This window comes from Trichomycterus rosablanca, chromosome 4, assembly GCF_030014385.1.
Source record: "Trichomycterus rosablanca isolate fTriRos1 chromosome 4, fTriRos1.hap1, whole genome shotgun sequence".
In the NCBI taxonomy this organism is placed as follows: Eukaryota; Metazoa; Chordata; class Actinopteri; order Siluriformes; family Trichomycteridae; genus Trichomycterus; species Trichomycterus rosablanca.
In genome coordinates, this window is record NC_085991.1 from 50,860,634 (window position 1) to 50,932,722 (window position 72,089).

A 72,089-nucleotide genomic window follows, 5' to 3' on the forward strand; every position below is an offset into this window, starting at 1 on the left:
CAACCCCTGTATATTTCATGTAGTTTTTACCCCTTGTCTGTGCTGTGCTCCGTCATATGACCACAAAAATAATCATTTTCAGTTCTAGTTGTGCAACGTACACTAAACTTCAGCCTGACTTCTGCTTAACAAACAGAACAAGTTAGTATTGACTGATAATGTATAAGAAGTTACACAGCACAGTGTGGCTCTAATGATACTATGTGGTGTATTGATTGTATTATGGTGTGGTTTTGTACAATGAAGAATGTTTGGAGTACTGTGTAATTAAAGAAAACTATAAGGAAATTTAGATGGATGGATACAAAATATTAGTATTTCTGTTCTTTGTGGCTTTCCAAAGTAATTCATCTTAGTGTGAATTGCTCTTTGTTTTTTTGTTTTTCTATGCAGATGCACTTAGCAGTCAATATGTCAAATAATTAGTCAGATTCACCAGACTTGGTAGAGCCATGTTGTCTTTGTAAACACCCTATAGCTTAGCTCTGGTGTGGTGGTTGTAAACCTGCAATACAGGACATCTTTATTATGTGGGTGTTCGAGCTCAATCAGGCTTAAGAATGTGAAGAAAATGAAGAATATTAGGGTCTGATTAATATTCAGGTGTTTTCACTATACTGTAGCAAGTTATAACCCAATTCTTCACTATAATCCTTTTCAGTCTGACATTCTTCAATGTTTACCTCAGCTTGTTCATGCTGAACTAGAGTTTATTCAAGATTCAAGAATTAAGAGTTTACACAAATGATGTGGTGTTCTGTTTAAGGTCTGATGTGTGCAGTGAAAATCTCAAACTTAAAATCTCTACACTTTAAATTCAGCATCAGAATAAAGTCTGAAACTAAGCTGAACTCCACACATGTTCATTAATCACACATAACCTCTGAACTAAGATTCTCAGATCAATAATTAGCATCAACATTTACCAACTCTCAATTTAATGAAGATACAAGAATTATTTATTACTCACACAGTATCACAGGAAGTGTCCTGAACTCCATCCTGTCCAACTAACTGACTAAGCGAGCATTAGAGTGTTAAAGACATCCTGTAATCTCGAGCTTAAAAAACAGAGAGAGAGAGAGAGAGAGAGAGAGAGACAGAGAGAGAGAGAGAGAGAGAGAGAGAGAGAGAGAGAGAGGGGGGGGGGGGGGGGGAGTTAGATAATAATTATTGGAAAAGTAAAAATAAAAATGTATAGGTTTTTATTTGTTTTTATTGTACATATATAAATATAAATAAATTGAGTATAAATATAAGATAACACCCAGGTCTGTTTCCCTCAGTCATTAATTAACATGAGGAAAGTTGTAAACACAGAGCTGCAGACTGGTCAGAGAATCTATGCTGACCCCTGCTCATGGGCAAACGGTCCTACATTGGGAATGTAAACATTAGAACTAAACCATGGAGCACTGAAGCAAGGTGGGCTGGTCTGAGTAATCACATTTTCCTTTACATCATGTGGACTTCTGGGTACATTTGGGTGGCTTTCCTGATGAAGAGATGCATCTGGATGCACTATGGGAAAAAGGCAAGTCAGTAAAAGGGGTTTGATGTTTTTTGTGATCCAAATAGCTTGTTCAGCTAAACTTCTCTAAGAAAGGCATTTAATAAAACAATCACTGAATGAAAATTAACCACAGTTTGCATCTACTTGTGCAAACCCATCTTCTCAAAGCTTAAAATAAATTGTGAGGTTTGACATGATACATCAACTGATAATTAAATCTGATACATTTTATTAGTATGGTCATATGATATACTTTTAATTGTTAATATCAAAGGAGATCTTTAATAAAAATAAGGAATACACTGCTTTACAAAACAATTACCATTTACTGAATTTTACTTACTTGATTTTTTTCCTGACAGGTCAGAAGTTAAATATAGTTGTTGTGGTCTGTTTTGAGGATATGAAACAAGAAGGCTCTCAGTAAAGCAACGAAAGTCACACATGCTATTTCAGTGCGATTGCAACACATGTCGGTGTTAGTTACGGCCCTCCTTCTCTGGCAGGAGTGGAGATCTGTAGCACTAAAAGTGAAAAACAATTGGGTAATTGGATACAGTTGGGTATGCATAAGCGGTAAAAAAAAGATATTTATGTAGATATCAGAGTAGACTAGCAGTAGTGAGTGTACCGCTGTTGGTGGCGCAGTTGTCTATTACGCTAGATCTGTCGATTTATCCTATCGAGATGTCCTGCCGAGCATGTGCACATCTGTTTCAACTTTTTAAGTGAAACACTTATTATTTCATGCTATAATAACATATAGAGCTATAGAAAAGTGCTATGATAAGATATACATATATCAAGATGTGCTAATTATAGTTTATAATAATATGTAGATCTATCGAGATCTGCTACCTATAGTTAATAATAAGATACACATCTATTGATATCTGCTACCTATAGTTTATAATAAGATACACATCTATTGATATCTGCTACCTATAGTTTATAATAAGATACACATCTATTGATATCTGCTACCTATAGTTTATAATAACATACAGATCTATTGATATCTGCTACCTATAGTTTATAATAAGATACACATCTATTGATATCTGCTACCTATAGTTAATAATAAGATACACATCTATTAATATCTGCTACCTATAGTTAATAATAAGATACACATCTATTGATATCTGCTACCTATAGTTTATAGTAACATACAGATCTATCAAGATGTGCTACCTATAGTGTATAATAAGATACACATCTATTGATATCTGCTACCTATAGTTTATAATAACATACAGATCTATTGATATCTGCTACCTATAGTTAATAATAAGATACACATCTATTGATATCTGCTACCTATAGTTTATAATAAGATACACATCTATTGATATCTGCTACCTATAGTTTATAATAACATACAGATCTATTGATATCTGCTACCTATAGTTAATAATAAGATACACATCTATTTATATCTGCTACCTATAGTTTATTATAAGATACACATCTATTGATATCTGCTACCTATAGTTTATAATAAGATACACATCTATTGATATCTGCTACCTATAGTTTATTATAAGATACACATCTATTGATATCTGCTACCTATAGTTTATAATAACATGCAGATCTATTGATATCTGCTACCTATAGTTTATTATAAGATACACATCTATTGATATCTGCTACCTATAGTTTATAATAAGATACACATCTATTGATATCTGCTACCTATAGTTTATAGTAACATACAGATCTATCAAGATGTGCTACCTATAGTGTATAATAAGATACACATCTATTGATATCTGCTACCTATAGTTTATAATAAGATACACATCTATTGATATATGCTACCTATAGTTTATAATAAGATACACATCTATTGATATCTGCTACCTATAGTTTATAATAACATACAGATCTATCAAGATGTGCTACCTATAGTTTATAATAAGATACACATCTATTGATATCTGCTACCTATAGTGTATAATAAGATACACATCTATTGATATCTGCTACCTATAGTTTATAATAAGATACACATCTATTGATATCTGCTACCTATAGTTTATAATAAGATACACATCTATTGATATCTGCTACCTATAGTTTATAATAACATACAGATCTATCAAGATGTGCTACCTATAGTTTATAATAACATACAGATCTATTGATATCTGCTACCTATAGTTTATAATAAGATACACATCTATTGATATCTGCTACCTATAGTTTATAATAAGATACACATCTATTGATATCTGCTACCTATAGTTTATAATAACATACAGATCTATTGATATCTGCTACCTATAGTTTATTATAACATACACATCTATTGATATCTGCTACCTATAGTGTATAATAAGATACACATCTATTGATATCTGCTACCTATAGTTTATAGTAACATACAGATCTATCAAGATGTGCTACCTATAGTGTATAATAAGATACACATCTATTGATATCTGCTACCTATAGTTTATAATAACATACAGATCTATTGATATCTGCTACCTATAGTTTATTATAAGATACACATCTATTGATATCTGCTACCTATAGTGTATAATAAGATACACATCTATTGATATCTGCTACCTATAGTTTATAGTAACATACAGATCTACCAAGATGTGCTACCTATAGTGTATAATAAGATACACATCTATTAATATCTGCTACCTATAGTTTATAGTAACATACAGATCTATCAAGATGTGCTACCTATAGTGTATAATAAGATACACATCTATTGATATCTGCTACCTATAGTTTATTATAAGATACACATCTATTGATATCTGCTACCTATAGTTTATAATAAGATACACATCTATTGATATTTGCTACCTATAGTTTATTAAAAGATACACATCTATTGATATCTGCTACCTATAGTTTATAATAAGATACACATCTATTGATATCTGCTACCTATAGTTTATTATAAGATACACATCTATTGATATCTGCTACCTATAGTTTATAATAAGATACACATCTATTGATATTTGCTACCTATAGTTTATAATAAGATACACATCTATTGATATCTGCTACCTATAGTTTATAATAACATACACATCTATTGATATCTGCTACCTATAGTGTATAGTAACATACAGATCTATCAAGATGTGCTACCTATAGTTTATAATAAGATACACATCTATTGATATCTGCTACCTATAGTTTATAATACCATACAGATCTATCAAGATGTGCTACCTATAGTTTATAATAAGATACACATCTATTGATATTTGCTACCTATAGTTTATTATAAGATACACATCTATTGATATCTGCTACCTATAGTTTATAATAACATACAGATCTATTGATATCTGCTACCTACAGTTTATTATAAGATACACATCTATTGATATCTGCTACCTATAGTTTATAATAATATACACATCTATTGATATCTGCTACCTATAGTTTATAATAACATACAGATCTATTGATATCTGCTACCTATATTTTATAATAAGATACACATCTATTGATATCTGCTACCTATAGTTTATAATAACATACAGATCTATTGATATCTGCTACCTATAGTTTATAATAAGATACACATCTATTGATATCTGCTACCTATAGTTTATAATAAGATACACATCTATTGATATCTGCTACCTATAGTTTATTATAAGATACACATCTATTGATATCTGCTACCTATAGTTTATAATAAGATACACATCTATTGATATCTGCTACCTATAGTTTATAATAACATACAGATCTATTGATATCTGCTACCTATAGTTTATAATAAGATACACATCTATTGATATCTGCTACCTATAGTTTATAATAACATACAGATCAATTGATATCTGCTACCTATAGTTTATAATAAGATACACATCTATTGATATCTGCTACCTATAGTTTATAATAACATACAGATCTATCAAGATGTGCTACCTATAGTTTATAATAAGATACACATCTATTGATATCTGCTACCTATATTTTATAGTAACATACAGATCTATCAAGATGTGCTACCTATAGTTTATAATAAGATACACATCTATTGATATCTGCTACCTATAGTTTATAGTAACATACAGATCTATCAAGATGTGGTACCTATAGTGTATAATAAGATATAGATCTATCAAGATGTGCTACCTATAGTTTATAATAAGATGCACATCTATTGATATCTGCTACCTATAGTTTATAATAACATACACATCTTTTGATATCTGCTACCTATAGTTTATAATAAGATACACATCTATTGATATCTGCTACCTATAGTTTATAATAAGATACACATCTATTGATATCTGCTACCTATAGTTTATAATAACATACAGATCTATTGATATCTGCTACCTATAGTTAATAATAAGATACACATCTATTGATATCTGCTACCTATAGTTAATAATAAGATACACATCTATTGATATCTGCTACCTATAGTTTATAATAAGATACACATCTATTGATATCTGCTACCTATAGTTTATAATAACATACAGATCTATTGATATCTGCTACCTATAGTTAATAATAAGATACAGATCTATTGATATCTGCTACCTATAGTTTATAATAACATACAGATCTATTGATATCTGCTACCTATAGTTTATAATAAGATACACATCTATTGATATCTGCTACCTATAGTTTATAATAACATACAGATCTATTGATATCTGCTACCTATAATTAATAATAAGATACACATCTTTTGATATCTGCTACCTATAGTTTATAATAAGATACACATCTATTGATATCTGCTACCTATAGTTTATAATAAGATACACATCTATTGATATCTGCTACCTATAATTTACAATAAGATACGCATCTATTGATATCTGCTACCTATAGTTTACAATAAGATATACATCTATTGATATCTGCTACCTATAATTTACAATAAGATACACATCTATTGATATCTGCTACCTATAATTTACAATAAGATACACATGTATTGATATCTGCTATCTGTAGTTTATGATAAGATACACATCTATTGATATCTGCTACCTATAGTTTATAATAAGATACACATCTATTGATATCTGCTACCTATAGTTTATAATAAGATACACATGTATTGATATCTGCTATCTGTAGTTTATGATAAGATACACATCTATTGATATCTGCTACCTATAGTTTATAATAAGATACACATCTATTGATATCTGCTACCTATAGTTTATAATAAGATACACATCTATTGATATCTGCTACCTATAGTTTATAATAAGATACACATCTATTGATATCTGCTACCTATAGTTTATAATAAGATACACATCTATTGATATCTGCTACCTATAGTTTATAATAAGATACACATCTATTGATATCTGCTACCTATAATTTACAATAAGATACGCATCTATTGATATCTGCTACCTATAGTTTACAATAAGATATACATCTATTGATATCTGCTACCTATAATTTACAATCAGATACGCATCTATTGATATCTGCTACCTATAGTTTATAATAAGATACACATGTATTGATATCTGCTATCTGTAGTTTATGATAAGATACACATCTATTGATATCTGCTACCTATAGTTTATAATAAGATACACATCTATTGATATCTGCTACCTATAGTTTATAATAAGATACACATCTATTGATATCTGCTACCTATAGTTTATAATAAGATGCACATCTATTGATATCTGCTACCTATAGTTTATAATAAGATACACATCTATTAAGATGTGCTACCTGTAGTGTATAATAAGATATAGATCTATTGATATCTGCTACCTATAGTTTATAATAACATACAGATCTATCAAGATGTGCTACCTATAGTGTATAATAAGATACAGATCTATTAAGGTGTTACCTATAGTTTATAATAACATACAGATCTATCAAGATGTGCTACCCATAGTTTATAATAAGATATAGATCTATTGATATTCGCTACCTATAGTTTATAGTTACATACAGATCTATCAAGATGTGCTACCTATAGTGTATAATAAGATATAGATCTATTAAGGTGTTACCTATAGTTTATTATAAGATACACATCTATTGATATCTGCTACCTGTAGTTTATAATACCATATAGATCTATTGAGATTTGCTGCCTGTAGAATATTTTTAATCAGAATAAATCGATAAACATACAAATATTTACTATATATATAAATCTGCGCTATGGTAGGACAGTCAATAAAGTAGGACAAGTCGGCAGGTGTCTAATCAGACATGATTGGAGGGGATGATGGCCAAAGCCCTGTGGTGGATTGGCACCCTGTCCAGGAGGTTCCTGCTTAGCACCCAGTGTTTCTGCACTAGCGGTGGTATAACAGGCAATAAATGAGTGAATAAACACACAAACCCTCTGGTTACTCTCCAAACTCCAGTCCAGGTGGTGGCAGCAATGCAGCTGGTACCAGGCTTACCAATCGCCATAGAAACTTCTGGTGGAAGGAGAGCAGATCTGAAGGTGTTAGTGGTTCTGAGAGGAACTGGTGATAGTGAGTGTAAACATTCATGTCCAGTGCTTAATATGCCAGTGTGTGCAGTGCTGGGATGTGCTAGAAAGAGAGAACTTACATACAGAATACCACTTGAAGATCTGGAGATGTGTAGAGAATGGCTAGCTGCTCTGAAGAACCCCGATTATAACGAGAACACACCAGCAGATCTTCTGAAGAACATCCGTGTGTGTTCCAGACACTTCAGAGCTGAAGATTTCAAACCTGATCTAATGTTCGCACTCATGGGAACCAAGTCCAGACCTGAGCTGAAAGAAGACGCGGTGCCTTCTGTACTACTGAGTACTGTTACTGATGAAATATTACTCTCAAAAACACCTTCACCATGTAAGAAAGCTCGAGCTGAGGTGAGTACTGTACTGCACGTTCTGCTAGCTTCTCACAGTGTTCCGCACAGCCAATATTTACTATTTATTTAATAGGAATTGTGTTAAAAATGAAATGAGACACAGTTTACAATAGTTTTATGTAATTTACATTCATATAGCAATATTAAACTATATTTAAATATCTAAAAATGTCAACTGTGTGGAATACTGTTCTGCCTCAGCGAGCTAGCGGCTAAGCTCTCACAGTGTTCCGTGCAGCCAATATTTACCATTTATTTAATAAGAATTATGTTCAGAATGAAAGGAGACACACTTTGTAATACTATTTATGTCGTTTTTATTAATAATATAACAATGTACAACTGTATCTAAATATCTAAAAATGTCAACTGTATGGAACACTGTGACCATGCTCCTTAGCAGCTGTAATGTTCTGTCATATCGAGCTAGCGGTTAGGCCTAACATTGTTCCGTACAGCCAATATTTACTATTATTTAATAAGAATTGTGTTAAAAATGAAAGGAGACACAATTTGCAATAGTTTTATGTTATTTACATTCCTATAGCAATATAAAACTATATCTAAATATCTAAAAATGTCGACTGTATGGAATACTGTTCTGCCTCAGCGAGCAAGCGGCTAATCTCTCACAGTGTTCCGTGCAGTCAATATTTACTATTTATTTAATAAGAATTATTTTTAAAATGAAAGGAGACACATTTTGTAATACTATTTATGTCGTTTAAATTCCTAAAGCAATATAAAACTATATCTAAATATCTAAAAATGTCAACTGTATGGAATACTGTGACCATGCTCCTTAAGAGATGTACGCGAACTAGCGGCTAAGCTATCACAGTGTTCCGTGCAGCCGATATTTACCATATATTTTATAAGAATTACGTTCAAAACGAAAGGAGACACCATTTGCAATAGTTTATGTCATTTACATTCCTATAGCAATATAAAACTATATCTAAATATCTAAAAATGTCAACTGTATGGAATACTGTTCTGCCTCAGCGAGCTAGCAGCTAAGCTCTCACAGTGTTCCGTGCAGCCGAAATGTACCGTTTATTTCATAATAATTGTGTTTAAAATGAATGGAGACACTATTTGCAATAGTTTTATGTTATTTACATTCATATAACAATTTAAAACTATATTTAAATATCTAAAATGTCAACTGTATGGAATACTGTGACCTTGCTCCTTAACAGCTGTAATGCTCTGTCTTAGCGAGCTAGCGGCTAAGCTTAACAGTGTTCCGTACTTCCAATATTTACTATTTATTTCATAAGAATGATGTGCAAAACGAAAGGAGACACAATTTGCAATACTATTTATGTCGTTTACATTCCTGTAACAATGTAAAACTATGTCTAAATATCTAAAATGTCAACTGTATGGAACACTGTGACCTTGCTCCTTAAGAGATGTGTGCGAGCTAGCGGCTAAGCTCTCACAGTGTTCCGCACAGCCATTATTTACCATTTATTTTATATGAATTGTGTACAAAATAAAATGAGACATCATTTGTAATACCATTTATGTCGTTTACATTTTTAAAGCAATATAAAACTATATCTAAATATTTAAAATGTTAACTGCATGGAATACTGTGACTTGGTCCTTAGCAGACATACTGTTCTGCTTTAGCGAGCTAGCAGCTAAGTGCTCACAGTATTTTTCTATATGGGAAGTGGAGCAGATAAAATGGACAGTGAGTGTAGAAACAGGGAGGTGGTTTTAATGTTATGGCTGATCAGTGTATATTTTATAAGCACCAATACGACCTATATAATAAATCTTTGTTTACAGGAAAACACACCCAGGAAAAACTATACAAAGGAGGCTGTAGCGTGTGCCCTCAGCGAATTAGAAGAAGGAGGAAGTTATAGAAAAGTAGCCATTAAATATGGCATTCCACACACGACCCTTCGGGATTATAAGAAAAAACGCTATGCACACAACCCTCACCCGAACCGAGCCTTGACACCGGAGGAGGAGGATGCACTGGTCACTTACATAGTCTGGATGAGCGAGCATGGCTTTCCGGTCACCGGGGCAGTCGTAAAAGACCTCGCGTTGACTGTCATCAAGTCCAGTCAGCGGACCACCCTGGTGAATCTGGACAAAGGTTTGAGCAGCATGTGGTGGAGCAGATTCCGAGCCCGCCATCCTGAGATCACCTCTCGAACGCCAGGCACGTTGGATCAGTCCGAGGTCCACAGACCTTTACCTCAGGCCATAGACGGACTATTCGCTATATGTAAACTGCTCTACCAGAAGCACAACCTGGAGGAGAAGCCGCACCTCATCTTCAACTGTGGTGAGACGGCGTTTGTGGACAAACCCGGGGCCAAAGAGCATATAACCGTGCACTACTGTGTTAGTGCTGCTGGAGAAAGCATCCCACCTTTTGTAATTTACCCCAGGTGTCTCCCCAGCGCATCTTATGCACAGGATGGGCCAACCAATGCCATCTACGGTGTTTCCCCCAAGGGACTCATGGAGGGAGAACTCTTTTTGGAATGGCTTGACCACTTCATAAAATTTGCTCCTGCCGAGAGACCCCTTCTCCTCTACCTGGATCAGAACGAATCCCACGTGTACAAAGAGGTGGTGGACTTCTGCAGCGGCAACGGCATCGAGGTCGTGTGTCTACCAGCACACGTCTCCCACCTCCTGCAGCCTCTAGACGTGGCAGTGTTCGGAGCATTAAAGACGGCGTTCACCGCCGTGGCATTAAGGACTGGTGGAGACATGGTGGACGGGAAGCGCCAGTTCTCAGCAATCCTGAAGGAGGCTTTTCAGGAAGCTGTGACAGCAGACAACATTAAGGAGGGCTTCAGGATTACCGGCCTCTTTCCTCTGAGCAGGGAAGCTGACAACATTTCCAAGGTAAAGATGTTTTCTGGATCTTAATGTTTGTAACCATGTAATATATGTGACCACTAGCAAAGCCTGTGTGAAATGCTGTTTGCCCATCTCACTTTTTAATCTAAATAAATCTAAAACAACATTGATTGGCCTCCTGGGTGGTAAAGAGGTTTAATACTCTAGCTCACCAGTGCAGAGAGCTCGAACTCTCGAGTCTCAGTGTTGCTACCAGACCAGGCGTCCAACTGAGTCAAGTCTTTAGACTAGAGTCCGAGTCAAGTCACGAGTCGAGTAGCCTAGAAACAAATATGTAAATTCAGATAAAAAACAACAACAGATTAGCGAGTGTGTTTTGCCGTTTTACTTCGTGCCTTTACTTTTCTAAGAACCAGTTAAAAGCTTCAACTGATACACAGCGGCCAAAATCCAAAACACATCAACAAAAGTCATAACCGCTGCTTACCTGAGCTTCTGTTCTTCCAGATGCTATTAAATTTGTAAGCGTGTGTCCCATTAGGAATAGAATCCGTTATTTTGTAAATGTGCTTTAAATTAATGTGACAATCATCTGTGTGACGCTGCAAACTGAATAAATGCAAATAACAGCATCTCTTACTAACAATTACGATCAGAAGCTCTGATTGGTTCAGAAAGCGGCTCTTTCAACCATTAGCGCCAATTCTGTAGGAGCGTTCCATTCACCCCGGCTGTTCCTGTGAAGTGCACTACGTAGGGTATTCATTTACATTTTCAGCATTTAGCAGACGCTCTTATCCAAAGCGACTGCTATTGAGGGTTAAGGGCCTCGCTCAGGGACCCAACAGTGGCAACTTGGTGGTGGCGGGGCTTAAACCGGCAACCTTCTGTTTACTAGTCCAGTACCTTAACCACTGAGCTATCACTGGCCCAGTATTCCACCATTTGAAGTGAAATTCCAATCCAAAGGTAACGAAAATGTTTAAATGAAGTGAACTTCAAACTGTGTAGGGAGTAGGGAGCGACGCTTCATCACTACGCCGGAAGCTGGCTGGAACATTCACCCATTGTGTGCGTTGCGGGTTAAGACGGCCGGAGCGTCATTAGAGTCATTATTTTGCGAGTCATGAGTCGAGTCAGAGTCATTTGAAATGAGTCTGAGTCGAGTCTGAAGTCGCTGACTCGAGTCCCCATCTCTGATATGGACACACGACCATGAGGTTGTTGGACATTTCAAAACCATGGCCATAAATATAGTATTGACCTTCACATTGTGTACGTCACAGTCTACTCCGTTCTGGAACGGCTTGCCACAGCGTTTTGAAGTGTATCTTTAGGAATTTGAGCCCATGAGGTAGGAGCATCTGTGAGGTCAGGCATTGATGCTGGACAAAAAGGTTTGACCTACAGTTACAGTTCTGATTTCTTCTAGGCTGTTTAGTAGCATTGAGGTCAGGGCTGTATGCAATCCACCAAAGTTCCTTCACAACACCAGTCATTAAACCATTTCTTTATTAACCTTGCTTTGTGCACACAGGCATTCTCCAAACTTTTGCTACAAAGTTGAAAGCGTAAAATACATTTGACGTCAATTATTTTTACACCTATTACTCAGTAATTAGGACGGGTGTCCACATACTTCTATAATTTGAATTATGTTTATCGCCTGTGTAATAATCCAGGCTATTTTATTTATTGCTACATTAATATTTATGACTCGATTATTTTGTTTTTAAAGGCCATTGCTGTTGATACAGGTTCCTCATCGATGCTGTGTTCGAGTTTCAGCAGAGACCAAGACCAGAAGGTTTTAGACGAGCTCCCAATCCTACTGACCAGTCCTGAAAGGTCAAAACAAAGCGAAAACTCGACTGGTGCAGTTTATTACGCCAGACCAGTCGTACAAGCAAAAGTCAATCACATAAAGGTAAGAAACTGCTAATGATTTAACCACTAAACTGTTTAGCGAGGTGTAAAGAATCATACAGTTAACGTTATTGTTCAGAAATAATAATTTAGTAATAATTGACTCCACTGACTTTTTAGGACCAGGACTGTATCCTGAATGATGACTCAGAATCTGACATTTTGAATGTGTCTTCTAAGAATGACAATCCACCTTCTGCATCCTCTACATATTCTGATACAGAGGAGAAATCATCGCCTCAAGGTAGGAAGTAAGGTAACTTGATTCTCAGTGTGTTAATGATACTTTCTCACTGCAGCCAGGTCTATTCCCCTATAGAGACTATATAAGTATATATAAGTTTAAGTTCAAGAGGCTTTATTGACTTTTCAGCTGTATGCAAGTACTTAAACAACATTCCTCCAGGACCAGAGTGCCACCTTGTGCCAGAGATGTTCACTAGTCACAAAATACGAGTCTTTGGGCTAGAGTCCGAGTCAAGTCACGAGTCAATGTAATCTACACAAAACATATATTGGAAATGTAGCCTAGAATTAACAAATAATCTCTAAGTTCAGATAAAAAACAACAGATTAGCGAGTGTATTTTGTGGGTATATGTGTATGTGGGTTTGTCAATGCAGTATTTTAAGTGTATAGACTTTTTACGAGACTTTAATCGAGGGTGAATGATCTTCCACAGATGACAAGAGCCTTGAACTTTATCACGGATCGAGCATTTTCAAGTAAGACTTCAATTGTTTCTTTTTTTTCTGTTGGACTGACATACACCGACCAGACATAACATTACGACCACTGACAGGTGAAGTGAATAACACTGATCATCTCTTCATCACGGCACCTGTTAGTTGGGGGGGCGTGAGGATCTGAGCGGGTTTGACGAGGGCCAGATTGTGACGGCTAGACGACTGGGTCAGAGCATCTCCAAAACTGCAGCTCTTGTGGGGTGCGTCCCAGTCTGCAGTGGTCAGTATCTATCAAAAGTGGTCCAAGGAAGGAACAGTGGCAAACCGGGGTGACGGGGTCATGAACCAAAACCAGATAAAAAAAAAAAAACAATCATTCTGATAAATACACCACCTATTGAAAGTAGATATATGACAGTGGTGGCTCGTAGGTTAAGGTACTTGACTATTGATCGGAAGGACACTCTTGCACCCCTGAGCAAAGCTTAACCCTCCATTGCTTCTAGTGAAAATAGGATAGTCAGGGCTCTGCAGGCCACTGGAGCTGTTTCTCATGTCTTTGTGGGGCACAGGGGAGCTGTCATACTGGAACAAGAAAGGGCCTTCCCTAAACTTTGGCTTCAAAGTTGGAAACATAATATTCTTTATCATTGATTAGCAGTTGTGACTAAAACACATGAATTCAATAATTAAAGGGATGTCCCAAAACTTTTGTGGATGTAGTGTAGTAAAGCAAACCTTTAAAAAATGGGGGATACACACACACACACACGCGCTGACCATCTTTTCTGCTCGTTTCCAGGAGTGGTGAGGTGCTGGTGAACACACAGTGTCTGATGGAGCTCTTCAGGTTTTGCTCCGTGTGTCTGGTCGAGTGCTGCGTGAGCATCGAAGGTCACGAGAAGCTGTTCTCGGTCACCCAGGCCTGCCAGAGCTGCGGGTACCACAGGGAGTGGAGCAACCATCCCATCCCTGCTGATAAACCCACGGAGAACGTCCATGACGAAGACGGCAGCGAGGAGGCGGAAGCTGAAGATCCCGTGAACGATGGGAGCGGTGAGGAGGTAAGTGCTGAACGACTCGTGAATCAGCGAGGCACTGTGTCGAAATGACCTGCACTCTAGCACTGTGAACTAGCGGTCGATACCCACGATGGTATTGGTATCGGATCGATACTAGTAGGGATGCATCGATACCATTTTTTCCCAACCGAGTACGAGTACAAGTACATGTATTTTTGTACTCGCCGATACCGATACCTATTTAGAATGTTGCAATCTGGAGCATTATGGAATAGTGAAGTTTTTAGTGTAAAATAGTGCAGTGGAACAGTTGCTTGGGTTGCCATCACTAATTGTAAAAAAAAAAAAACACCGCACAGCCATCATTGAGAAAGCTTCTGACAAGCTAACGTTAACGTTCATTAATAAACGCACGTAATTAACGTTGTGCACAACATACATGCGATGCGATTCTGCTGATTGAAATATTTACTTTAAAAGGATAATACAGTCCGATCCCATCTGAGCCGATTCTATCGGCACGTACATTCGTGGTTCACCTCGGTAAATCGTAAACGACTCTGAGTCGACTCCCGCTCTGTGGTAATAACCAGTATAATTAAGCCTGAGCTTTATAATGTAAGCGAGTCACACAGAATGTTCTGTAGTATTTGGTGTTTATTTACAACCGCATCATTTATTATAACAGTAAACACGGAGAGATGACTGAGAAAAGAAACTTACGCTGCGCTTAAAATGAATCGACTCCTGAATCACTTGTATCGACACTGTGAACAGAGTATTGAACACACACACGTCCTATAACAGCGGTCGCTGCTTTTGTAACCGGTTATCTTCGCTGTTAGCTGTATTTTGAAGGTTTGAACGGAACTAAATAACATTAAACGTGCGTGTGAGCGTGGTCAGTGAGAATAATTCAATCTGTCTCCCGTGGGTGAAAAATGAATTGCTTTAGTTTCAGAAGTAAAAAAATCTCGTAATGTCACGCCCCCCCGGTCAGGCACTCGCGCCCCACAGGTTGAAAATCCCGGCGTTAAGCAGCAACGTGCACTAGGCACAAGGTATCGGATGTTTAGTATCGGAGCCTCGTTTAAGAGTACGAGTACGAGTTAATGAGCGCGGTATCGGGCTAATACCCGATACTAGTATCGGTACTCATGCATCTCTAGATACTAGTGTGATGGGATCGATACTTTAGTTTTACTTTTCCTGCGCTACATACTGCACATTTCTCTTGTTTCATCAGAAAGTAAAGACCATGTGTGTACAGACTCGCTCCTCTCACACGCTCACCTCGCTTTACTGTGGTACCGTCACGTTGTCATGTTGTTCTAATCCTAACACACATCGGTACGTTGGTAGGCATTGGAAGACTGTACGTTTTTAAAAACTTTGCTTTGCAGAAATCGGGGCAGTTTTATGGAAATAATAGTGTAAACTGTACGTACGTAAAGTACGGACGCACCTTACGCACCCTACGCAAATGAATCGGAGCATGTAGTGAGGCTCCTATTCAGTGTTTGGGTGAATGAGAGCTCTTTTCTTTTGACTTCGTGCTTATGAATGTAAACAGAATAGCATCGATTTTTTATTTTAAACGAACAAGGACACACACATTCGGTCACTATTAAAAATTCGGACCACTTTATGCCAAGTTCACGCTACACGACTTTCCAAGTGGTCGGGTCGCTGTACAGTTCACACTACACGACTGGATCTCTTGCACCCGGGAGTCCTTCAGTCGGTGTATATTTCAGACTACACGACTGATCGGCGACAGGGGGTTTAATGACACCACGTCCAAAAATGCACGTCAACAAGTAGCGAGTGATCAAACTGTTTGTGGTTTGATGTGCAGCGTAAAATCAAAGAGGAAAAATAAATGAATCTGAGTGGATTTGGCAACACGAACAGTATATGGCTTGTTCTATAGTAATGCAGAATGCAATGCAGCGTGGGTGTTATGTTTTGTAGTGGACGATCGAATGAGAAATACTGTAAAACGTGTGTGTGTGTGTCGGTGTATCCTGATATAAACTATATCCTCTCCTGCGTTTCCCCTCACGCCGTATCCTGCGTTCTCATTGGCTGTTCGACATGTCACTCATTCCCAGTCGCACATCTGAGATCAGATATCTGACGTGCTAGAAAACTCGATCCGGTCGCCGAGTTGTTGGATAGTTCACACTTGGCGACTGAGAGCCGAGTGGTTTTTTCTCCCCTTTTTAGCGCATCCAATTGTTCAATTAGCATCGTGCTTCCTCTCTGTCTATGCCGAACCCTGCCCTGACGGAGGTGATTGAAGCTAACCCGTATCCCCTCCGAAACACGAGCAGCAGCCAGATGCATCTTTGCCACCCACACATCGACGAGTTTGGCGCCACCTAGCGTTGCATGCGGAGAGACACACCCTAAGGGCACCCCCTCCCATCCCCGTGCAAGCGCCTCCAATCAGCCGGCAGAGAACGCAATCGCATTCTGACAGAGAGAGACCCACATCCGGTTCTTTGTCCCACCCCCCGCATGAGCGACCGGCCGATCGTTGCTCATATAGCCACTCGGCTTCGAACCGGTAAAGCAAGGCTGGATTCGATACCACGCTTCTCAGAATCCAGCCCTGGTTGCAGCGCGTTTCTTTTTACCGCTACGCCACCTGAGCGGCTGAGAGCCGAGTTTTGATCGCCGATCGAACGCCGAGTTGCTCCCGACCCGGAGAATCAAGCGCCGACCAGCCGCCGAGCGAAAATCAGGGCAAAAATCGTGTAGTGTGAACCAGGCATTAGACAACTGAATTTATTTACAACCCTACTGAGAGCAGCTGCTTACAAAAAAAAATGATTACTATAAAACACCTAAAGGACATGACAATTCATTCAGATTTAGCAATTTGATGATGCATCTACCTTAATTATTCAAAAGTATCGGTATCGGATCGATATCGGCGATACTGGCCCTGTATTTACTTGGTATCGGATCGATACCAAATTTTGCAGTATCGTACACCACTAATGTGAACTCTGCAAAGTGAAATGAACTCTGGACTACTGTTAGCTACATGGGAGGTGTGGTTTTCGGTAGATTTAGCCAAAGAGAAATGTCCTCCTTCCAAATCGTGATCATTAGAGGATACTTTTTCCTCTCTCCACCACAAAGATGAACTACTTGAGGTCACTAGATGGTGCTATAGGCTCAGTTTTGACAAGAGTAACCTCAGTTTGGGTTCACACAAAATAAATGATCAGTGAGGCTGAGGTAAGGGTACCGTGCAGGCCACTGGAGTTTCTTTAAACCAAGCTTTGATGGAGCTTATATAACTAAACAAAAAAAAGTTAAAAATGACTTTTAAACACAAATAAAATGTAATGAACAAAAATGAAAATTTTTATTACTACTTACAATGTCTAAAATTAGAATCAGGTGCAGTACATCAGCTTTTCAGAGTTTTATTTAATCCTCAGACATTAGTTTGGTTTGCTCTTGATTGATGAAGTGAGTGTTATCACCATGGTGAGATCTAAAGAGCTCCCTGAGGCCTTCAGAAAGAAGGTTGTAGATGCATATGAGTCTGGGAAGGGATTTAAAAAGGTCTTAAAACAATTAGAAATCAGCCGTTCCACTGTCCGGAAAATCATTTACCAGTGGAGAACATTTAAAACAGCTGTGAACATGGTCAGGTCAGGCCCTCCTAGCAAGATCAGCCCAAGTCTCCAATAATCCTACAATGTCATCATGGGACCAACAGGTAGCTCTGGCCACAGTTAATGTCAAGGTACATGCATCTACCATCTAAACAAGTTTGATTTTCATGGGAGGTGGCAAGGAGGAAACCCTTGGTGTAAAAAAAAAAAACCATCAGGGCAAGACTGAAGTTTACCAGAGAAACATCTAGAAGAAATTCTGCATGGAGGAGTGGGAAAAACTTTCTCCCAGTTGATGTCAGAGACGGTAGATGGTTATAGGAAACGTCTAGTTGAGGTTATTTCAGCCAAAGGGGTAAATACCAGATATTAGGACCATAGGGTGTCCTAACTTTTTCCTCACAATTTATTTCCATTTTGTTTATTACATTTTACATCTTGTTTAAAAGTTTTTTTTTTTTTTCAGTTTTATTTGTTTAGTTATATAAGCTCTATCTCTCAGTACTGTTCAAATGAAGCTCAAAAGTCCATATGTTTAAAAATGTTCAAAAAGACCAAGGTTCTCATGGGGTGTCCTAACTTTTTAACACAACTGTATTGTTGCTGCAAAAGTAGCTGAAAGTCGATAATTAGAAGGGATGGCCCAATACATTTGTCCATAACGTGTGTCATGATATGGTCTCCTTAGTCCTTGTTAGTGGTTCTGATGAACTAAAGCTGGTTACTCTTCTGTGGCCCTATTAATGGAAGCTCCACGTTTAATTAATAAAGCATGAAGACGCTTTGATAAGATGCTCAGTTACCTGTTCTGGATGTTGATGGGATAATATTTCACCAGTACGTTAATCAAATGCTTTGTGTGTTTCTCAGGTTGTCTCACCAAACAACGAGAGCAGAAACCAGAGTTAGAAGCGAACGTTCACTGGAACTGATGGATGTATTTATCCAGTGCTGATGAAAGCATCAGACCTGGTGGAAAATAAGGAGCAGAAAGCAAAGAGCGAGTCTGTCTCCTTCATGGATCTCTCCAAGACCTCGTGGCTTTGGAGAGGAGAAATCAACTTGTTAGACGGATGCTTAGCTCTGCCTGTTCTCACTGTGCTGTTCCCAGTCAGACGTGCTGAGTAGGAGCATGAAACTAAACCAGTCCATGAACCACCAGAAAAGTGGCAAGTTTGTTCTAGTAGATGCCAAATGAATGTGAACGCAAGACCAAACATCATGATTCATCTTTCGGGACTAGTTTACTCTGGTCACGGCCGTGTTGGATCACTGGGGAATACACCCTGGACAGGGCAGCAGTCCATCACACAGCCACTCGCACCCTGGGGTAGTATAGATTAGCCGGTCCACCTGTTTACATTTAACGTTTTCGGCATTTAGCAGACGCTTCTATCCTTGCAGTTATGACTGAATGAGGGTTAAGGGCCTTGCTCAAGGGCCCAAAAGTGGCAACTTGGTGGTGGTGGGTCTTGAACTGGCAACCTTCTGATTACTAGTCTAGTACCTTAACCACTGAGCTATCACTGCCCGCTGCTTACCACTGGAGATGCTCCGACCCTGTCGTCCAGCCATCACAGTTTGGCCCTTTCAAACACACTCAAATCCTCACTAACAGGTTCTGTGATGATGAGATAATCAGTGTTATTCACTTCACCTGACAGCGGTCATAATGTTATGCTTGGTCGGTGTATATGAAACCCAGAGAGAAGAGGGTTCTGAGGAGGCGTGGAAGACCAAACATGAGATGAATGGGTGTGGTCAGGGATGATTATACAGGTGGTTAGTGTGACAGAGGAGGATGTTCAGGACAGGGCAAGATGGTTGCAGCTGAACCTCTGAACCGGTCCTGATGTGGGATCAGTATGGGAAGTATTTTAATCAGCGTTTCTCTCTCAAGAACTCCAACCTGGCACTTCTTGTGAGTTGACTCAGATGAAGAGTTGAGTTTAGGGGTGAGTTATTGTATATTGCCACACTTTAGGTGGCAAGTGGACCCAAAACTGGCAGCACAGTACTGCCCACACCATAACAGAGCCATCCGATTGGAATACGTGGAATACATGAAACCCAAAGAAGAGAGGGTGCTGCAGAAGAGAGGAAGGCCAAACATGATCTCAATGGGTGTGGTCAGGGATGATTATATAGGTTAGTGTGACAGAGGAGGATGTTTAGGACAGAGCAGAATGGTTGCAGTGTTTCTGTCTCAAGAACTCCAAGCTCTGGTACGTCTTGTGAGTCGACTCAGATGAAGAGTTGAGTTTGGGGGGGTGAGCTACAGTATATTGCCACACTTTAGGTGGCAAGTGGACCCAAAACTGGCAGCACAGTACTGCCCACACCATAACGGAGCCATCCGATTTCCTCACTGTGGGTTGGAAACCTTTGAGCCTGTCCATCCTCTTGGTGTATGCTTAGTACACATGCTGGAATGGGTGTGGTCGGGGATGATAATACAGGTGGTTAGTGTAAGAGAGGAGGATGTTCAGGACAAGGCGAGATGGTTGCGGCTGAACCTCTGAACCGGTCCTGATGTGGGATCAGTATGTAAAGTATTACTTCTTGGGAGTTGGAGAGCGGAGAGCAGAGTTGTGGGTCTATGGTAAAACTTTGGACTGCGGTTGCCCAGTTTGATTTACTCTTGGTGGAACAGCAGACGATGAAGCTACAACATGAACTTCTACAACCTTTCAAGGAATCATGCACCTTATAGAGGCTTAATAATAATAATCTGATAATCATGTGTGGTAACCAAGATAACGAAATATTTTGGAGCTGCTGTCATGGGTCAGTATGTAATTAATGTCATTTTATTTAACCTTTTATTGTTCTGATTGTTGACAGGAGTGTTTTACTGCTTTTAGAAGAACTCACGGCTTCAGAGTCGCTAAAGTTAAATGTATTTTATTGACTGTTAAAATGTGAAATATTTAAAATGAGACTATAAATACAGTATATTATATTGATATTTTAAGCCTGTGGTGCTGTCGTGTTTCAACACAGCTCAGATTTCAGATTTTGTTTGCGTTCATTATTTTGGGTTGTGTTACTGCATTGTGCCCAGTACGACAGTGCCCGGGGAGGCCAAACCCAATAAAGTGGTGATAAGACCTCTTACTGGGAGGGGGGCACCACAGGTTGAAGCAACTGCTGGAATTTTGTGAGAAGAGGCCGCACTGCACTTTTCAATGCCCGTTTCTTCCCTATTTTTGCATTTATATCTTTTTCTCCCAATCTAGTCATATCCAACTCCCAATTTGCAGCTTTCTCCATTGTTGCAGACCCCCATCCAGGCTGCGAAGAACCACAGACGACCACTGCCCTCTCAACCTGCTCCTTACTGTTGCTACAAATCACAATACTATCTGTAAACATTACAGTCCATGGAGACTCCTTCCTACCCAATGCCAAGTTCACACTACACGACTTTCAAATTTTTCAGGTCTCCGTACAGTTCACACAACGAGATCTCTTGTAATCGGGAGTCTTTTCAGTCGGTGTGGCGATAGGGGGCTTCACACTACACCATCTATCACCATGAGGAATCGCAAACGAGCCTGTCTGGTCTCCCAAACTGTGTTTTGTCACGAAAACAAACGTGAGAAGTGACGAGGGGTTTAACTACACTACGTCCAAAAATGCACGTCAACAAGTAGCGAGCGATCGAAGTTGGTTGTGCGCCAATATGCAGCGTCAAAGCAAAAAAGGAAAAATTAATAAATCTGAGTTGATTTAGCTACACGACCAGCAGGGGGCGTCTGTTCTGTTCTGTAGTGAGTTGGAGGTTAATAAATATTTTTGCAGCACAGCGTGGGTATTATATTATGGTTTGTCGAGAACGATAAGGTCAGAAATACTGTAAAATGTGTGTGTGCCGGTGTATTACGATATAAACTATATTATGCCCCAGTCCCACGTTTTACAAATCCTCCCCTGCCAGTCGCCTGACTGGTATCCAGATATTTAGCATGCTAGATATCTTGCTTCAGTCTGCGAGCCGCTCGGATCGAGTCGTTGAGCAGTTAGCACATAGCGATCGAGAGCCGTGAGTTCCCTCCGAGCCGGCAAATCTAGCGGCGACGAGTCGGCGAGCAAAAATCGTGTAGTGTGAACTGAGCATAACCTCGTATCTGCCAGAGTGAAACACAGCAGTGAGGTCTGCTATGGTGTATAGCCTGGATGTGGTGGCACTGACAAAAAATAAAAAACAGAAAATGGAGCTGGAAGATGTGCAGATATGATGATGCTAAAGGAACAGCACAGGTAGGACGTTTTGGAGAAAGTCAAAGAAACCAAAACGAGATGATTTGGTCATGTGCAGAGGGTTGAGGGAGAACATCTAAGTGGTTGTGATGACAGAAGTGGATGTTCAGGGTAAGGCAAGATTGAGACAAATGATCCACAGTAGCCGGCGTAACATTATGACCACCTTCCTAATATTATTTTGCTGCCACGACAGCCCTGACCCGTCGAGGCATGGACTCCTCTAGACCCCTGAAGGTTTGCTGTGGTATCTGGCACCAGGATGTCAGCAGCAGATCCTTTAACTCCTGTAAGTTGTGAGGTGGGGCCTCCATGGATCGGACTTGCTCGTCCAGCACATCCCACAGACGCTCGATTGGATCGAGATCTGGGGAATTTGGAGGCTGAGTCAACACCTCAAACTGGTTGTTGTGCTCCTCAAACCGTTCCTGATGCATTGTTGCTTTGTGGCAGGGAGCATCATCGTGCTGAAAGAGGCCACAGCCATCAGGGAATAACGTCTCCATGAAAGGGTGAACATGGTCTGTAACGATGCTTAGGTAGGTGCGACGTGTCAAAGTAAACATCCACATGGATGGCAGGACCCGAGGTTTCCCAGCAGAACGTCGCCCAAAGCATCACACTGCCTCCGCCGGCTCGCCTCCTTCCTGTAGTGCATCCTGGTGCCGTGTTCCCCACCATGCATAACATTAAGATTAAGGATGTCTAAAAAAAACATCATGACCCTAATTCTTTAGCTGGTACTGCACAAAAAAGTATTTACAAATCACGTATTTCTATTTGCATTAGCATTTCAAATCCTGTCCCAATTCATTTAGAATCAGTCTGGTGATGCTGGTGTTTCACATAAAACCCGTGGATTAAAACATCGAAGAACAACATACAATAGAGAGAAGTGTAATTTACTTGATTATATATAATAAATCAGATTTATAATTCATTAAATCGGTTTCATCATTTGGCAATTATACACATAATGGCCAAAAGTATGTGGACACACGAACATGAGCTCATCGGACACTCGTACACTCGTTCCAAAACCATCTGCATTAGAGTTTGTGAGGTCAAGCAATTGAGGATTTGACATGGGGTCAGCTGGGCTCTATGCAGGCCACTGGAGTTTCTTCATGTCAAACATATCAAACCATTTCTTTATGGCTAACTGTTGCCACAGATTCATAGACATTTTATTTTGTATATGATTAATTGATTTTAGCAACATATTTAGATAAAACAACATAAGTTAATAATATAGGTGTCCACATACTTATCAGCTCCGTCAACCCAAAACTATATGCGCCTTCTTAGCTGGATAAAATCATACAAACGTCAGTCATACCATAACTAAAATAATCAGGTAACCATGCTGCCATACACCGATCACCCATAACATTAAAACCACCTCCTTGTCCATTTTATCAGCTCCACTTACCATATAGAAGCACTTTGTAGTTCTACAATTACTGACTGTAGTCCATCTATTTCTCTACATACTGTTTTAGCCTGCTTTCACCCTGTTCTTCAATGGTCAGGACCCCCACAGAGCAGGTATTATTCAGGTGGTGGATCATTCTCAGCACTGCAGTGACACTGACATGGTGGTGGTGTGTTAGTGTGTGTTGTGCTGGTATGAGTGGATCAGACACCGTGTCCACTCACTGTCCACTCTATTAGACACTCCTACCTAGTCGGTCCACCTTGTAGATGTAAAGTCAGAGACGATCGCTCATCTATTGCTGCTGTTTGAGTCGCTCATCTTCTAGACCTTCATCAGTGGTCACAGGACGCTGCCCAAGGGGCTGGATATTTTTGGTTGGTGGACTATTCTCAGTCCAGCAGTGACAGTGAGGTGTTTAAAAACTCAAGCAGCGCCGCTGTGTCGATACCAGCACAACACACACTAACACACCACCACCATTTGTCAGTGTCACTGCAGTGCTGAGATTGATCCACCACCTAAATAATACCTGCTCTGTGGGGGTCGCATGCAGAGAAGCAGATGGACTACAGTCAGTAATTGTAGAACTACAAAGTGCTTCTATGTGGTAAGTGGAGCTGATAAGATGGACAGTGAGTGTAGAAACAAAGAGGTGGTTTTAATGTTGTGGCTGATCGTGTATGTGGATAATTTAGGACAGTTACAAAGACGTGCAACAAATACACAAAACTGTGAACATAAAGGATGAAATGCAGGTTTTCTTGTTCGTTACAGAACTGATCTTAATCGTGTCCATAGTAAAAACAAGGTAAATAAATGTTCCATCTATTTTTTTTTTTTACTTTAACAGGATCAAGTACAATTAAAAACAACTGGCATGGAAACGTGGGTGCATCAGCAACATATATGTGCAAACAGTGAGGCGGGAAACGTATTCAACCCCTATTTGTTATCATACTTCCAGCGCACATATGCACTGTAGCATAACCAAACAGATGTACAGGTTACATACAAAATTAATCCAATTCTAAATACACTATATGGTCAAAAGTATTTGGGAACTGGACCGTGAGCTTGCTGGTCAGCCCATAATAAGTCATGTTTTACACTTTGGTTACATTCATGAGAGGACAGGTAGTTAATGGTTACATAAGATTCATCACTTCATGTCTTTAATATCAAACACAGTCACAGACACCTCACGTGCACGTCTTTGGACTGTGGGAGGAAACCGGAGCTCCCTTAGGAAACCCACACCGACACAGAAAGGACCTGGGGATCGAACCCAGGACCTTCTTGCTGTGAGGCGACGGTGCTACCCACTGAGCCACTGCGCCGGGCCATTTCAAAAACGACTGTGGCCGCTCAGGTGGCGCGGCGGTAAAACACGCCAAGTCTCAGCTCCACCATCCGGCTGGGCTGGGAGACCACATGAACAACGTTTGGCTGTTGTTCATCCAGGTAGGGAGCCGGACAGGGACCTCATAACTGCTGGCTGATTGATGGCGTCTGCACAGAGTAGAGGAACGATGCCGATCAGGGTGGGGCTCTCCGTACACGAGGCTGATCCGCATATGAACTCGCCTCGTGCAGGTGAAAAGATGCAGTCGGGTACTGCACACGTGTCGGAGGGGGCGTGTGTCAGTTCGCTCTTCTCAATCGGGGCGGGGTCAGCACCAGTACAGAGGAAGCAGTTTGCCTGGAGAAATGGGCCACAATCAATCCATCATAATAATATATTATGTAATATAAAATATATGTTATTATTTTGTACTAAAGCTAGAAATACAAATATAATTAAAGTTAAGTTAAATTTGTGGTGTCTGGTTATATTTTCCATATTAATGTTGTTTATAAATGATAACTTTTTATTCGTATTTAAAGATGAAGTGTAAATGTAGAGTGGATATTCGCACTTGAAGTATTTTAGTAACAAACAATGGTTGAATACGTCTTTACCCAGCACCCACATGAACACACAGCTGTCCAATTACTTACCGCAACACTAAAACTTGATTGTTATTACAACTTAAATATGATCTTAAAATTATATATTTTAAAATAATGCTGCATTAAATCTATCAATAGCACTCTTTAAGGATGGGGGGGGGTGCCGTGTTATTAGGCTAGCCCACCATCGCTGGGATCCGGGTTCGAATCTCGGTGGTTGGCTATTGGCTGGATGAGCGTCTACGCAGACACGCAGACATCAATGACCATGTCTGGAATCGATTATCGCCCTGTACAGGGTGTTCCCACCTTGCGCCCAGTGTTTCCAGCCACGGCCCTGACTAGAATGGAGCGGCTGATGGAGACGAAATGAAAAAAAAATAAAATCTTACTAATGAAATGAAAATAAGCAGCACCTCTACACGTCCACCCAAGTCCCTCATCCGCCGCTGGTCAATGTACCCAACTGAGGTGGATCTCTTGATTCCAGCTGTTTACTGAATGATACATTAATCCCAGTTTGCATTAGAAGGTAAACTATTGTGTGATTATGCATTTAGCAAAACATCTGCTAGAGATCTGAGCTACTTCCCCATGCCCATGTTGTCCAGATAAGCACTTTCTATCGAATGGTTCAGCGAGTGCAGTTTTCGGCGGATGGTGGTGGTCGACACCTCCCTGCCCACCCCCATGAGCTCCAGCCTGATCTGTCGGATCGACGATCGAGGGTTCTTCGTCATTATGGACATGATGATCTGGTCGTCCTCCGGCGTGGTCTTCTTTGGTCGTCCGGATCGTTTCCTGTTCATCACGTCTCCAGTCTGAATCTGCTTCCTGATGATGCTGGCAACCGTTGACCTCGACATGTCTGTAGCTTTGGCTATCTCTCTGATGGACTTCTTCTGGCTTCTCAAATCCACCACCGTCTGTTTCATATCGATCGGAATCTCTTTGCTCTTTATACGAGGCTTCGCCTAAGAGCAAAACATAGAGATCAGGGGTGATGAACGACATCATGATGGATAAACACATTCCACCAAATATACAGTCATATACACACATATTTCTACACTCACTGTCCATTTTATCAGCTCCACTTACCATATAGAAGCACTTAGTAGTTCTACAATTACTGACTGTAGTCCATCTGTTTTTCTACATACTTTTTAAACCTGCTTTTACTCTGTTGTTCAATGTTCTTCAATTATTTGGGTGGTGGATGATTCTCAGCACAGCAGTGACACTGACATGGTGGTGGTGTGTTAGTGTGTGTTGTGCTGGTCCGAGTGGATCAGACACAGCAGCGCTGCTGGAGTTTTTAAACACCTCACTGTCACTGCTGGACTGAGAATAGTCCACCAACCAAAAATATCCAGCCAACAGCGCCCCGTGGGCAGAGTCCTGTGACCACTGATGAAGGTCTAGAAGATGACTGACTCAAACAGCAGCAGTAGATGAGCGATCGTCTCTGACTTTACATCTACAAGGTGGACCAACTAGGTAGGAGTGTCTAATAGAGTGGACAGTGAGTGGACACGGTGTTTAAAAACTCCAGCAGCGCTGCTGTGTCTGATCCACTCATACCAGCACAACACACACTAACACACCACCACCATGTCAGTGTCACTGCAGTGCTGAGAATGATCCACCACCAAAATAATACCTGCTCTGTGGTGGTCCTGACCATTGAAGAACAGGGTGAAAGGAGGTAAAAAGTATGCAGAGAAACATATGGACTACAGTCAGTAATTGTGGAACTATTTTAGGACAGTAAATTATACCCATCAATCATGACGTGTCTTGTGCGTTAAGACAGTAAGAGCGGGATTATGTCAAGTCAAGTCAAATGTATTTGTATAGCACTTTTTACAATAGACATCGTCTTAAAGCAACTTTACAGAATCCAGGGCAGACAGATCAAAAACCCCTAACCACCGGGCAGTGGACCGGTACCGGTCCGTGGGTCATTTATTACCGGGCCGCACAGAAAGAATGAATAATTAGAGATCGCTAGAAAAGCAGTTTTCACTGCTTCTTATCGTCACCCCTAGGTGGGAGCAGCGTTTCGTTGCAGCCAAAAAAGCGTTGCAGCTGATTTTACACAGTTTGTGAGCAATATTATCAAATCCTCCCGTCCCCGCCGGTCCATGAAATTATATCTTATATGAAACCGTTCCATAGTGCAAAAAAGGCTGGGAAACACTGGGCTAGATTATCCTGAGATAAAAGCTAAGTAGTAACATGTTTTGCATGACACTTATGCAATGAAGTTGCAGGGGTTTCTGAATGTAGTGCTTTATTGATTTTATTTATTTATTAGGATTTTAACGTCCTATGTTACACATTTTGGTTACATTCATGACAGAAACAGTAGTTACGTCAAGGTTCAAGATTTATCAGTTCACAAGTTTTAATATCCAACACATTCATGGACAATTTTGTATCTCCAATTCACCTCACTTGCACGTCTTTGGACGGTGGGAGGAAACCGGAGCACCCGGAGTAAACCCACACAGACACGGGGAGAACAGCTGGGAATCGAACCCAGGACCTTCTTGCTGTGAGGCGACAGTGCTACCCACTGAGCCACCGTGCCGCCCCGAATGAAGTGATTTAACCCAGCGTTTCCCAACCTTTTTTGCACCACGGACCGGTTTCATATAAGATATAATTTCACGGACCGGCGGGGGCGGGAGGATTGAAAAATATCGCTCACAAACGGTGTAAAATCAGCTTTTTTGGCTGCAACGAGACGCTGCTTCCACCCAGGAGTGACAATAAGACAATAACACCCCAAATAGAAGCGGTTAAAACTGCTTTTCCGGCGTTCTCTAATTATTCATTCTTTCTGTGCGGCCCTGGTGGTTGGGGACCACTGGTTTAACCCACTGAAGCTTCTTTAGTCGATATCATGTGATGTGTTTGAGAAGTTCCAACATCATTATGACATATGTGTCCTTCATAAGTGTAAACATTTGACTGTACGTGTAACAATATGAGTCAATCAAACGAGTGAATAAAATTAATGTTTCTTTTTTATACTGACTGAAGGGAAGATGACGTACCTGATACTTCGAGAGATCTTCTCCAACATGCATGGCTTTATGCTTCATCATACCGATTATGGTCATGAAAGATTTCCGACAGATTTCACACTTGTGCTTCACGCGAATCTCATGAGATCTGAGGTGGCTTTTGCGTTTCCTCCTGTTTTCGAATTTCTCCTCGCATTTCGGGCAGCTGTACGGTTTCTCTTCCTTCAAATGAGTTTTCTCGTGTTTCAGTTTTGATGGTCTATCGCTGAACACAGTCATACAGTACTTACACGGCTGTTCCACAGCATTGTGACATTTACTGTAGTGCGACTTCAAGCCAGACTCGGTGAGGAATCTTTTTCCACACTCCGGACAGACATGCTGAGTTTGGGGTTCACATTTATGCTCCTTCAGACCTCTAGATTCGGGATCTGAGAGGACGAACTTGGAGCATTTGTGGCACAGTTTATGGATCGGTTTGGCTCCATGCTCAGTTTCAGCATGACTATGAAAGTTGGCAAAGTCATCGTAGTGAACTGTTAGTTTTTCTAAACCTTGCTTCTGGGCGTCACCGCACTGGGCGCAGCCGAACACTTTCTTATGTCGATGCTTGAGACAGGAGATGGAGGCATCGGTGTTGCATTTCGTGCACCACACCACAAGTTTAAGTTCTACATGGTTTTTTAAAGCTGTAAAAAGATCTTCATCCACGGAGACAGGCTTTTTGACTTTTTTATCCAAAACTGACCCCTCTTGTCTTTTCGGCCTGCTGTTTCTTCTTTGCTTCTTCTCCACTGGTTCCTGCACGTCTGTGTTTGCACTCGGCCCAGCAAGTTTGATCGGCTTAGGAGTTTTCCCTTTACCCCGGCGAACTAAAGGGCTGATCCGAGTCACAACAGGGACCTGCGGGGTTCAGAAAATCGTTAATGAGGACACCGGGAGTAAACAGAGCATTCCACCACAGTATGTGAACACCATCACGTGTACAGTTACAAGCTTGGACGCTAGAACAGAACATTGCTAAACTGAGTTCCTTTATGAAGTGTGTTGTGGGTTCTATTAAAATATTTCAAATCAAACCGGTGTGTATACATACAATCCCAATTCCAGAAAGATATGACACTAAAGAACACATTTAACAGATATTTAAAGAACAGATGTGTAATGCTTTACATTAATTCCTAATTTATTGCCTGCAACACATTCCAAAAAAGCTGAGATAGGAGAGATGTGTAGGACTGTGAGTGTAGAAACAAGGTGGTTTTAATGTTATGGCTGATCAGTGTACATAACTGATTTATTTGGGCAATATGACTTATTTTAGTGATTTAATCATTTGAAACTACCCATTACAATAATGTTAACTCAGCTGACTGGTTGACTGACTGAATAACGACACGTTTCAGCAGGTGTTTCTAATAAAGTGGCCGTTAAGTGGATGTCATATCATACTGATGAAACACATACCCTGTTGCTGCCCTTGAGCCCAGTCCGCACTGCATTCTTCACCTTGGCGTATGAAGCCGCGCCTCTGTGCTTTGCATCGTGGTTCCTGTTACGCGTGGCCTCCATGAGCTCGTCTGCCGAGGTGGGTTGGCTCCTCCACTCTCGGTGGTATCCGCAGCTCTGGCAGGCCTGGGTGACCGAGAACAGCCTCTTGTGTCCCTCGATGTTAACGGAACACTCGATCAGACACACGGAGCAGGACGTGAAGAGCTCCAGCAGACACTGTGTGTTCACCAGCAATTGACTGCTCCTGAAAACAACAATCAGACGACGCAGTGATGAACGCCTGCGTTCTATCTCCTCTACAGCCGCTCTCTTAAAGTCATTACACTGTCTTTGCTGATGATACTAAACAGGTCCCGTCTTTTCCTCGCTCCGACACTCTGGTGGACGTCACTGCCCTGACGTCAGCCCTGGAAAAGTCTTTCAGTATGCACCACTCAGAAACATAAGAAACCTCTCAGAAGTTCAGGATAGCCGGCTATTGTTTTTAAGCAATTGAACTCTTTTTTGTCATTACCCACAATGCCTTTCATCAGAATTTTAACTGAATTGTAATCTTAGACCGTTTTATTTGTACAGGAAATGTATAAAAGCACTTCTGGGTTACAGCAGCCCCTAAATGCTGTAAAGCTAAATAAAAAATAAAAAAAACATTGATTTTATTTGACCGTTTATAACTTACTTCAGTACACTGGATTCTCGTGAGGCTCCAGCGATCTTGTCACCTGTAAAAGAAGATCTCACTTCAGTCCAAATAAATAACTTAACAATAAATCTCTCCCTGGTCCGGCTCATTCCACCCTGAACACCAGTCATCGTTGATCATGTGGCCGCCCAGCCCAGCCGGATGGCAGAGCTGAGACTCGATACGACGTATTCGAAATCCAGCTCTGGTGGACCGACCAGGCATAACATTACGACCACGGTCAGGTGAAGTGAATAACACTGATCATCTCTTCATCACGGCACCTGTTAGTGGGGGGGGGGATATATTAGGCAGCAAGTGAACATTTTATCCTCAGAGTTGATGTTAGAAGCAGGAAAAATGGGCGAGCGTGAGGATCTGAGAGAGTTTGACGAGGGCCAAATTGTGATGGCTAGACGACTGGGTCAGAGCATCTCCAAAACTGCAGCTCTTGTGGGGTGTTCCCGGTCTGCAGTGGTCAGTATCTATCAAAAGTGGTCCAAGGAATGAACAGTGGTAAACCGGCGACAGGGTCATGGGCGGCCAAGGCTCATTGATGCACGTGGGGAGTGAAGGCTGGCCCGTGTGGTCCGATCCAACAGACGAGCTACTGTAGCTCAAACTGCAGATGTCAGAATACACAGAGCATCACAGTTGCAGGCAGCAAAAGGGGGACCAACACAATACTAGAAGAGTGGTCATAATGTTATGCCAGATCTGTGTATGTTTTATGACTAGGGTCCTAAAGAGCCAAATTTCATTAAATTAGTCATAAATTGAATGACAGAATAAACAGAAGCTACAATACACAGCACAGCGACCTTAATAAATGAATGTAAACCTAAAACATTCAGTGAAGGTGCAAGGCTTCAAATATGACAATCCCCGACTATGTTTTGACACCCCCCGCCCCTCTGCATCCACAGAGTCGTGTTTTTGGCTGCATTACACTTCAACATCTTGGACATTCTGACTAAGCGATTACTAACTGAATTGCCGTAGGACTGCTAGAACCGCATCATAGTGCAAATGAATACACAGGAAACGGCTCATCTCACGGCCCGCGACATGATTTTCACAGCCGTGAATTAGGTAGGGCCTTACACATCTGGCGGTCCTGTGATCCTGGGTTTTTAAGTTTATCAGACGATCAGACACTAGGGATGTAACGATACACTCTACCCATGATGCGATACGATTCACGATACTGGGTTCACGCTACGATTTTTTCCCCAAAGACAAATTATGAGAAAGTTTCCTTTTATTATTTCTCTAAAATAAAATACTGGACCCCAACCCTGTAACCGTTTTGTTTGATATTCCCTATGAAGTATTTATGTCGATCACTAAACAGAGAGTCATTGCTTTTTCTACATTGTTGGCAAGACGCATAATACTACTTAAGTGGAAACACGCCTCGCCCCCAACGTTTGATAGATGGGTTCAGGAACTTCTAAATTGTGTAAAGCTTAAGAAGCTAAGATTTTCCTTGAAAGGGTCCTTGGACCTTTTTTATAAAACGTGGGGTCCCATTCTCATTTTTATTGAGGAAAAAATTGACAAATTAAGTGTAAGGAATAGGGAGTCTGGATAGAGAATAGAGAGGGGTTATTTACTTATTTACATTTACATTTTCAGCATTTAGCAGACGCTTTTATCCAAAGCGACTTACACAATGAGCGGAACACGATGAGCAATTGAAGGTTAAGGGCCTCGCTCAGGGACCCAACAGTGGCAACTTGGTGGTGGCGGGGCTTGAACCAGCAACCTTCTGTTTACTAGTCCAGTACCTTTACCACTGAGCTATCACTGGCCCAGACTTATTTATAATTTTTTATTTATTTATAATTTTTTTGTTTTACTTATTTTCTTTTTTAATTTTTTATTATCTAATTAATTATTTATTTTTTAACTACTTATTTTATTACACCACTCAATGTGACCATGCCTAATTCCAGGCCTGGTGGGGTGGGGGTGGTGGTGGGGGGGGTAGGTAAAGGGTAGGGGGGTAAAGGGGAAGGAAATAAATGGGAAGGGGTGGGTGGATCATAGTGTCAAAAGTGGGGTGGGGATGGGGGGTTGAAAGTTTGGTGAATATGCAGACATACTGTATGTATGTAATATAATTTCTCTATGTATGGTTTCTTTTTCGTCCCTAGATCTGTCTCTTGAACCTTTTTTTTCTATTACTGTTGTATCACCTTATAAACCTAATAAAAAGATAAAAAATAAAATAAAAAACTGTATTTGTGCTTATCTTTTATATGTCTAAATAATGAATGCCCTTTTATTTCTGAGGTAGGTACAAACTAAGCCAAATAATGCTTATTGTGTAATAAACTGAAATGAAATTTTAAAACAAATCCAACATTATATAAATAAATGAATAATACAAAGAAAGAAAATATCCTCACATAAATACATTTGCCTGGAAAATTCCAAACCTGGCAACTTTGTGAAGTGCCGTCAACCAGGCGAGGTGAATAGCGCCAGCGCCCTCTGCTGTTTAAAGTGAATATCGTGGTGCATCGTTACATCCCTATCAGACACTGATTACTGTAGAAACGTTTCTCACCTGTAGGCCGCTGAGAAGTTGGTTCCTCTTCAGTTGGAGGACGATTGTTGGCTGGTGTGTCTTTGTTTTCAGACTGTGTCTGTTAATTAAGAAATAAAAAAAAACAGATGATTGGTTTGATAACTAATTTCAGCTTTTAGATCGGCCATAACATTCTAACCACTCACTTAACGTTTCATCATGAGAGCTCTGACCCACTGACACATGGACTCCACAAGACATCTAAATGTGTACTGAGGTATCTGCTACCAGGACATTACCAGCAGATTCTTTAACTTCTATACATCAAATCAAATTCTATTTGTCACATACAGGTCATACATGGTAAATCTAGCAGTGAAATGCTTTTTTTAATCTTGAAGAAGAAGAAAGGAAGCAGATGCTGCAGGGACTTCCGGTTTTGACTCGGCATGGAGCAGACGTGCTTTCGGTGGTCTCCGCGGAGATAAGTTGCATTTCAATGCTTTAATGCACCTTTATTTTTTTCCAGTCATATATTTGTTTTGTATTTCATTTTATTTACTAAGTTACATTTATTACGGACTCCGCGATGCCTCCAAACCCGAATAAAATGTCAAATTCGACGCAATCGCTCATCCGGCCTGTTGCACAAGCTGCATCCTCCCCTGCAGGTGCCGCTTCACCTACAGCAGAGTCGTGTGCTTCAGCGGCTGCCTCATTAGACTGCAAACAATTTTGAAGGACCACCATGCTAAATTAGGAACGGAGCTCCACGATATGAAGGTTGAATTGTCACTTGACTTTGCAGCCGAGTTCACTACTACAGACATCCCAAGTTGCAAAAACTCATTTCAGGGAGGGATATGGGTGATAACAGAACTTTTAGGAGCTGCTAACTGAGCTACTTAGCTAACTGTTCGTGTCACAAACACATTAATGTGTACTACATAGTGCACTAGATAGTGTACTAGCTAATAGATTTATGTTCCCTACATAGTGCACTAGATTGTATATTATAAAATAATTTATGTTCCTTACTTGGTGCACTAGATAGTGTACTAGATAATAGACTTATGTTTCTTACATAATGCTTTAGGTAGTGTATTAGTTAACGGATTTAGGTTCCCTACATAGTGCACTAAATTGTACATAAGATAACGGATTTATGTTGCCTACATAGTAAGTGCACTAGATAGTATTTAAGATATCAATTTATGTTCCCTACGTAGTGCACTAGATAGTGAATTAGACAACTGGTTTAAGTTCCCTACACAGTGCGCTAGATTGTATATCAGATCACGGATTTATGTTCCCTACATAGTGCACTAGATAGTGTATTACATAATTAGTTATGTTCCCTACATAGTGCACTAGACAGTAAATTATACACTTGATTTATGTTCCCTACACAGTGCGCTAGATTGTATATCAGATAACGGATTTAATACGCGATCGGGGAATAAAGTCTGTGTCGCCTGCGTGTGTGTGTGTGTGTGTGTCGCTCTTGGCCGCTCGTTCTAGATTCCGGGAGATTTTATCTGACTTGTGGGCATCAGGGAGCCGCTATGTATATGCGGGAGACTCCCGGAACTTCGAATCCATTTCACTGTCCACCGCTGCAATGTCCAAGCTCCTCAAGGAGGCATTCGCACTGGATAAAAGCCCACTGGTGAATAGAGCTCACCGTTCTGTGTCACCTAAACCGAGGCCTGGTGAATCACCGCGTCCCATAATAGTGAGGCTTCACAATGATGAAGATTGTGTTGATATCCTTAAGAAGACCAGACAACAACAGCCTGTTACAGTTGGTAATATTAAACTTTTTATCTTTCCAGATTTTACAGCTAAAACAGCAAAGAAAGCAGATGCTCCTCCTCATCCTCTCTGTCTTACCCTTAAAGGTGCAAAATGGCTTCCCTGACCACAACAGATAAAAGAGTCCATAACTGGGATGTCTGTGGTCCTTCACTATCCTCCTGGCCTTGGAACAGGTCAATATAATAAACACAAAACATATATTGGAAATGTAGTGCAGAAATAAACAAAAAATCTGTAAGTTCAGATAAAAACAACAACAGATTAGCGAGTGTATTTAGCCGTTTTACTTCGTGCCTTTACTTTCCTCCTCATTGTGTAAATTAATGTAATTTCTGTAACAGTTAAAAGCTTCAACTGATACGTTTTGTTTTCATTACAGAACAAAAGCGCTCGATAAATCACGGCACAGCGGCCAAAATCCCAAACACGGCAAAAACAATCATAACCGCTGCTTACCTGAGCTTCTGTTCTTCCAGATGCTATTACATTTATAAGCGTGCGTCCCATTAGGAATAGAATCCGTTATTTTGTAAATGTGCTTATAATTAAAAACCTCCAAACTTTTCCCGGTCGTGAAGTAAAACAGGAAGTCGTTAGAAAGCCGATCGAGCGTTTCATTACCACGTCATCTGTGTGACGCAAACTGAATAAATGCAAATAACAGCATTTCTTACTAACAATTACAATCAGAAGCTCTTTTTAAGTGAGAGTCCAATCCAAAGGTAACAAAAATGTTTAAATGAAGTGAACTTCAGACTGTGTAGGGAGTAGGGAGCGACGCTTTATCACTACGTCGGAAGCTGGCTGGAACATTTACTCGTTGCGTGCATCCTGGTTCCATTTCTTCCATAGGTAAACAATATTCTTATTACTCTCATTAGGCACAGTTCTGATGCCAGCTAGCCAATTGCTGTCACTTTTGATGGTGGACAGGAGTCAGGATGGGCAACTATGCAGCCCCACACAGAGGGGGTTCACCAGGATTAAAATGATCTGCAGTTTGAGCCACAGTAGATCTTCTACTGGTCTGTACCAGACTCCACAGCCTACATGCCAGGCGGCATCAACAACCTGTCAGAGGTTCACGGTTCGTCCCTTTTCGTACCTTTAGCTGCCTGTAGCACCCGGTGCTGTTTTGGAGATAATTCAACCCGGTGGTCTGGCCATAACAATTTGAGCCTCATGAACGTCCCTCAAATGATTGGAGCTCAAGGTGGTACTCTGATGTTCCAGCACATGCACCTCAACAACCCATTTTACGCTTGACGAGGACATTACCAACACCTTTTGTCCCATTTCTAAATGAGTTCATGCATTATGCTGCTACTACTGGATAACTAGGTAATTCCATGCATGACCAGGCATTTCTAATATAGGCTACAAAAACAAAACAGATACACACCTTGTTCCTGTCCTTGACCCCAGGCTCCACTGCTTTTTCAGCCTCATCACGGACAGTTCTGACAGGATCGCCTGCCGAGGTGGGTTGGCTCTTCCACTCCCGGTGGAATCCGCAGCTCTGGCAGTCCTGGGTGACCGAAAACAGCCTCTCGTGTCCGTCAACGCTAACGCTACACTCGATCAGACACGCAGAGCAAAATCTGAAGAGCTCCAGCAGACACTGTGTGTTCATCAGCACCTCACCACTCCTGAAATCATGGTGGAACAAGGGTGTTGAGTGTCTATGAAGATATTATTGTACCTACAAACTGGAGGCAAATAAAGGGAATTATAGTACAAACGCTGTATGGGCATTGTGCCGGCTTAGTTTGATCTCTTCCATTATGTCGATGCCCTTTCCCACAGGGTGCATAGAGTCATGAAATGCTTTAATTCAAAGCTGTTTGAGCGCTGATATGCAGCGTCAAAGCAAGTAGGAAAAAGAAATGAATCTGTGTGAAGGAGTCGATCTGGCTACGTGACCAGCGGAGAGAGTTGGAAGTCGAATGAATATTTTTTACAATGAAGCGTTGGTATTATGGTTTGGTGCGGAAGCCACACATACTGTAAAGCCTGTGTGTGTCCATGTATTCTGATATAAACTATATCATTCCCCTGTTCCACATATTTACTCCTCCTCCAGGGTTTCCCTTCTGTATTTTGTGTTCATAACAATCACAACCTGATCGCAACACCAGATATTTAACATGCTAGATATTTTTCTTGAGTCTGTGAGCACTCGGTGAGCCTCTTGGATCGAGCCGTTGAGCAGTTCACACATAGTGATCAAGAGCCAAGTTTCGAACCCCTAGTGCAGGTTTTCAACCTGTGGGGCGCGAGTGCCTGTCCAGGGGGCGTGACGTTACGGAAAAAAATTTATTTCTAAAACTAAAGCATTTTTTTACCCACAGGAGACATATTTGATCAGTCTTGCTGATCGTGCACAAACGCACGTTTAATGTTATCTGAAAAAACCTTAAAAATAGGATTAACAGTGAAGATAAGTGACAAAAACAATGACTGCTGTTACAGTACGTGTGTGTTTTTTTTAAGAGAGGTGTAGGAGCCGCTCAGGTGGCGCAGCGGTAAAAAGAAACGCGCTGCAACCAGGGCTGGTATCGAATCCAGCCTTGCTTTACCGGTTCGAAGCCGAGTGGCTATATGAGCAACGATTGGCCGGTTGCTCATGTGGGGGGTGGGACAAAGAACCGGATGTGGGTCTCTCTCTGTCAGAATGCGATTGCGTTCTCTGCCGGCTGATTGGAGGCGCTTGCACGGGGATGGGAGGGGGTGCCCTTAGGGTGTGTCTCTCCGCATGCAACGCTAGGTGGCGCCAAACTCGTCGATGTGTGGGTGGCAAAGATGCATCTGGCTGCTGCTCGTGTTTCGGAGGGGATACGGGTTAGCTTCGATCACCTCCGTCAGGGCAGGGTTCGGCATAGACAGAGAGGAAGCACGATGCTAATTGAACAATTGGATGCACTAAAAGGGGAGAAAAAGGGGTATAAATAAAAAAAAAAATAAAAAAAAAAAAGAGAGAGGTGTAGGAGATGCTCTGTTCATAGTGTCGCTATAAGTGAGTCAGGAGTCAATTCATTTGAACTGAATCGTAAGTTTCTTTTCTCAGTCATCTCTCCGTTTTTACTGTTATTAATAAAATCGTGTGGTTTTAAATAAACACCAGATACTGGAACATTCTGTGTGACCTTAAAAAGCTCAAGCTTAATTACACTGCTATTACCACAGAGAGGTAACCGAGTCAGACTCGTTCTGCCTGTGGAGCTAAAAGTTTTCTGTCAGTCAGAGCAGATGATCCTGAACTAACCAACTTAATAATTAACTTTTGTCTCTGCTTGGCTCTGTAACGTTTTCTGCTCTCATCTACATCAAAAGCAAGAACCGCTCACGAATTACCAAAGTGAACCACGAATTTATGTAACGTGCTAATAGAATCGGCTCAGATGGGATCGGACTGTATTATCTTTTTAAAGTAAATATTTCAATCAGCAAAATTGCATCGTATGTGTGATGTGCACAATGTTAATTATGTTATTTGAGTGCAAGTTCGAGTGGGGGAATGGGGGGGTCAACACACAGAGGGGGGCACATGTCCAAAAAGGTTGAAAAGCCCTGCCCTAGTGAACACCTAGTTGCCTCAGAGCTGCCACATCTAGCGGTGACCAGTCAACAACCTTATATCAGGGCATAAAAGAATAAATCAGTAATGGTCCAGACACAACGCTGGTCTCAGCTGCCTGGACTGGTGATTTGGACATTTTAAAACAGGACAACCATAGAACTCAGGACTTACTTCAGTAGGTTGGATTCGTCTGAGGCTTCACTGATCTTGGCACCTGTAAAATAAATCATTAATAAACCATTAATTACAGCACAGGAAAAGTTTCACCAAGGATTTTAATAGGATTGCATTGATACCGACTGCAATACTGGATCAGCACCAGTACTGGCACTCAGGAGCAGAATCGGTCTGGGCAAAAAAGAGCACAGATACGGGTGCTCGGACGGGTTCGAGTCTCAGCAGCTATCGAGCAATCGTGCGCCTGCAAGGACAGGATTGGCTACCATCTAAGGATGGGGTAAGGCCGAAGCAGACTAGTCATTAGGAGGTGCAGAGATATGGGGGCTCAGGTGGAGCAGCTGGGAGCCAGGGTTCAAATCCCCAGCAGTGCTACTGGCCAAGCAGGCATCTACTTACAGGCATGATCGCCTGTGTCTGAACGAGGGTGGGCGAAACCAAGGATTGGCATCCTGTCCGTTATGTTTATTTATTTATTAGGATTTTAAAGGCAAGTTTTACACACTCATGACAGGACAGGTAGTTACTGGTTACTAGGGCTGTCACTAACGACTATTTTATTGATTAGTCGATTCATCTAAACGATTAATTTCCTCAAAGAAATGTAATTCAGAATCTCATTTAAGCTTCTTTTATTTTAACAACAAACTGTACGGCATAATAATATAACACAGAACTAAATGTAAACAGGGTTTATGTTCATATTATCACATTCTCAAGTGCTCCATATTGAACAGAGTGCAGCACGTGTTTATGGCGTTCCGGACACAAAGCAAAGTGCTTAAACTTATAGCAGAAATAAAATAGTTAGATGTAGCCACGTCTCATTAAGTCCAACGTACAGTAACGACAGAATGAGCCCCGATCCTAACCTCCACATTCACTCAACACTTACTTAGTATTCGGGCGCATTCACATGAGAAGCTTTTTGCGCTTTGAGCGCCGCGGCAACTACAAAAGTTGCGAGCCCAACACAGCAAAGTGCGCGGCGCTCTAACTGAACTCGCTAAGAAATACGGTATTCCAAGATCTCCGCGATTAAGAAGCTTAATGAAACAATATAGACGTGCAACATGGCGCAAGTGATGCTGTGGTACCAATAAAGCTTTACACAGTGTACAAACCACCTATTAGTTTTGTGCCAGTTTTAAGTATCACCAAACTTCTGATGATTTGGGTCTTGGAAAACTTTGAGCTTTAATTTGAAAGCTCTACAATCGGTCTCTGACTGCTGCCAATGCGACTAATGCCGCCAACCAGTGACTGGACCAAATACGACTCAGGTCATGTACGCAGCAGGGAATCATATGAACGCTTATATGAACGGAAACGTTGTAGAAATGAAAAAGGATCATTTATAATCGATGCATCGACTTAAAATATTCACACATCAACTAGGTCGACCAATCGCGGCAGCCCTACTAGTTACACAAGATTCATCAGTTGTTTTTTTTCTGTCAAACACAGTCACGGACAATTTTGTATCTCCAATTCTCCTCACTTGCACGTGTTTGGACTGTGGGAGGAAGCCGACGCAGACACCGGGAGAACATGCAAACTCCACACAGAAAGGACCCGGGCCGCTCCACCTGGGAATCGATCCCAGGACCTTCTTGCTGTGAGACGACAGTCCTACCCACCGAGCCACCGTATTGACTTGCTGACGTGTGCATTAGAACAGAATGGTCTGAATATCAGTAAGTGCTGTACAGATGTTTCTCACCTTCTCGATTCAGTTCCTCTTCCTTTAGAGAACTGTTTTTGGATGATGTGTTTCCTTCATCAGGCAGCACCTTTTAAATAAGAATAAATAAACATAAAAAAACATTATTCATTTGACTTTTTAACATTTTAAGGTACAGTTGCAAATCCACAAAAACAAACATGTCAAAAACAAATGCTCCCAGGTTATGAGCTTTTACAAACTGTCACGTTTTGCTAAAGCCTTTCCCAGTTCACACATAGACTCTTTCACATTAAAACCACCTCCTTGTTTCTACACTCACTGTCCATTTTATCAGCTCTACTTACCATATAGAAGCACTTTGTGGTTCTACAATTACTGACTGTAGTCCATCTGTTTCTCTGCATGTTTTGTTACCCCCTTTCATGCTGTTCTTCAATGGTCAGGACCCCCACAGGACCACCACAGAGCAGGTATTATTTAGGTGGTGGATGATTCTCAGCACTGCAGTGACACTGACATGGTGGTGGTGTGTTAGTGTGTGTTGTGCTAGTATGAGTGGATCAGACACAGCAGCGCTGCTGGAGTTTTTAAATACCGTGTCCACTCACTGTCCACTCTATTAGACACTCCTACCTAGTCGGTCCACCTTGTAGATGTAAAGTCAGAGACGATCGCTCATCTATTGCTGCTGTTTGAGTCGGTCATCTTCTAGACCTTCATCGGTGGCCAGTGATAGCTCAGTGGTTAAGGTACTGGACTAGTAAACAGAAGGTTGCCGGTTCAAGCCCCGCCACCACCAAGTTGCCACTGTTGGGTTCCTTAACCCTCAATTGCTCATTGTGTAAGTCGCTTTGGATAAAAGCGTATGCTGAAAATGTAAATGTCACAGGACGCTGCCCACGGGGCGCTGTTGGCTGGATGTTTTTGGTTGGTGGACGATTCTCAGTCCAGCAGTGACAGTGAGCAGCACTGCTGTGTCTGATCCTCACACTAACACACCACCACCATGTCAGTGTCACTGCAGTGCTGAGAATGATCCACCACCTAAATAATACCTGCTCTGTGGTGGTCCTGACCATTGAAGAACAGCATGAAAGGGGGCTAACAAAGCATGCAGAGAAACAGATGGACTACAGTCAGTAATTGTAGAACTACAAAGTGGTAAGTGGAGCTGATAAAATGGACAATAAGAAAACATGAATTGTGATGTTACCTTGTTTACCCTCACCAAACAACATTACATCTGACCAGAAGTCTCCAAACTGTTGCATGAGACTGTGTGTGTTTTGGATTTATTACTATTTTACATGTAACTCAGAGTGTAAAGTCGTAATTCCCCTCAGTGTGATTATAATCATCATTAATTTAGAAACAGGGTCCTGATCCTCCTGCACAAAACCTTAAAACAACCGATCTGATGATGATGATGATGATGATGATGATGAGCTCTGAGCTCCTGTGTTTACATGCACATGTTCCAGTCTAACAGCAGCCCGTGTTTCCTCTAAACCTCACAATCTCACTCACACACACAACTCACAGTTTATTACAGATCTTAATCATAACTCAGAGCAGGAGAGAAAGTAAATCTGTTCACCTTCGTCTCAGGTTTCGGTTCTGAAGCATCGCTGCAAGGTCGCGCAATCACACCCGGTACAGAACAGCCAGCGACGTTGCAATGTGGTACATGTGCGCATGCGCGACTTGAGCTGCTACGTTATACGCTTCATATACATGTTACATAAGAAGCGAACTATCTTCTTTTTTTACTAAGATCTTCACATCTTAGTAAAAAAAAAATCATTTATTCATTTTTAGAAAGGACTCATTTCTTATCAGGGTTGCGGTGCGTCCAAAGCCACGCAGAAACACTGAACTCAATCAAGGACGGATTAAGGATAGTCCGGGCCCCTGGGCAAAGAGTTTGAGCATTTTACTAGGACATTTTTCTTTTTCTGTTATGAATGATTTGTATTGTATCAATTCATCTGCCAGGCTCATGTTCAGATCTGAAGGATATGCTGCAGCGAGTGAGTTAGCCTTTAAAGTGAGCTCACTGCTGGACATATTGTCAGGCATGAAAAGAACATCAAATAGCTCAGTTAAGTGTGTGTATGCATTCAAACTGCTTTAAATTGCTTGTCTTAAATTTAAATAATTGCAAAATTGCTAAATTAATTTGTGTCTCTGCGCTTAAGAGAAATTCAACATAATAATTTTGAAACAATAAAAATTCAGAAACATTAAGTAAGGGCCTGAATCGCATATTTGCAACAAAACGTCTGTTATGAAATATGGTAGCTTGCCTGGCAATTTGTAGGTCCCTAGAAAGTCAAGGAGCCATGGTAAACGACTTCTATGGAAGTCAAGGGCCCCATAGCAGGGGCCCTCGTGATCAAGGGCCCTCTAATGGTATGCCCTGCTCTTCTCTAGGGCCCCCTGGTAGGGGCTCTCATAACCAGGGCTCTCTAAAAATATGCCCCCCTCTTTCCTAGGACCCCTAATAGCCAGAAGTCGAAGTCAGAGCAGTGCCACAACGCCTCATCCATTTTCATAAGGGGCCCAAAAGCATGGCTAGGCCCCAAAAGCATGGCTAGGGCCCCCCCCCCCCCCCCCTGACCTCAAGGGCCCCTGGGCGCTGGCCCGGTCAGTAATCCAGCCATGAACTCAATACACTCTGGACACAGTGGCAAAACATTGAAGCATCACATACACTGCCTGGCCAAAAAAAAAGGTCACTCACTGTAACATTTAGTTGGACCGCCTTTAGATCTGATTACGGCACGCATTCGCTGTGGCATCGTTTCCACAAGCTTCTACGATGTCACAACATTTATTTCTGTCCAGAGTTGCATTAATTTTCCCCCTAGATCTTGTATTGATGATGGGAGATTTGGACCACTGCACAAAGCACATCCCAAAGATTCTCAATGGGGTTCAGGTCTGGACTCTGTGGTGGCCGATCCATGTGTGAGAATGATGTCTCATGCTCTCTGATCCACTCTTTCACAATTTGAGCCCAATGAATTCTGGCATTATCTTGGAATATGCCCGTGACATCAGGGAAGAAAAAATCCATTGATGGAATAACCTGGTGGTTCAGTATATTCAGGTAGTCAGCTGACCTCATTCTTTGGGCACATAACGTTTCTGAACCTAGACCTGACCGACTGTAGCAACCCCAGATCATAGCACCGCCCCCACAGGCTTGTACGGTAGGCACTAAGCATTATGGGTGCATCACTTCAGCCGCCTCTCTTCTAACCCTGATGCGCCCATCACTCTGGAACAGGGTAAATCTGGACTCATCAGACCACATGACCTTCTTCCATTGCTCCAGAGTCCAATCTTTATGCTCCCTAGCAAATTGAAGCCGTTTTTGCCGGTTAGCCTCACTGACAAGTGGTTTTCTTAAGGCTACACAGCTGTTTAGTCCCAATCCCTTGAGTTCCCTTCACATTGTGCGTGTGGAAATGCTCTTACTTTTACTATTAAACATCCCTGAGTTCTACTGGAGTTTTTCTACCATTTGATTTCACCAAACGTTTAAGTGATCGCCGATCACCATCATTCAAGATTTTTTTTTCGACCACATTCCTTCCTGGAAGATGATGTTCCACTTTTTAATAATGCGCTGGACAGTTCTTAACCCGATTTTAGTCGTTTCAGCTTCTTCTTAGATGTTTTCTCTGCTTGATGCCAATAATTTGACCCTTCTGAAACAGATGAACATCTTTTCCACGACCACAGGACGTGTCTTTCCACATGGTTGTTTAACAAATGAGAAGCTACTCACTGCATCAGTTAGGGTTAAATAACTTGTTGCCAGCTGAAACAATCACCCATGCAGTAATTATCCAATGGCAGGCTCTTACCTCTTTGCTTAGTTAAATCCAGGCAGTGTATATATCATATACCTTTAGATTTTAATTCCTGCTGCTATATATATAGATTTTTTTTAATTCTGTGCTGCCATTTATATCATATACTTTTTAGTTTAAATTTGTCCTGTGCTGTTTAAATTTAATTTCATATACTTTTATATCCTAAATTCTGTGCTACCATGTATCAATGCTTTCTTCACCTACTTTTTAAATTCCATGCCAGCTAATTGCAACGGAATTTCGTTCTGCGTACACTTGTGTATAATGAATGACAATAAAGTTTGTCTAAGTCTCTAAAGTTCTTATCAACCATTTATAAACACTACACACACTGCCATACTGAACACAACTGGCACCCACACACTGTCACTTTAACCAGGTCTCTGAGATCTTCAAATTTATCTTTGACCATCGGGATCTAGGTCTCTGAGATCTTCAGACCAGTTACTGTGCTGGCTGTTCCTCCTTCAGTCACGACTGAAGCTGAAGGGTGACCGCGCCTTCTCAGTTGCTGCTCCAAAGCTCTGGAATAGTCTTCCACTGAATATTAGGTCTGCTCCCTCTCTTACAGTCTTTAAATCAAGACTGAAAACACACTTTTTAAAATTGTCATTTAATTCTTAAGTACTGTGCAATTTTATTAAGTACTTATTTATGTTTTAGTTTCTTAAATTGCTCGGTATTTTATGTTTGCATTGTACTGCACTTTGGTTGGCTCTGTCATTTTAAACGTGCTTGATAAATAAATTGTACTTACTTATTTACTTACTTATCTTAGTCTATTCTTATTTTGTTCATGTCACACACACCGAGGCCCGAGTCTGAGAATCGGGCGGCACGGTGGCTAAGTGGGTAGCACTGTCGCGTCACGGCAAGAAGGTCCTGGGTTCGATCCCCAGGCGGGGCGGTCCGGGTCCTTTCTGTGTGGAGTTTGCATGTTCTCCCAGTGTCTGCGTGGGTTTACTCCGGGTGCTCCGGTTTCCTCCCACAGTCCAAAGACGTGCAAGTGAGGTGAACTGGAGATACAAAATTGTCCAAGACTGTGTTCGATATAACTTTGAGAAGTGATGAATCTTTAACTACCGTTTCCTGTCATGAATGTGACCAAAGAGTAAAACATGACATTAAAATCCTAATAAACAAAGTCTGAGAATCACAGAGGCGCTGCGCTGTTACACTCCCTGACGACAGGGGGCGCAAACTTAAACAAGCATAAGATCCTGACACTAGTCCAGAACTGCAGCTGGGAATCAGACTAATGCTGGACTAAAATAATCCGAGAGAAAGAGAGAGAGAGAGAATCGTCTGTGCAAACGAGCAGTAAAAAAACACGTGAACGCGCTGCTCATAACATTCGCGCGTGCACAATTTCGTGCGCGACAGCTGCGTGGCTTCGGGCACGCGCGTGCAATCTCGTGCACGAGCAAAGAAAAAATTTGTGATCGACTTTTGCTGGGAAAATCCACCAATCACACCATAAATAAACATCCCCACGAGTGCTAGAATGTTTCAGAGATCCTGTGGAGCTTTAACAAACCAGCAGTGATTAGAATCGAATCAAACCCAGTGCTTGTTATGTGTTATGACTATAAAATACACCTGGACTCCAACAAACCTGTGTTTTCTCAGCCACCAGGTCCACTCCTTGTGCACTCCATGGGAACACAGTAGGAACTGCATCTCCTTTCAGACAGTTCCCCTGATAATCACTGGTCCTAAAATGATCACTGCAGACCATCAGCCTCTCCTGACTGATCACCTGAAGCTCGATCTCCTCTCCAAACTCAGGGTTCCTGACAGACTGCAGCCAGGTGCGACACAGTTCTCCATTATTCACTGGGAAATAGTGAAATCTTGCAGATCCAACAGTGCTGGTACAACCGGGAACCAAACACTTCATTTTAAAGAAAGTTCGCCAGATCCCACCCCAGAAAACCTGCCTAAGTTCTAAAACGTCCAGTGAGTCTGGATGAGCATGAAGATTTCTTTATAAAACGACCCCCTTTCTTGTAGCTCTTGGATTCAGGATTGCCAGACAAACTCCACTTTTCCTTCTTTTTGTTCTTCCTTCTTCCTCTGGTAGTTTTGTTTCTGGTTGGTGAATCTGGTATTTGGTGCAGTGGTGCCACCAGCAGGACCAGACTGTTAAAACGGTGGGAGCTGAAGGCACCAGTCTGAGTATTCTCACTCATTCAACCCACAAACAAGCTTCAGTAGCAGAGGTGCAGTATTTAGGAAAAGGAAAAGAAAAAAGAAGTGTAATAATAGTAAAAAAGAAAAGAGAAGAAACAATAACAGATATTTAAACTCTGCTGGGGGGAACAAAAGCTAGGTTTAGGTTTAAGGCGTGGGAAGGCTGGGGTTGGCTCAAAAGTCTAGACTTGACAAAATTTAAGTCTGGAGAATCTGTTGTGTGGTTTTGCCTTAAGGAAGGAAGGAAGGGAACAAAAAATATTAAAGGGCACACTGTAGCCTAGTGGTTAAGGTACTGGGCTAGTAATCAGAAGGTCACTGGTTCAAGCCTTACAACTGCCAGGTTGCTGCTGTTGGGCCCTTGAGCAAGGCCCTTAACCCTCAATTGCTCAGACTGTATACTGTAACGAATGTAAGTCGCTTTGCTTCAGTCACAAGCTACAAAATGCTAATAAATTTACCTCAGTCACAAGCTATTAAATGTTAATAAAATATACCTCAGTCACTAGCTATTAATTCTTTTAAAATTGACCTGTCTCTAGCTACCAAATGCTATTAACATTTACCACAGTCAGTTATGATCTCTGCTGGCTGGTCGATGGCACCAAAAGCTTTCGGTAAGTGCTGGTGTGTAAAATCTACACTGATCAGCCACAACATTAAAATCACCTCCTTGTTTCTACACTCACTGTCCATTTTATCAGCTCCACTTACCATATAGAAGCACTTTGTAGTTCTACAATTACTGACTGTAGTCCATCTGTTTCTCTACATACTTTTTTAACCTGATTTACTCTATTCCTCAATGGTCAGGACCCCCACAGGTGGATCATTCTTAGCACTGCAGTGACACTGACATGGTAGTGGTGTGTTAGTGTGTGTTGTGCTGGTATGAGTGGATCAGACACAGCAGCGCTGCTGGAGTTTTTAAATACTGTGTCCACTCACTGTCCACTCTATTAGACACTCCTACCTAGTTGGTCCACCTTGTAGATGTAAAGTCGGAGACGATCGCTCATCTATTGCTGGTTGAGTCGGTCATCTTCTAGACCTTCATCAGTGGTCACAGGACGCTGCCCACGGGGCGCTGTTGGCTGGATATTTTTGGTTGGTGGACTATTCTCAGTCCAGCAGTGACCGTGAGGTGTTTAAAAACTCCAGCAGCGCTGCTGTGTCTGATCCACTCATAGCAGCACAACACACACTAACACACCACCACCATGTCAGTGTCACTGCAGTGCTGAGAATGATCCATCACCTAAATAATACCTGCTCTGTGGGGGTCCTGACCATTGAAGAACAGCATGAAAGCAGGTTAAAACAGTATGTAGAGAAATAGATGGACTACAGTCAGTAATTGTAGAACTACAAAGTGCTTCTAGATGGTAAGTGGAGCTGATAAAATAGACAGTGAGTGTAGAAACAGGGAGGTGGTTTTAATGTTATGGCTGATTGGTGTGCACTATTAGTCTGAAAACATTCAAGAACAACGTAAAGTAGAAAGAAATGTATTTTATTTCTTTATGATTATAATAAATTAAATATATAAATCTTTTTATAAATTCTAATAACTATTATTATATATATAAGAAATGTATGTTGCTGCTGTTCATGCAAGTTTAATGAAGTAGCGAAAATACCAGCAAAGCAGCCCAGTAACTAAATAACGTTATCAGGAAAACATGCAACCGTATGTGTCCAAAGTAATGTGCAACAGTCAAATAACACTTGCTAAATGTGTCCTAGTTTATTAAATCTAAACATTAGTAGTAAAACCCACTATATGTACAACAAATACTGTGGTGAGAACTGTAAAATGAAGGATGACATGTTCACAGAATGTTGTTCCTTTATTACAGAACTGAAATGATTGAATCATAAACAAAAACAACAAAACAATCGTCATTGAAACACAGGTGGACCAGCAACAATTCCATACATACAGTGAGGGTAAGAAGTATTCAACCCCTTTTTGTTATTCAATATACTTCCAGTTCAGGTATGCACTTCAAATTTATGCATTTTTCTTTCGATTTTGTACTCATACATGTACAAAAAAAAAAAACCCACAACAGGTACGTATCAATAAGCACAAACAAAAATACACCATATGGCCAAAAGCATCCAGACACATTACAGTGATCTTGCTGGACACACCATTCCAAAACCATCGGCATCGAGAGCCTTTTCTTTTTTAGGAAAGGCTTTCCACAAGATTTTGGAGTGTGCCTATGAGAATCTATGTAAGGTCTCACTGTCCATTTTATCAGCTCCATTTACCACATAGAAGCACTTTGTAGTTCTACAATTACTGACTGTAGTCCATCTGTTTCTCTGCATGCTTTGTTAGCCCCCTTTCATGCTGTTCTTCAATGGTCAGAACCCCCACAGAGCGGGTATTATTTAGGTGGTGGATCATTCTCAGCACTGCAGTGACACTGACATGGTGGTGGTGTGTTAGAGTGTGTTGTGCTGGTATGAGTGGATCAGACACAGCAGAGTTGCTGGATTTTTTTTTATACACCTTACTGTCCTGAGAATAGTCCACCAACCAAAAACATCCAGTCAACAGCGCCCCGTGGGTTGAGTCTAGAAGATGACCGACTCAAACAGCAGCAATAGATGAGTGATCGTCTCTGACTTTACATCTACAAGGTGGACCAACTAGGTAGGAGTGTCTAATAGAGTGGACAGTGAGTGGACACGGTATTTAAAAACTCCAGCAGCGCTGCTGTGTCTGATCCACTCATACCAGCACAACACACACTAACACACCACCACCATGTCAGTGTCACTGCAGTGCTGAGAATCATCCACCACTTAAATAATACCTGCTCTGTGGTGGTCCTGTGGGGGTCCTGACCATTGAAGAACATAGTAAAAGCAGGTTAAAAACATATGTAGAGAAACAGATGGACTACAGTCAGTAATTGTAGAACTACAAAGTGCTTCTATATGGTAAGTGGAGCTGATAAAATGGACAGTGAGTGTAAAAACAAGGAGGTGGTTTTAATGTTATGCCTAATCGTGTGTGTATGTTTAAATAAAAACAAATACAAATAAATAAATGAACACTAAGGTTTTCAGTCACTATATTAAAATGGTTAAATATATATTATTTAAAACTTTATTTTTTATGGGACCATCTCTGCAAACAGTTCTGGAGCTTCACATGTCATTGAAGAAACCATAAATAGGGGGATGAAAATCAATGAAGAATCTTATAGGGCGAGAAACTAAATCTGGATGTTTTAAGAAGACTAGATTCTTATAAAATAAGGCTAAAGTTGCTTGCATGGTCTAGCCAATCTCCTGACTTGAATGTCATTAAAATATTGTGATGAATTTTAATGCATGTTCATAACAGGGCTATAAACCATCTGTTTAATCTTATAAGAATAAAATTTTTTGGATGTTTTAAGTACAAAGTGAAATTTTAAGTGGAAGTACATGAAATAAAGTCATTGAATACTTATTTCCACACAATGTATGTACAGTCTCTAAAAGGCATCAACATAATAATACTCCGCTGTCCAATTTCAACTTATTTCAACTGTCTTTATACTGTTTCGATTTATAACCCAGTTTGTTATTAGAAGGTAAACTATTGAGAGATTGTGCATTTACCAAAACATCTGATAGAGATCGGAGCTACTTTTTCATGCGTAGGTTGTCCAGATAAGCACTTTCTATTGAATGATTCAGCGAGTGCAGTTTTCGACGAATGGTGCTTGTAGACATTTCCTTGCCCTCCTCAATGAGCTTCTGCCTGATCTGCGGAATTGACAGTTGAGGGTTTTTTGTCATTATGGACACAAATATTTGGTCGTCCTCTGTGTTGGTCTTCTTTGGTCTTCCAGATCGTTTCTTGCTCAACACATCTCCAGTCTGCACTTGCCTCCTGATGATGTTACCAACCGTTGATCTTGAGATTCCTATAGCCTTGGCTATTTCTCTGATTGACTTCTTCTGGTTTCTCAGATCCACCACACTACGTTTAATTTTCAGTGGGATGTCTTTGCTCCGGCGACGAGGCTTCAGCTACGAGTGAAACAAATCATATATTTAGGATTTTCATTAGCATCATGCTTTGACATCCTTCTTAACAGTCCCAAACACAACCTCTGTCCACATGCACTCAGTTGTGAATGATATACAGCTGTCCATCGAAATTTGTTAGTTCCACATTTGCGTATTTAAATGGGTCAGATGAAGCTTAGCGTGACTCTTCATATGTAATACTATGTGGGAACCCAGCACTGGTGGGTGATAAGCTGCCGCAGTTCGGAGACGTGTCGGAAGGGGCCATGTGGGGGTCTGTGCAAGCACCAACGGACGCACAATCGGGAACTGGAAATGACTAGATTGGGAGATTTAGGGCTTCCAGAAACAATGATTTAAAGTACAGTATTGGTAATAAAGGGTTTAGGTGGTCTAGAGTTATTTACGGTTGCACCAAAAGCCCTCATAAATATCGCGAAAAGATTTACTGGGGATGTGCCGAACTAGTCATGTAGTCGCAGAACAGCCAATTACTTGATTAGTAAGAGTTATTATTCACACTAACAGTTAGTTAGGTTAGGTGAGGGATTTCCCCATATATTCTTCTTTATACTTTTTTAAATATGCATTTGTTGATTAACCATTTCTCAAAAAGGCATAAACAGTAGATCACCAGTGGAACAGGTTCAGACGGTGCCTTACAACTTGGATGTGAAGCACTAGGATCATCACATCTTGCTTTTTCTGAATGTTGATCTACTTTTGGCTACATATTGAACAATTTCCTATGATTTAATTTCTGATTATTGTCATCGCCACAATACTTTGTATATCAAAGCAAGCAAAGTGGGGTTTGTTTGGCCTTTCTTATTTTACACACTTTCCACACTTTCCCTGGAGGTCCATATCGATAACATAACATAAAAAATTGCTTTCTTCCACCTGACAAACATCGCGAGACTACATCCTTCTCTGTCCGATTCTGTGGCTGAAACCCTCATACATGCCTTCATTACATCTAGATTGGACTATTGCAACTCTGTACTGGTTGGGCTCCCCACGAGCAGTTTAAAGAAACTTCATTATGTCCAGAACTCAGCGGCAAGAGTTCTCACCCACACTAAATCCTGAGAACACATAACTCCCAAACTGAAAAATCTCCATTGGCTTCCAGTTCAATACCGCATACAGTACAAAATACTTCTCTTGGTCTATAAATCTTTACATGTTCTGGCCCCCGATTACCTTTCTGCTCTACTTACTCCATACTGGTGAAGCAGCATTTAGCTGTTGGGCTGCATATAACTGGAACAGACTGCCAGGAGATATTAGATAATCTTCAAATGTAGAAATCTTTAAATCCAGGTTAAAAACTTTTCTTTTTTCTTGTGCCTATGATTGAGCTCAAAATTTTTGCTATTACCCTCATTTGACCATATTTCTTTTAGTTTTTCATGCTCTTCTAAATTGTAGTGTATATTTTACTGTATTTTATTTTAGTTTTCATGTCCTTAATTTTTTTTTTTATCTCTCTTGTTTGAATTTCATGTTCTTAATTGTAACTAAATGTTTGCAAGAAGTCTTTCTGAGGTTTTAGATCTCAGGAATGTTTTAATGCTTTTAATTAATTTTTTTTTTCCTTATGTAAAGCACTTTGAATTGCCACTGTGTATGAAAGGTGCTATACAAATAAACTTGCCTTGCCTTATTGTCCTTCACGTTCACTCCGGTCTGCTGATGCCAACTTGCTTTCTGTTCCATCAACCAAACTACGCTCATTTGGCGATAGAGCCTTCAGTGTTGCTGGTCCTAAACTATGAAACTCATTACCACTGTCCATCCGCACGTGTTCATCACTGTCTGCTTTTAAGAAGCATTAAAAAACTTATCTTTTTAAGATTGCGATTCCAAGTTTGTAGTTACTGATTTTAACTGTAACTGTAAAGTTTTCTTTTTCTCTTTCCCCTCTAGTTTTCTTGTTTGCTTTGCTGTTTATGTGTTGATTGTATTGTTACCTATATTTTACTGTAAAGTACTCGTTGGCAACTTGTTTTAATTTTACAGTGAATTACAGTGAACACCTTTTTTATGTATTGGATGAATACAAAGGAAGATGACGTACCTGATACTTCGAGGGATCTTCTCCAAAGTGGATGACTTTATGCTTCATCAGCCTGATTATGCTTATGAAAGATTTCCGACAAATATCACACTTGTGCTTTACGGGAATCTCATGGGATTTGAGGTGGCTTTTGCGTTTTCTTAAGGTGTCGAATTTCTCCTCGCATTTCGGGCAGCTGTACGGTTTCTCTTCCTTCAAATGAGTTTTCTCGTGTTTCAGTTTTGACCGTCTATCACTGAACACCATCATACAGTACTTACACGGCTGTTCCGAACCACTGTGCCATTTATCATAGTGCGTCTTTAAAGCAGCTTCAGTAAAGAATCTTTTTTCACACTCCGGACAGACATGCTGAGTTTGGGGTTCACATTTATGCTCCTTCATGTCTCTAGATTCGGGATCTGAGAGGACGAACTTGGAGCATTCGTGGCACAGCTTATGGATCGGTTTGGCTCCATGCTCAGTTTCAGCATGACTATGAAAGTTGGAAAAGTCATCAAAGAGAACTGTTAATTTTTCCAAACCTTGCTTCTCTTTGTTCTGGGCGTCACCGCACTGGGCGCAGCCGAACACTTTCTTATGTTGGTGGTGGAGACAGGAGATGGAGGCATCGGTGTTGCATTCTATGCACCACACCACAAGTTTAAGTTCTACATCCTTTGTTAAAGCTGTGAAAAGATCTTCATCCATGGAGATATCTGAGTTTTTGGCTTCGTTATCCAAATCTGAACCATCTTGTCCTTTAGGCCTGCTGTTTCTTCTTAGCTTTTTCTCCACTGGTTCCTGCACATCTGTGTCTTCACTCGAACCAACCGTTTTGATCTGCTTAGGAGTTTTCCCTTTACCCCGGCGAACTAAAGGGCTGATCCGAGTCACAACAGGGACCTGCGGGATTCAGAAAATCGTTAATAAGGACACTGGGGCTGAAGGAACAGAGTTAGGTGACAAACGCTTTAACAGAGCATTCTACCAAAGCCTGGTACATTATGCTAACACCTTAATATCACATTTATAAAGTTAAAAGTTTACATTCTTGTAAATGAGACGTCATAGTACGTACGTACACACTTGGAAGAGCTTACTGCTTTACTTTTGTAAGTATGCGATTTTGGATGCAGCCAATGCTTCCGATGTGAAAACTGGGCGATGAGCGATCAGCATCACATAGAAGCACTTTGTAGTTCTACAATTACTGACTGTACCATCTGCTACTCTGCATGCGACCCCCACAGGACCACCACAGAGCAGGTATTATTTAGGTGGTGGATCATTCTCAGCACTGCAGTGACACTGACATGGTGGTGGTGTGTTAGTGTGTGTTGTGCTGGTATGAGTGGATCAGACACAGCAGCGCTGCTGGAGTTTTTAAACACCTCACGGTCACTGCTGGACTGAGAATCGTCCACCAACCAAAAATATCCAGCCAACAGCGCCCCGTGGGCAGCGTCCTGTGACCACTGATGAAGGTCTAGAAGATGAGCAACTCAAACAGCAGCTATAGATGAGCGATCGTCTCTGACTTTACATCTACAAGGTGGACCGACTAGGTAGGAGTGTCTAATAGAGTGGACAGTGAGTGGACACGGTATTTAAAAACTCCAGCAGCACTGCTGTGTCTGATCCACTCATACCAGCACAACACACACTAACACACCACCACCATGTCAGTGTCACTGCAGTGCTGAGAATGATCCACCACCTAAATAATACCTGCTCTGTGGGGGTCCTGTGGGGGTCCTGATTATTGAAGAACAGCATGAAGGGGGCTAACAAAACATGTAGAGAAACAGATGGACTACAGTCAGTAATTGTAGAACTACAAAGTGCTTCTATATGGTAAGTGGAGCTGATAAAATGGACAGTGAATGTAGAAACAAGGAGGTGGTTTTAATGTTATGGCTGATCGGTGTATTTACACCATTCTAAACATATTTAAACATTAACAGATCATAGCAGCCCGAATCAATACACACCTTGTTGCTACCCGTGACCCCGGTATTTTCAATCTTGATGTATGAAGCTGCGCCACCATGCTCTTCGTCATCGTGTTCGTTATGGTCGGTCTCCATGGGTTCGTCCGCTGAGGTGGGTTGGCTCCTCCACTCCCGGTGGAATCCACAGCTCGGGCAGTCCTGGGTGACCGAAAACAGCCTCTCGTGTCCTTCAATGCTAACGCTACACTCGATCAGACACACAGAGCAAGATCTGAAGAGCTCCAGCAGACACTGTGTGTTCACCAGCACCTCACCACTCCTGAAATCATGGTGGAACAAGGGTGTTTGGTACTGTCTATGGAGATGGGATTCATGGTTGTACCTAAAAACCAGAGGCCAAAACCAAAGTTAAAAGAGAACCCTGAATAAATAAAACGAGAACATTCGGGTTGGGGACATGGTTATGATTGATCATTTTTATCCTAGTGGGAGAGGTCTCTTCTTAGATGCTTAAACTCCCATCCACAGCACACAAAGAGCCACTAACAGTTTGATTATGTTAAAAATTCTGTAAAGTGCTAGCTATACAATTTTAAACAGTCAGCTGTGCTATCGACCGACCGAGCAGCTACTCAAACACAAATGGCTATGTCTGTAGGGCGTAATGGTCAGTGATACTGCTCTCTGTATGAACCTGTCTCTGGAAAGTGAAAAGAAGCAGTTGGCAAGTGCACATGTCGGGAAGGGGTGTGTTAGGTGCAGCCCTTATTGGTCAGGGTATGGTTCTGCTGCAGTGGAGGAAAGGCACCATTTGGGAACTGGATATGACTAGATTGGAAGAAGTAGTTGTGTTTACTGTGGCCTTTAAAGTTACTGAAACATATATCCACCATCAACACACAATGGGAAAAGCGATTGTTTGGAAGAACAGTGTTTAATTCCTCCAGTACGGTTCCAGATACAATATATGGACAAGCCGTAGCTTAGTGGTTAAGGTACTGGACTAGTAATCAGAAGGTCGCTGGTTTAAGCCCCACCACTGTCAGATTGCAGCTGTTGGGCCCTTGAGCCCTTTGATTGCTCAGACTGTATAATGTAATAACATTATGCATAACATTATGACCACCTTCCTAATATTGTGTTGGTCCCCTTTGCTGCCAAAACAGCCCTGACCCGTTGAGGCATGGACTCCACTAGACCTCTGAAGGTGTGCTGTGGTATCTGGCACCAAGATGTCAGCAGCAGATCCTTTAACTCCTGTAAGTTGTGAGGTGGCGCCTCCATGGATCTTTCTTGTTCGTCCAGCACATCCCACAGACGCTCGATTGGATCGAGATCTGGGGAATTTGGAGGCCGAGTCAACACCTCAAACTGGTTGTTGTGCTCCTCAAACCGTTCCTAATGAATTGTTGCTTTGTGGCAGGGAGCATCATCGTGCTGAAAGAGGCCACAGCCATCAGGGAATATCATCTCCATGAAAGGGTGAACATGGTCTGAAACTATGCTTAGGTAGGTGCGACGTGTCAAAGTAACACCTTTCTATCAGAACCAGCATTAACTTCTTCAGCAGTTTGAGCTACAGCAGCTCGTCTGTTGGATCGGACCACACGGGCCAGCCTTCGCTCTCCACGTGCATCAATGAGCCTTGGCCGCCCATGACCCTGTCGCCGGTTTACCACTGTTCATTCCTTGGACCACTTTTGATAGATACTGGCCACTGCAGACTGGGACACACCCCACAAGAGCTGCAGTTTTGGAGATGCTCTGACCCAGTCATCTAGCCATCACAATTTGGCTTCTAACATCAACTTTGAGGATAAAATGTTCACTTGCTGCCTAATATATCCCCCCCACTAACATGTGCTGTGATGAAGAGATAATCAGTGTTATTCACTTCACCTGTCAGTGCTCATAATGTTATGCCTGGTCAGTGTACATACTACAGCTTCTTTGGAAGCTGGGGTCAGAGTGCAGGGTCAGCCATTGTACAGCGCCCTTGGAGATGAGAGGGTTAAGGAGCCCAACAGTGGCTACAAGGCAGAGCTAGGATTTAAACTCTCAATTTTTCAATTGATAGCCAAGAATTCTAGTGAGTAACTTGTCCACCACTGACACACAAGCTGTAATAACTTATAGATGAAAGAGAAGATTATTAAAACATGATTGATTTTATATGATTGTTCATGACTTACTTCAGCACACTGGATTCTAGAGAGGCTTCAGCGATCTCATCCTTGTCATCTGTAAAAGAAAATTTCACTTCAGTCCAAGTAAATGAATTATTACGGTAAGTTTCAAAGCGCCCAAGTGGGGCAGCGGGATGTTCCGCTAGCACACCCGCCCCGAGATTCTGAACTCCTCAGTTCGAAACTCGGCACTGCCACAGGTCGGCTGGGCGCCATCTAGCGGGCATAACTGTCAGTGCCTGCAGCAGACAGGTCCCTGCTAGGGCGGGATGACCGGACTATGTGGGTGGGGTCTTCAAACGCTGTGTAAGGACCCTGACTGGCAGATAGAGAGGTGCCTGTGCAAAATGCATGGGTGAAAAAGGGTTCCGCTAAGGGCTGCACGTGGGTCAGAGGAAGCGTGAGCAGCAATTTACCCACCTCGACAAATTGACTACGCTAAATTGGGGAGAAAAATTGGAGATAAATGCATAAATAAAATAGAAAAAGAGGAAGAAAAGTTTCATGAAGGCAAGGGTACTCCATTATCCATTCACACTGCACATAAGCATTTATATTCATTGACCTTTAAAGTAATATCTGCACCAGTGACTTTTTATTGCCACATCCTTTTTGGACAGCTGCTGGACACCATGATGTAACTATGGGCAGGGCAAACAGGGTCAGCTAAAAATGGAAGCTTTTGGATATAAGAACAGAATGAACAAGCCTTCTTGGTGAAAGTGATGTTTGTAACCTGCTTCACATGTCCAAACCAACTATATCTACAAAACATCAGTGAATCAGTGAATCAAACGTCTCCCGTGCAGCCGCCTCTACCAGCCAACAGGCCGCTGAGAATCAGAAATCCGTTCAGAAACATCTGTGATTTATCAGACCCTGATTACTGTATAGATGTTCCTCACCTGGTTGAGGTGGATCCTCTTCAGCTGGAAAACTAAGGATGGATGATGCATCTTCTACTTCTGAATGTTCCTTTTAATGAAGAATAAATGAATATATTATTGGTTTGATTATTAACTGACTTGGTTTTAAAGCCTCAAATGTACAGTATGATAATGCTAAAAACGCTAACAGACCTTTAGCATCGATGCTACTGAATAGACAAAATGCTGATAATAATATTTACATTTTTATCCAAAGCGACTTATAATTCTGACTGAATACAATTCGAGCAATAAAGGATTAATGGCCTTGCTAAGGGGCCCAAATTGGCAGTGGTAGGGCTTGAACCAGCAACCCTCTGATTACTAGTTCAGTACCTTAACCACTAAGATTATATGCTAACAGATCATCATATCTTAAATTCAACCACTTTCTTCATTTCAATGTGATTTCAATTTGTACGTTTTATTCTATTTATTGTTAATAGAATTACAGTAGAATGCCTTTGTTTATCATATATACATATACAGGTGTACTGTACAAGTAAATTCTTTCTTCGCATATCAGCGTAGGGTCGACCGTTGTACAGCGGCCCTGGAGCAGGGAGGGTTAAGGGCCTTGCTCAAGAATCCAGCAGTGGCTGCATGGAAGAGCTGGGATTCAAACCCTCAACCTTACAGTTGATAGTCCAAAGCTCAACCCATTAGGCTACCACTGTCCCAAACTGAAAGATTGTAGTAAAGTACAAATGCAAAAACATCCATTAATTGTGACTCTTACTGTGGTTACTCTCTGATGAACAGCAATCACTCCCTGTACCTGGCTCAGTTTCTCTTCAGCTGGAGAACTGTTGGTAGGCGATGCATCCTCATTTTTACACCGGGCCTTTTAGTCAAAGATAAAAAATAAATGACATTAATGGTTTGACTATTTAAGTTTGAGATGTGGTTCCAACGGCACAAATATACAGGGTGTCCCAAAATGAACTGACATTTAAATTTTTTAATAAAACACATTTTTTATTTGAACAATAATAATGTTTTTGCTTTATTTGAAAGTGAAGACATGGAGGTTATGTATGAAACAAAACATCTGACAAATGACCACCTCGACCGTGGCAGCAATGCTGTGTGGAATTTCTTCTTTGAGGTCCTCAATGGATTGTGGTTTGTTGGTGAACACTTTAACCTTAAGATAACCCCAAAGAAAGAAGTCTAACGGCGTCAAGTCACATGATCTTGGCGGCCAGTTCACATCACCGTTTTTAAAGTGAATTTTTACAATTTCTATGCGTTGTTCGATTGTGTACCTTTTCATGATTTAAAATGGCAAATTTAAAATGTTTTGGGACACCCTGTACAATCTTGAATAAAAATGCTAAAAGACGGTGTTATCTCGGATTCAATCTTCTTAGTTTTAAAATCCATTTAAAACTGGAGTTTTTACAAATTGACCCTTTAGGGCTTCACTTTGTTCACTTAAAGTTTTGTGACATCCAATTGACATTTTACATTACATATAGCGTACGCTTTTATCCAAAGCGACTTACAATTTAGACTGAACATGAGCAATAGGGGCTTAACAGCAGCAACTTGGCGGTGGTAGGGCTTGAATCAGCAACCTTCTGATGACTAATCCAGTACCTCAACCACTGAGCTGCCACTTCCCTGATGTATGTTTTTTTTTTTCCTTTAATATCAATTAACCCAAAGCTACAATAATGTAGAATAAAATATGTAGAATGCAATAAGAAAAGAATCTGGTGTCGTGGACATTTTAGTATCTCCAGTTCACCTCACTTGCACGTCTTTGGACTGTGGGAGGAAACCGGAGCTCCCGGAGGAAACCCTCACAGACACAAGGAGAACATGCAAACTCGAAGCACTCCACCTGGGGATCAAACCCAGGACCTTCTTGCTGTGAGGCGACAGTGCTACCCACCGAGCCAACGTGCCGCCCCAATAAGCAAGTAAACTGGTAACATGATTTGGTATAAAAGGAGGATCCAGCTAAAGCCTCAATCTGTACAGTATGTAAAGATGGGTCATGGCTCACCACCTACCATACATAATACTGTGAAAATATTCAGGGTATACAGAGAAATCTCAGTCCCTGTAAGGCTGGAAATCAGTGTTCAAGCCCTCATTAAAGGAAGAGAAAGCATTTAAATATACACTGATCAGCCATAACATTAAAAACACCCCATTTTATCAGCTCCACTTACCATACAGAAGCACTTTGTAGTTCTACAATTACTGACTGTAGTCCATCTGTTTCTCTGCATGCTTTGTTAGCCCCCTTTCACCCTGTTCTTCAATGGTCAGGACTCTTCCAGGACCACTACAGAGCAGGTATTACTAAGGTGGTGGTGTGTTAGTGTGTGTTGTGCTGGTATGAGTTTTAAACACTCACTGTCACAGCTGGACTGAGAATAGTCCACCAACCAAATATATCCAGCCAACAGCGCCCCGTGGGCAGCGTCCTGTGACCACTGATGAAGGTCTAGAAGATGACCGACTCAAACAGCAGCAATAGATGAGCGATCGTGTCTGACCTTTCATCTTCAAGGTGGACCACCTAGGTGGGAGTGTCTAATAGAGTGGACAGTGAGTGGACACGGTGTTTAAAAACTCCAGCAGCGCTGCTGTGTCTGATCCACTCATACTAGCACAACACACACTAACACACCACCACCATGTCAGTGTCACTGCAGTGCTGAGAATCATCCACCACCTAAATAATACCTGCTCTGTGGTGGTCCTGTGGGGGTCCTGACCATTGAAGAACAGGGTGAGGGCAGGTTAAAAAAGTATGTAGAGAAACAGTAGAACTACAAAGTGCTTCTATATGGTAAGTGGAGCTGATAAAATGGACAGTGAGTGTAGAAACAAGGAGGTGGATTTAATGTTATGGTTGATCGGTGTATAGTGTAAGTTTACATCAATAGTGCACATCTATTAATTGTGTGAACTTGTTTTCCCTCAAGAAAAACATCAAATCTGACCAGAAGTCTCCAAACTGTTGCATGAGACTTTGTGTGTTTTGGATTTATTACTATTTTACATGTAACTCAGAGTGTAAAGTCGTAATTCCCCTCACAGTGTGATTATAATCATCATTATTTTAGAAACAGGGTCCTGATCCTCCTGCACAAAACCTTAAAACAACCGATCAGATGATGATGATGATGATGAGCTCTGAGCTCCTGTGTTTACATGCACATGTTCCAGTCTAACAGCAGCCCGTGTTTCCTCTAAACCTCACAATCTCACTCACACACACAACTCACAGTTTATTACAGATCTTAATCATAACTCAGAGCAGGAGAGAAAGTAAATCTGTTCACCTTCGTCTCAGGTTTCGGTTCTGAAGCATCGCTGCAAGGTCGCGCAATCACACCCGGTACAGAACAGCCAGCGACGTTGCAATGTGGTACATGTGCGCATGCGCGGATTAAGTTGCGCCTTCAAGTGAAATATGTAATATTTCATTCATTTATTCATCTTGTCAGGGTTGCAGTGGGTCCAGAGCCACCCAGAAATACTGGACATGTTTAAACATATTGCGGGCCAGTGATAGCTCAGTGGTAAAGGTACTGGACTAGTAAACAGAAGGTTGCCGGTTCAAGCCCCGCCACCACCGAGTTGCCACTGTTGGGTCCCTGAGCAAGACCCTTAACCCTCAATTGCTCATTGTGTTCCGCTCACTGTGTAAGTCGCGTCTGCTAAATGCTGAAAATGTAAATGTAAATATTCCACTCACAAGCTTTGTATAATGTTAGGATCAGTCAGTGTTTCCATCAGTCCAGACATGGCAGAAATGCTTTACAATGGTAGCAACCCACTGCCCCCCTCATCCCTGTAGATTTAATTACCCCAATGTTCAATCCATGGCTACAGCCTTGAGCCAATTCATGTAATTTTGGGGGGAAAAAAACAGCACCTGAAGTGGACATGATGAGTGAGAACATGCCAAACCTATATTACAGATAGTGACTGTATAGGAAAGGTTCAACCCAGGGCTCTAAGAAAGAAGAAAAAAAATACTACAAAAGCATTTGTGTTACATGATTACTCCAAATGAAGTATTTTAGAGAGAAAACCCATCTATCATAAACCCATCTACAACTATTCAACTGTAAAATTCACTGAATCCCACTGTTCACTTATAAACATTAAAACATACAACCCCCTCATGATAATGATGACACTGAGCTACATTTCAATTATTTTATTTTTGTATTTTCTATTTGTCCATTCGCCCCTTTCCAATTCTCTTCTAATATAGAAGAATGTATCCAATCGCCCGGCGAATTTCACCTCTGCTGTTGCGAACAACTGCTGCACCAAGAAAAGCCTTCACTAAATCCCTTCATCCCTGCCTTACCTGGACAAGCCATTTACTGGCTGTAGTAGGGTGTTTTACCGCTGTGCCACCCGAGCACCCTACTTGTGCTTGTAAATGTTTAATGGAAAGTTGCTTTACATTACTATCATCTCCTTTTGTCTGCGTGGGTTTCCGCCGGGTTTCCTCCAATAGTCCAAAGACGTGCAAGTGAGGTGACGGTGACTGTGTTTGACATAAACTTGTGAACTGATGAACCTTGTGTAATGAGTAACTACCATTTCTGTCATGAATGTAACCAAAGTGTGTAAAAACATGACGTTAAAATCCTAATAAACAAACAAAAACAAACAAACATTACTATAAGCCCAGGGGACCTTAATCTACAGTGGACCCAAAAAGTATTCAGACCCTTTCACTTTTACACTCTTTATTGTGTTGTGGATTTAATTCTGAATGGACATTATTGCTATTTTTACTATTAATTTACACTTTTTTTTACCAAACCATGTCAACTAGACACGTTAAGGATAATTAGAGCAAACAGAACTTAGGAAACAATTCGGAGTGCCACAGCAAAAAGTCTTACAATATTTTAGTGAATCTGAGATTTCCGTTTTAGATTTGTAATTAATTTATGAAGTAAATAAATCTTCATTCTGGGTGAGTAAGAGTAGACTGGTTGTAGAAATGGTAATTATATCCATTCAAAACTAAACCTACAACACAAAGTGTGAAGAAAGTCAAAGGGTCTGAATACTATTACTGATAAGGGTCCAATGAATGACTGTCGGGAAGATGCATATACCATGATGAGCTAAAGAAATGAAAACAAGGCAGGTCTGCTGTATTTCAGTATTTCTGCTGCATCGTCTAATACACTATACCTGTATGGTCAAAAGTATTTGGATACCTGACCCTGAGCGTGTTGGACACCCCTTTTTTCTGAGAAGGCTTCTCACAAAGATTTGAAGTATGAAGCCAAAAGAGCATTTGTATGGTTGGGCACTGATGTTGGTCAAGAAAGCCTCAGTTGGTGTTCTGGTTCATTCCAAAGCTGCTAAGGGTGTCAGTGTATTTACATTTGTATTTATAGACTTGGCTTTGTATATGCTGGCATATCATTTCCAATAAATTTTGATTAAAGGTGCAGTAGGTAGACTTTTGTAGCAGCAGATTGGGTTTTTACCCTGTAACAGGGTCATAATATGTTAGCTATTATGTGATGGGAGTCTGTCATGTCATGTCTCTTGATGGTCAAGGTGATAGAAGGAATGTAAACATGTATGTATATATGAATGAAACTCTGATCAAGATCCTCTCTACAGAAAGACACCCTGGATCCCCTAAAACCCCAAAGATCCAACAAGAACCCAGTGTTTATTACAATGAGAATAAGTTTCTGCATACCTGTACTTGCTTATCCACTATGTCCACTCCTTTTACACTCCATGGGAACACAGTAGGAACTGCATCTCCTTTCAGAAAGTTTCGATGATAATCACTGGTCCTAAAATGATCACTGCAGACCATCAGCCTCTCCTGACTGATCACCTGAAGCTCGGTTTCTTCTCCAAACTCTGGATTTCTGATGGACTGCAGCCAGGTGCGACACAGTTCTCCATTATTCACTGGGAAATAGTGAAATCTTGCAGATCCAACAGTGCTGTTACAACCGGGAACCAAACACTTCATTTTAAAGAAAGTTCGCCAGATCCCACCCCAGAAATTCTGGATTTAGCAGTAAAAAGTCCAGTGATTATAACGGTTTTAATAATAATAAACGGCTTTTTGGTGTATCTCCTGGATTCAGGATTACCAGATAAACTCCACTTTTCCTTCTTTTTGTTCTTCCTTCTTCTTCTGGTAGTTGTGTTGGTGGTTGGTGAATCTGGTATTTGGTGCAGTGGTGCCACCAGCAGGACCAGATTGTGCAGACTGAGGAGCTGAAGGCACCAGTTTCACCATGCTGGAGGTTTTACTGGCTGACCGTCACGACGGCATATTGAAGCCACTGTTCATTGTTTTAGTGTATAAGTTTCGATTTTGAGTGAGAATTAAGTCGAAATGTTGGCTAAATGTTGTGCTATACTTTGTTATTCCTCGTGTGTGACTGTAGACCATAAAACTGCATGCAGAGTTTAATTAAAAATCCCAAGATCTTGGGAAAAATACTGGTTCAGTAAAATAAAAACATTTAAAAGCATTAAATGTGTTTTATTGGGTATATCTTTAAGTATATATTGCTTTAAATTAGAATCAGTTTTTACCTACAGTGTTGTTGCAATTCTGGGGTTTAGTCTGAAAAAGGCTGTTTTCATTAAATATATCCTCAATATATTTGAATATTACACAACATTTAAATATAAAACATATACTGTACATGAATGCCTGAAAATAAGAAAAATATATGTTGACCTTTTTTATACATGTTATGTTAATAAAATTACATATATAAATTAAATATTGATGCCAACATACAGTATATGGGCAGCTTTTAGCCTAGTGGTTAAGGTACTGGTCCAGTAATCAGACGGTTGCCGGTTCAAGCCTCATCACTGCCAGGTTGCCACTGTTGGGCCCTTGAGCAAGGCCCTTAACCTTCCATTGCTTAGATTGTATACTGTCACAACTGTAAGTCGCTTTGGATAAAAGTGTCTGCTAATTGCCAAAAATGTAAATGTAAATATGGATACAACATATAATACCATATAAAATTTTATCCTATATATATATACTTAATATATGTGCACACATAGAGGTGGAAAGAGTACTTAAATAGAAAAAGAGGAAAGCCTGGACTGGAGGAAAAAAGCCTGGACTGTCACTTTATGCTGGGAGGAAATTTGTCCAGATATTCAGATGTGATCTTACAACCACCACAAAAAGGGCTTACCTCAAATAAACCTTACCTCATCTGTGAAACATGGTGGAGGTAGTAGCAGGGCAGTTGTAGCCTAGCGGTTAGAGTACTGGGCTAGTAAGCAGAAGGTTGCTGTTTAAAACCCACCACTGCCAGGTTGCCACTGTTGGGCCCTTGAGCAAGGCCCTTAATCCACAACTGCTTAGACTGTATAATGTAAATCGCTTTGGATAAAAGCATCTGCTGAAAATGTAAATGTATAGTTGCAGATTGTAATGTACAGTATATAACTCATAATTACTGATGTACCCAGTCCAGTTTGGATAATAAAGATGTGATGAACCAGGCAATTAACATGACAACTGAGAATGCAAAAATCTAATTTGATGGAGTACAAAGCCAAAAATGTCCCACTTTTATGTCCCCATAGGCCTCAGTCCGTCCCCCCCCCCTCCATTTTCAAGTGCCTTTATAAATGCTGGATGGGGTTTAAATCAAGTTATTGGAGGAAAGTGTATAACATTTAACACCCCTTATTTGGGCTTCAAGGAGTTTGAGGTTTAAAATTTGCCATATTTGTCTTCGGCTGCTGAGGGACACGTGCACAGCCCTCCTCTTCTTGCCCCTGCATTCTGCACAGACTCTCTTCGTTCTTCTGCCAATGAGGGTCCTTACATTGCGTATGAACACCCAATCCCACCCACCCACACATAGTCCGGCCCCCACCCTGCAGATACGGTGGCAAATTAGTATCTGCTGCAGGCACTGCCAATTATGCCTGCTAGATGGCGCCCAGCTAACCGGAGGAATCACCGAGTTTGGAACTGAGGAGTTCAGAATCTCTGTGTTAGTGTGCTAGTGGAATATCCTGCTGCACCAACTGGGTGCCTTAGAGGCAGTTTTAATAGGGGTCACAGATTTTTGGCCCACACTGTTTGTAAGGCACTGTGGATTTGAGATCATATACATAAATAAAATAACTCTTTAAAATATTATTTTTGTGGACTTTTAATATATATATTACATTTTATTTTACAATGTAGACATCATAGTATATGAATACTTGTAGTACAGCAGTTGGCAATTTGAGACGGACAGCTTTTTACCCATTATATCCATAATCTACATGTACTTTATCATTAGGATTCACCAACCCCATGAACTCATGCACCAACAGTTCTAAACCCAGACAGAAAATGTCCATGCACTGTTGAAAAGAGCAAATCGGGATCTGGGTAACTTTCCTTGTACATCTACTGACATGTCTTTTCAGTTTCAGTTCTCTATGGAGCAGAAGGTTGAGGGTTTAAGTCCTGCCAACACCAAACAGCACCAAACCTTTGGGCCTTAAGCAAGGTCTTCTATCCTCACTGGCCTTGATGGTATCCTGACATGACCAATCTTCAGGCTATTTGTCTTCATCAGCATTATTTTTGATTAGTTTCTTCTTCCTGGCTTTTCTCGGCTGTCCTCTTTCTTGTTGCTCCCCATCAGAGTCAGTTTCCGAGCTCTCTGAAAGAGAGTCTAAGTCTTGAGCCACCCCCTCAGCAGAGTATTTGGAAGAGCTCTTTGGTTTTTGCTTTTTACGCTGACCTTTATCGGAGGAGTAACTTCTCTCGGTGGGTCGACCTCTCTGTTTCTTTTCTTTTACTGACATGTGGTTGGAGTTCATGCCATGCTGTCTCCGCAGATGGTTCTTCAGGCTGACATTGTGGTTAAAACATGTCCCGCATCGCTCACACATGAACGGCTTCTCTCCCGTGTGGAGACGCATGTGGGACTTCAGGTGTCCGTCCTGGTTGAAGGAGCGCTCGCAAACCGCACACGTATAAGGCTTCTCGCCAGAATGTATGCGCATGTGCCTTTCGTATCTCTGGAGAGAAACGAATATCCTGTTGCAGGCGTGGCAGATGAATTTCTTTTGGCCTCTGTGAGTCTTCAAGTGCTGGTTGCGTGTTACAAAATCTTTGAACTTCTCAGGGCAGTCAGGACAGATATAGGGCAGCTTGTCTTGGCTGTGGGACAGCTCGTGGTCAAGCTTAGATGGTTTGGTGTTAAATGCCATCATGCAGTACTTGCATATGTGCGTGTAGTCTCCGTGCAGCCGCCGGTGGTGCACTTTTTGACCGTTTTCCGTAGAGAATCGTTTGCGACACAGGTCGCAGGAGAACGGTTTGATCTTGTACGCACACACGTGGCCCTTTTTGTTGGGGTCCGTGTCCACCTTGAATGACTTATTACAGTCTGGACACATTTTGCGTTCGCACTGGTTTTCTGAGGCGCCATGCACATCCATGGCGTGCTTATGAAAACTAACGATGTCGCTGAAATGAACTGAGAAATCTCGGACACTTTCACTCTCAGCACTGTTCCTGTCGCCACACTCCATACATCCGTAGATTCTCTGGTGCCGGCGTACTGTACACAGCATTTTGGCTACAGCTTCGCAGTCTAAACACCAAATGACTGGTTTAATGGTGTTCTGAAACAGTTTCTGGGACTTTTTGGTCGACTCCACCTCAGATTCTTCTTCGGAACTCTCGGTGAACTCATATGAGGAGTTCGACAGGCACCCATGCGAACCCTCGTGCTGCCTTTTTCTGGAGGACTCATGAGTTGCTTCGTCAGCTGGCTTCGCTCTGCCATCCTCACCAATAAACATTTCTCCCAGTGGCTCAGGTTCAGCAGATTCAGCCGTCTCATTTTTCACCTTTGCAAGATTTAAGCCATCATCGTCAACCCTGTCCACAGTTGGGCCAGAGGAATTGTCTTCATGTGTCTCTTTAAGAAGACTCTTGTCCTCCTGCTTTGGTTCATCTTGCTCCAATTGTACTGCACGACTTGAGATGTTCTCTTCAGTATTTACTGAAGCTTTGCCCGGTTGTGTCTGTGCTTGATCCTGGTCAACAGTCGCAGATACGTTCTCAGATGTCTGCAGGCCAACATCATCACAAGACAGGATCAAGGAAATATCATCTACCTGGGGAAGAAAAGAAAGCCAAACAACCAAAATATACAGTAAACTACAGGTAACAACTACATTTCATGACAAAGCTAGCTGGGAATGTCATTTTTAATCAGGCATCTTGGTTTACCAGACCAAGATTAGTCCTAATACTAGACTTAAAAATAATTTTGATGTTGATTCCCACTAAAATTATAGCTGAATCCAAACTGGGCAAGAAAACCAAAGCATGATATTAGCATGATATTGTAGAATTGGTCTATATTAAGGTCAGACTAGGTAGAGCCAAAGATATAGGCCTAGCTCAAGAGGAAAGCCTTTCGCCTGTAAGACACCTGGGAAACGCAGTTCAGTTTTTAGTTTAATCAGATTGATGAAGAATATGACTTTGTTTGGGTACATTTTGAACCTTTTAAAAAGACTAACAATTTTTGTAGGTCCACCGAGCCCATTTACTAGCCCATTAACATCATATTTACAACCCCAAATCAGAAAAAGTTGGGACAGTATGGAAAATGCAAAATAAAATAAAAACACAGAGTTTCTTACATTTACTTTGACTTTTATTTTATGTCAGACAGGATGAAGCTGAGATATTTCATGTTTTATCTGCTTAACTTAATTTCATTTATTAATAAACATCCATTCCTGAATTTCAGGCCTGCAACACATTCCAAAAAAAGTTGGGACGGGGCCAATTTAGAACTAGTAATGAGGTGAAAAAACTAAATAATGATGTGATTCCAAAGGTGATGTGAACAGGTAATTGTAATCATGGTTGGGTACAAAAGCAGCATCCAGGAAAGGCTGAGAGTTTTTGATGAGCAAAGATGATCAGAGAATCTCCAGTTTATCAACAATTGTGTGAGAAAATGATTGAAATGTTTAAAAACAACGTACCTAAATTTTCGGTGGGTAAAAGCCAAGAGTGCAAGCTTAAGCTACGACTTTTAAGTGTGGTGAAAAGGAACAGCAATGTTACAAAGTGGTAAATGCTTTACTGTCCCATTTTTTAAATGTGAAACTTTAATGCAGGAATGGATGTTTATTAATAAATAAAATGAAGTTGAGCAGATAAAACATGAAATATCTCAGGTTCATCCTGTCTGACATCAAATTAAAGTCAAAGTAAATGTAAGAAACTCTGTGTTTTTTTAATATTCGCATTTTCCATACTGTCCCAACTTTTTCTAATTTTCTGTACTATAATCAATGTCAGTGGTACAACATGGGAGTAAAAGCTGAAATATTGACCTTGTTCTTTGGCGGACACACAGTCTGAGACGTCCACACTCGACAGTTAGAGCAGATCAGACACTCTTGTCTGAGTGTCAGACTCCCTCCTTTACCTTTTCCTTGGATCTGACATTCACTGGAACACTCCAAACAGCGGTACATCAGAATCAGCAACACCTCTTTACTTAGGGTGACAAAACTGCATCTGTAACACAGGAAAATATAGGACTATTGTTACGCCAATTATTCTAGTTTGATGACACCTGATGCACAGTTCCCACTTCAAATACACAAAAATCAAACTCATTTGGTAAGTTAGAAAGGAATGAAAGCAGCTAAAAACTATCATGTTTAAATTTGCAAAGGCTACAATACTTGCAAATCATATGTTTATAAAAAAGGGAAAGCGATGAAGGGCTGTCCATTTTGTTTTCTCAGTCATAAGTTGGAAGTGTGATGCCAGTGTGTGTAGCCCTGTGATTAGTTGCCAAGCAGTCCAGGGTTTGCAAACAGTTAACACAAGGCATTATGGGACACAGATTAATCATTAATCATTTAGATCACCTGTCTGAAGCCTCAGCAAATGATTCATCTGATGAAGACCAGTCTACTCCTTGTGTTGAATGTAACTTGGCTGAGAAGCTCCCTTCTGTTGGAAAGCTGTAAAAACAACGAGTGAGTTTTAAGAAAAACACCAGTAAAGCTTCAGATGTACTGTCGCCTAACCTGACTAAAAACTACAACCCCAAATCAGAAAAGGTTGGGACAATATGGAAAATGCAAAACAATAAAAAATAAAAACACTGAGTTTCTTACATTTACTTTGACTTTTATTTGATGTCAGACAGGATGAACCTGAGATATTTCATCTTTTATCTGCTCAGCTTCATTTCATTTATTAATAAACATCCATTCCTGCATTTCAGGCCTGCAACACATTCCAAAAAAAGTTGGGATGGGGGTCTGTCATGGTATGGAGTTGTGTCAGTGCCCTTGGTGAAGATCATTTGCATTTTCCATGCTGTACTAAAACCTCTTTAAATAACCCCGTGCTCACTATTAAACCATCTTACCATCTTAACGTCACCAACTTTAACTATAAATGTGTCACTGGTTAGGCTACCATCTGAACGACAACAAATTCATTAGGGACAGTGGTAGCCTAGTGGGTAGAGCGTTGGGCTATCAACTAAAAGGTTGAGAGTTTGAATCCCAGCTCCACCATGGAGCCACTGTTGGGCCCTTGAGCAAGGCCCTTAACCCTCTCTGCTCCAGAGGCGCCATACAATGGTTGACCCTGCGCTCTGACCCCAGCTTCTAGACAAGCTGGGATATGAGAAGAAAGAATTTCATTGTACTGTACACCTGTATATGTATATGTGACAAATAAAGGCATTCTGTTCTATTTCTTCTATTAGGTCTCTAATTACACACTAAAAGAACTCACCAGTCCAGTAAAAACAGCGCCACCTCTGCATCAGTTTCCAATCCTCTCTGGATCTTTAACGCTCTCCAACGTGTAAAAGCCTCTCCTATGTTAACTCGACATCTTCTTTGGTCCATTAACTTCCTCCAGGCAGGGTCACAACCGTCCAGTTTCCTTTTCTTCGCTTTAGTAACGTGACTGTCCTCGGCTGACATGTTTGCAGCTGCTGCACTGAAAAGCATCAACACACGTCAGTTCAGTGAAATGACAACAACCTAAACTGAAACTAAATCTAAATAAAACAAAATCAAAAATATATTATTTAGGTTTTTATGTTTATGTTAATTTTTTATTTTTTATGTGAAGCACTTTATCTCTCTGTTTTAATTTCATGTTTTTTTAATCATAATTTTATTTGCAAAAGCCTATCTGAGGTTCTAGATCTCAGAAAGGTTTTAATGCTTTTCATTTTTCCTTATGTAAAGCACTTTGAATTGCCACTGTGTATGAAAGGTGCTATACATATAAACTTGCCTTGCCTTGCTTTGCATAAATAATCATAGTTTTTATACTACTAATAATAAATAATTAGGCAATAAATAACTGTATATAATTGTAGTTCAGTGTAGTTTTATAATAATGATAATAATAATAATAATACAACTACTACCACTAATAATGATGATATTAATAGTAATAATAATGATAATAATATAAATAATAATAGTACCAATAAAAATAATAATAATACTGATGATTATAATAAGAACAATATTAATAATAACAATACTACTACTTTTTATAAGCTAATGTACTTTATATTTCTTTAAGTTTTTTATTCTTAATTTTGTCATCTTTATGTAAAGCACTTTATCTCA

The 72,089-nt window shown here is 40.9% G+C and overlaps 4 protein-coding genes across 4 annotated transcripts in view; 1 reads left to right on the forward strand and 3 right to left on the reverse strand.

Moving 5' to 3' along the window:
* The window catches only part of LOC134311988 (titin-like), a 10,237-nt gene extending 9,172 nt beyond the window's left edge, over positions 1-1,065 (reverse strand). The window contains exon 1 of the mRNA XM_062993637.1: positions 971-1,065. Coding sequence (XP_062849707.1) covers positions 971-1,001 — 31 coding nt within the window. The 5' untranslated portion in view covers positions 1,002-1,065. The remainder of the gene's footprint in view (positions 1-970) is intronic.
* A 6,848-nt stretch (positions 1,066-7,913) lies between these two features.
* On the forward strand, positions 7,914-21,510 carry LOC134311989 (uncharacterized). Its single transcript, XM_062993638.1, has 7 exons — positions 7,914-8,378; positions 10,184-11,266; positions 12,960-13,148; positions 13,268-13,391; positions 13,830-13,872; positions 14,636-14,897; positions 19,364-21,510. The coding sequence occupies exons 1-7, from the start codon at positions 7,914-7,916 to the stop codon at positions 19,400-19,402; spliced, it is 2,205 nt and encodes a 734-aa protein (XP_062849708.1). The 3' UTR covers positions 19,403-21,510.
* Positions 21,511-26,456: 4,946 nt separating this feature from the next.
* On the reverse strand, positions 26,457-42,860 carry LOC134311991 (zinc finger protein 43-like). The gene is made up of 9 exons (XM_062993639.1): positions 42,822-42,860; positions 41,208-41,277; positions 39,479-39,521; positions 37,130-37,376; positions 33,949-34,027; positions 31,371-31,413; positions 30,647-30,935; positions 29,210-30,082; positions 26,457-27,118 (listed from the first exon to the last, which is right to left on the reverse strand). Exons 1-9 carry the CDS (start codon positions 42,858-42,860, stop codon positions 26,729-26,731), a joined length of 2,073 nt encoding a protein of 690 aa, XP_062849709.1. The 3' UTR covers positions 26,457-26,728.
* A 23,735-nt stretch (positions 42,861-66,595) lies between these two features.
* On the reverse strand, positions 66,596-71,426 carry LOC134311992 (zinc finger protein 878-like). Its single transcript, XM_062993640.1, has 4 exons — positions 71,233-71,426; positions 70,350-70,445; positions 69,804-69,990; positions 66,596-68,564 (listed from the first exon to the last, which is right to left on the reverse strand). The coding sequence occupies exons 1-4, from the start codon at positions 71,424-71,426 to the stop codon at positions 66,993-66,995; spliced, it is 2,049 nt and encodes a 682-aa protein (XP_062849710.1). The 3' UTR covers positions 66,596-66,992.
* Positions 71,427-72,089: the final 663 nt, after the last annotated feature.

Coding starts and splice junctions, on each gene's coding strand:
- LOC134311989 (XM_062993638.1), top strand. CDS start 7,914: ATGCAGCTGGTACCAGGCTTACCAATCGCCATAGAAACTTCTGGTGGA. Junction 8,379..10,183: donor GTAAGAAAGCTCGAGCTGAG/GTGAGTACTGTA, acceptor CTTTGTTTACAG/GAAAACACACCCAGGAAAAA. Junction 13,873..14,635: donor CACGGATCGAGCATTTTCAA/GTAAGACTTCAA, acceptor GCTCGTTTCCAG/GAGTGGTGAGGTGCTGGTGA.
- LOC134311991 (XM_062993639.1), bottom strand. CDS start 42,860: ATGTACCACATTGCAACGTCGCTGGCTGTTCTGTACCGG. Junction 39,522..41,207: donor AGAGGAACTGAATCGAGAAG/GTGAGAAACATC, acceptor TTTATTTTACAG/GTGCCAAGATCAGTGAAGCC. Junction 34,028..37,129: donor GGGTCAAGGACAGGAACAAG/GTGTGTATCTGT, acceptor CTTAATTAACAG/ACACAGTCTGAAAACAAAGA.
- LOC134311992 (XM_062993640.1), bottom strand. CDS start 71,426: ATGTCAGCCGAGGACAGTCACGTTACTAAAGCGAAGAAAAGGAAACTG. Junction 69,991..70,349: donor TTTGCTGAGGCTTCAGACAG/GTGATCTAAATG, acceptor CCTGTGTTACAG/ATGCAGTTTTGTCACCCTAA. Junction 68,565..69,803: donor TGTGTCCGCCAAAGAACAAG/GTCAATATTTCA, acceptor TTTCTTCCCCAG/GTAGATGATATTTCCTTGAT.